Genomic DNA, 72,089 nt, shown 5'->3' with positions numbered 1-72,089 from the left:
ATACAATGATCTTAAATTACCTGTAACAGCAAACAAGACAAACAGTGAAATTAATTTTTATATAGTTTTTAGTAAATCCTCTGCCCAGGTCCGATTTTTACCGCGCAGTCACAGAATGATTTACAGCAGGTAGATGGTGCTACAGTCACACAGTCTGACGGGTCACAGATTTCTTTGAAACACCTGAAAGCCTGTGTTAGGGTATACCAGCGGAGCCAGGTAAAAGTAGCAGGAGATGTCTTTATATAGGCCTAATGTATTTTAATTTTATTTTAGAAGTTATCTGGTGTAGTTATGCCTGTTACTGGGGCAGGACCATCACAGAAAAGAAGGAATTTAAACGAAGAACTAAAAGTGAAAAACAAAGACAACAATAACGTGAGTCACACTCGATCGGGCTATCAACAGATGGAGACAATAACGGGATTGTAAATGATTCAAAAACGTCCCCGAATTGGCCCTCAGGTATGTAATATAATAATAATAATAATACATTTAATTTGTAATGCACTTTATATTTACGCAAATCTCAAAGTGCTACATGATAGTGCTAAAAATTATAAAAACAAATATGTGTAATTTATTCTTTATTCTATGTGGTTGTACGTCACTAGCCTACATTAAATTACGTCCCCCTTCCATTAAGCGCGGACGATTTATTCCTTTAAGTCCGTGTTTGTGTTGGCCTACTATTTTCTTTTCCCTTGTCCCCCTGTACCTGTGTAAAGCGTCCTTGGGTTTCATGAAATGTGCTATATTAATTAATTATTATTACATTGGTTGCTACAACAATCATTTAATGCTTTGGCTCATAACAGAGTGACAGTGATACCCGGTTTAGCTCAAAAGACATCCAAAGAAGTAAAAACACCACTTTTCTCCAAAGCGTCCAGTAGAATCAACACAAACTGAAAGTTACATATAGCCACTTTAAACAAAAATAAGCGTTATTCGCAGGTTAGAAAACTAATACATATAAAAGTAAAAACTGAACGCAAATCATTCCAGTTTTAGTTTCTTAGCTATAATATATCACTTGTGAAAAAAGACTTTCCGTCAACTCTCGTGACATTAAACCTCAGAAATTGAACAGACTTGACATGATACGGTGCTGGTGCCGTAATTGCTTCACATCGGACACTAAAGTAACGATTAAAGACTAAAGGTCCAAAATGTAATATATTTACTGTAATAAATCCAAAAATGACCCCAATGTGTCATCAGCTATTAAGGAAACAAGCTTACTATCTTTTTAGACAAAAATGCTAATGCCAGTATTTTCTCCTTTTGAAATTTCCGTTCCGTGACAGAATTTCTGTTTCGGCCTGTGTGTTGTTATCAACTGCCCAGTTTGACAGCCAGGCCGGGTTGCCAGATATACCTGTAAAATAGTCATGGCCAAATTAAGCTTCGTGAAGCATTTTCTTAATTTTCCGAGCCCACTAGATGGCGGTCTCTGTTCAACAAAGGGTTGAGAATACACTGAATTGCAATGCCTTACTCCTCATTTCCACCAGATGCGTAACGGCTGCGGACCGGCGCCGCTGCGTGTCTGCTGCGTGCTCCGCCGTCCGTCAATACGCACCAGGTCCGGATTTGTTGCGGCACGACTGCGGCCGTGACTGACAGCTGTAGTCACGAGGACCCACGAGATCTCGCAAATTCAGGTAGAATAGAACCACAAAACCAACAACAGTTAGTTTCCATTCAGAGGACTAGAGGGGAAACGACTCTGTGCTGTGTTTTCAAGGTGTAGTGCAGGGAAATATGATCCGCCATGAGCACGGTGTATTTTATTTTGAAAATTAACTGTATGTTTTATTTTGCTTCTGTGCTCGACTTCCTGTCCCGCACTATCTGCCGTGTGCTGAATTGCTGCGTTGCTCTCCGGCGTCCGGCAAAAATAGAAGCTCTGCGTATCTGCCGGAGCTGTGCCGGAGTCGGAACGCAGCCGTTCTGCAGCCAGTGGAAACACACACTGACTTTAATGGAAACCTAATGACTCCGCCGCCGTTTCGGAGCCGTTCCGCAGCCGTTCCGCATCTGGTGGAAATCCACGGTTAGGCCTTTCTCTTAAAACCAAGAGCGCCATCTAGTGGGCGCAGGAAATAAAGAAAATGCTTCACAAAGCTTCATTTGGCCATAACTACTGTAAAAACGTAAAACCAGTACGCTAGCAAACAAACGGGATGAACAGAGATAGATTCTACCCAACCTAAAAAAAAACGGCATGTTTCTAAAAGTTGCGTGACCAGAGACGTAACAAACCCCGAGAATAATTAATTAATTTCCTCCTGAACAGGTAAGCATTAGCTTCAGGCTAATTTATCACAGCTACTAGGGACGGGCATTTTATGTAATTTCAACATCCGTGTACTCACGTTCAATTATATAGCTAGAGTACCCGAGTTGGCTGTCATCTACCGTTAGCTACTCCGCTGTGCTGTGGAGTAACATCTGGCTATGTGAGACTAGCATCTACCGTTAGCTACTCTGCTGTGCTGTGGAGTAATGTCTGGCTATGTGAGACTAGCATCTAACGTTAGCTACTCCGCTGTGCTGTGGAGTAACGTCTGGCTATGTGAGACTAGCATCTACCGTTAGCTACTCTGCTGTGCTGTGGAGTAACGTCTGGCTATGTGAGACTAGCATCTAACGTTAGCTACTCTGCTGTGCTGTGGAGTAACGTCTGGCTATGTGAGACTAGCATCTAACGTTAGCTACTCTGCTGTGCTGTGTAGTAACGTCTGGCTATGTGAGACTAGCATCTAACGTTAGCTACTCTGCTGTGCTGTGGAGTAATGTCTGGCTATGTGAGAAAAGCGTCTAGCAACATTGTTGTGAATGCTGCGGTCTCAGCCTGGCAACCTCCGTGAACTTCGAGTCTGGGGAGGAGGGGGTGGGGGAGACGACTCTCTCCAGTATTTTGAATTTGTACTGCAGTAACTATTATAAACACTTGCTGTCAGTATTACATATCGCACCTTTAAACATGGCTATTCTCCAACCGTGTATTTTGTATGTTTATATAGCTACATATTTCTGAGACATTATATCTGGCCTGGACAAAAACACACTAAAGCTAAATATATAAATACTGAAACTAAACTTCGGATGTACTCTGAAAACTAACTAAAACTAAAATGAAATCCAAAATTCAAAAATAAATCAAATCAAAAGTAATTGAAATTTCAAAACTATTATAACCTTGCTCCTCACTTGATGCTGAATAACAGAACATTCTCATTACTGTGACGCTCTGAAAGGCACGTTGCCAGGTCAGGTGGGAACCAAAGGGAAGTGTTTGGGAGATCCCTTTCCCTGCAGTGTCTTATCTCACTTTGCCAGAACATCCTGTACTTGATCAGGGAGAGACTTGCTGCCAACCGGCCAGACTACTTTGCGGAGTGCGTGACAAATTTAGATAAAACTACACTAGATGATAACTGATACAGTATGGCTCTCTCCATGCTACAACTACAACATTGAATCTGAAGACTAAGTAGCGCCAGTGAGGTCATGTGTGGCAACGTGCCAAGCATAATATTCATGAATCGGAAAGAAAACACAAAGTTTGCTTTTTGCACCTTTCTGCTCAAAAAAAGCTGTCACACTGAGCTGACTGGACGTCAGACACAAATGAGTTCCAGAGACAATGTCATCATGGGTAAGATGCCTGAATCAGTGGTATGATAGTCTTGCAATGACCTTCCTCCACAGCGATGCGGAGGAGGGTCTGGCTAGTTCACACAGCATTCCGAGATGGGAGACAAACGTTCTCTGGTTTAGTGGCATTTCTTTAAACCAATCACAATCGTCTTGGGCGGTGCTAAACTCCGGATGGAGCAACGGTGCCTCTGCAAAATAGCCTTGGGAAGGAACTTGTTTTGGTGGAACATGTTAACGTTCAAAAGTTGTTTTAGTCGTGCAACAGAAAACTCAGATCTGAGGAGCAGTTAACCAAAGTCCACATAAATCCACCAGAGTTTAGAATGCCAACACAAAGAAAGCATAAGGTAATAATAAATAAATAGTCTCAGGAAGGAACTTGTTTTGGTGGAACATTTATACCCCGCAAAAGAAAACGCCACATAAAATATACAATGAAGTTGACTGTTCACACAATACAGTAATGAGCTCTGTTTAAATTAACTGGAAAAATCTGTATGTATCGATGTATATACAGATGTATCCAGCACGTACAGATACATATGGTATTGTATCTGCCGTGTGTACTTTGTCCACAGCAATCGGTCCCAAAACATCCCAGTTAGAGAGTAAATGCCGTAAACATCCAAATCCAAATTATTCTTCAAAACTTGCCATTTTCAGTTTGTATAATTCATCTTATGTAATTTGTATAAAATAAATAATTTTATATAAGCATTTATAATAAAAATTCTAATTATTTGGAACTGCTGCCACAGGCTTGAACTAAAGTTATGGTAACACTACGGTAAGGGTACATGAATTAGGAATTCATGCATGAATTAATTTATCATTTGTGCATTACGTCATTCCTTTATATCTTATGAATCATCAGGAATTGACATGAGCTCACAGCCTGTCATTCATGAACTCATGCATGAACAACACATCAACTAAAGCATTAGGTAAGGTGGGTACATCATTATGCACAAGTTGTGTTCAAATCAGAATTTGCACAGTAATGACCACATTAATTTGCAGAAAAAGAAATAATCATGATCATGTTTAATAAATCATAATCCATAATGATGTGCCCACGTGCCTAATGCTTTAGTTGTGTTGTTCATGTATGAGGTCACGAATGACGGACTATGAACACGTCAATTCCTGATGATTCATGGGATATTAAGGAATGCAGTAATACATAAATCATTAATTACATAATGCATAATAATACATAGCCTACATCAATTAATTCATGCATGAATTCATGATAATTCATGTACCCTTACTGTAAAGTGTTACCAGTGTTATTCTAACCAACAACACACACACATGCAAATGTAATCTCATTTGATAGAGCAGATAGCTTCCCTACTGGAAACATTCATTCTGTATATTTGTTAGAGGGGTGAATTTGCTCAAGGATCAATTTGTTGGCTGAAAGCCTACTGTGAAAGTTCACAAATCCTGGAGGGACTGGTTAAAACGAGACAGATAAGAAGAGGCATTGCAACAATGTTTACAAATTAATAATAAACACAGATTATGCAAACTACGATTGACTGACACACACACACACACACACACACACACACACACACACACACACTGTTAAAATCATACTCTGGATACTTTATTAGTCTTTCTACATGTGTTTAGATAATGATAGGGCTAAAATAAGACCACGTCAGCTATGTAATCGCTGACAACCGGGACAATTTCATAGTGGTTGGTGTAAACCGGGACATTTTAGCGCCCCAACAAGCTTTTGTCGGGACCCGGGACAAGCAACTCAAACCGGGACGTCTGGTCACCCTAGGTCAGGCATTTGTCCTAGAAATGTACTTCTGTTGATCCAAACTAGTGAAATAACGACTTGTGTTATAATAGCAGATAATATCAGCCTTCATGGGTTATTGCTTTTGTTGCGTTTCCCTTCTTGCATTACAGGAAACGACAGAAGGAAGCAAACATTCCTAAACTGTGGCACGAAGAGTAGCTATCTGAGATATGTGCTGATTAAAACCACGACAGGAGAAATGTCACGTCTTGCACGATAAAGCAGGTGCCTTTTATTAAAAAGGGCTGTGGTGGAATAAGCCTACTCAGAAAGATGAAATATTGCAGTAGTGCAAAGACACGTCCTATGTTATTACAGCTTACACCTGTCAAGACTGTCTCAACAAGATTAACGTGAATGTCTTTATTTAAGCTTGTATCCTGCACAGGCCGGGGATAAAACATGCAGCACAAGATCCTTCTGCTGTTGACTGGGAGTTGTGCAACTTCGACATAGCGGAGCTTAGATTGTGAATGGAGATCTGAATGAATGTTAGCGAGACTGCACAGACGAGGCGCTCAGAGAGGTCACTGGCTGTTGAGAGCGACTGATAGGAGCTCAGGAATGAAGGAACGATAGCCCTGAAATGTCAGCGCAGGGCCAGAGTCAACACCACCTTAGCTGAATCCGAAGCAGCAGCTGGAGTCTAGACCAGTGGTTCCCAGAGATGTTCACAAGTCATTTTTTGGAAGTCCAAGTCAAGTCTCAAGTCTTTGAGACTGTATTGTTAAATCTTATGAATTCAAAGCATGTCCTGTAGCTACCATCCATACAGTATTGAATCAAAATCTATTTTTTTTTTATGGGGTCAACTTAAAGGAGAACTCCGGGCAAGTTTTACATTAATCTTGATTGCTATACGTACAGTACAGGCCAAAAGTTTGGACACACCTTCTCATTCAATGCTTCTCCTTTTTATTTTCATGACTATTTACATTGTATATTCTCACTGAAGGCCTCAAAACTATGAATGAACACATATGGAATTATTTACTTAACAAAATTGTGAAATAACTGAAAACATGTATTATATTTTTGATTCTTCAAAGTAGCCACCCTTTGCTTTTTTATTAATAAGAGAAAGAATTCCACTAATTAACCCTGACAAAGCACACCTGTGAAGTGAAAACCATTTCAGGTGACTACCTCATGAAGCTCATTGAGAGAACACCAAGGTTTTGCAGAGTTATCAAAAAAAGCAAAGGGTGGCGACTTTGAGGGATCTAAAATATAAGACATGTTTTCAGTTATTTCACACTTTTTTGTTAAGTACATAATTCCATATGTGTTCATTCATAGTTTTGATGCCTTCAGTGAGAATCTACAATGTAAATAGTCATGAAAATAAAGAAACACATTGAATGAGAAGGTGTGTCCAAACTTTTGGCCTGTACTGGTCCTATCAGTGACTATGTAACTACATGGAAACAGACCAAATTATGCTGTTTCTTGTAATGTAGCATTACAGAAGGCTGTAGCCTTGCGCTGAAGTCCCGTGGGAATTCAGTTGTAGCAGGAAAAGTTAAACAGCAGTGTGCAGATCGGAGCGTAGTGTGTGAAGAGTGAAGGAGGTGTTCACAAGGGAAGAAGCTTGGGGTAACGTAGCTATGGAGCTAGAGCTAGCCTTCAGTAACGCTATTATACTGTACAAGAAACAGGCATCATTTGGTCTGTTTCCATGTAGTTACATAGTCACTGATAGGACCACTACAGTGCTCAATTACCTATTTTTGAGGGGGGAATAAACTTCAAAATTTCGCCGCAAAAGCATGAACTGTCCTCTGGAGGACCTCCACCACACCAGCAGGCGCCTGTGGATTGTTGTCGGCGCGGCAGGCGAGGGAGGCGGGGGTGAAGTAGAAGCTGGATGCCGGTCAGGGCTGCTAGCCTGGCTAAGGAAACTACCACACAATTCGCCACTGCAGAGACTCATATTCACCAACGACAGCACACAAAATGGATACATGCTACAAATACACATGGAACTGCTGCGTGATGATTATTACCGGAGCCTGGCTGAACACACTCACTCATCCCAGATGGCAGCTAGCAGCTAAGAGGGTTGGTGAATTTAAACAATGGCTAAGTTGCTAAATGCATCTTGTTGTCATGTAAGGGCCCTGTTCATGTTGCACAGACATTTTAATTGCATTTTGTGTCTGTTAAGAGGCACAAAGGCACTCTTTATCTTATGCCCCCATAACTGCTGTTTTAGCTGAGTGGGAGCTCTCGGCATTAGCTGCAGCAGCTCCGTGTTGCTAGCACCGATTCGGCTCGTTTTTTTTTTTTTTATTGGCAGTACTCATATACATATAGCAATCAAGATTAACGGAAAACTTGCCCGGAGTTCTCCTTTAACACATCCCTCTAGCCTTGGACCTGGTGAAAAACACTTTGCGATGGTTAGCTCGTTACCTGTTATGATATATGCTAAATGTAACGTCTCTTTCACTCAAAGAAACTTCTGATGTCAAAGTGGAAATCAAGAGAATAGCGGCAGCGCCACACCAGTTACAGAACAACATGCATCTCAGTGTCAGTTCAAATTATGCATAATAAGCAGTTTGAACTCACTGATGTAATACCATTTATTTTCTAAGTGTTAGTACGAGTCCAGCGAGAGGGAGATCCTACTCAGAGGAGGAGAGGTTAGTGAGGCCAGCGTCTCCACGGGAGGTGACCGTGCCACGCATGGATGAAATAATGAAATAGTAAATAGGACTACAGTAACAGAAATATGTGCAGAATCAAGACAGTCAAGACGGCCCAGTGTTTGGTGTTGTTCACTTAAATAGCATACAAATCATCCACGGGATCAATTACGCATCACATGAGTTTGCTCACCCGACACAGCGTTTATTCCTGGGGAGATGGATCTGTGCGTCATGGATGTCTGAGCCTCAGCAACTACTAACTATAAGATACAATTTGCCTGTTCCCAGCATTAGCACAACACTTTGCGATGGTTAGCTTGTTACCTGTGATGATATATGCTAAATATAACGTCTCCTTTCACATTAGTGTGTGAGTGACTGACCTATTTGGGTGCGTTTTGAGATGCCTAATGAAGTTCATCATTTATCTTGGTGCCACACACCTTGCATGTAGCTGTTCGCTTACTGCCACTGTTTACAAAGTTATTGAAAGCAAAACTAATGAGAAAAGGCACAACTCCGGGAGGACTTGGTGTCGCCATTGGCAATGCATTTTTTGATATGCGAGTGCGCGCACATAGGCGTATGCGTTACGTTGCACATTATGGCAAAGGGCAGGGGATGCGCCAATAAAAGAATATAGAAATACATGAATACATTTTGATTTAAAAAGCAATAATTGCATGAAAACAGGTTATTGACGAGCCTCGAAGCTCGAGTCCTAGTCAAGTCTGAAGTCTATTGGGTCGAGTCAGAGTCTGAAGTCAAGCTGTTTGTGCGACTTAAGTGCGACTCAAGTCCAAGTCTCAGACTCGAGTCCCCATCTCTGGTGGTTCCCAAACCTTTTCACATCAGGGACCCTTCAACTGACACAAATTACACCCCCATTTGGTAAGATTTCGTCCCAGGGTCCCCCATCTGAAAGGACTTTTGCTTTTAGATGGTTTTTTTTTAGGTTTTATTACCAGAAAGAGTATGAAACCCATGACCAAAATATATATAAATTTTTTCATTGTGTAACCTGGACGGATTTATAGTGAAAATAAATGATTCCTCTTTTGGCTGGGGACCCCCTGGAACCCCCTCAAGGACCCCTGGGGGTCCCCGGACCCCACTTTGAAAACCACTGCTCTCGACAACCCTGTCGACAGGTCAAGATCAGAGCAGACGATGAAAAAATCAAGATCAAAACATGACCAGAGATCTGTACGTTACCCCTCTTACATCGGAGTCATCAATGCATAAGCAGGCAACTGTCCCATATGGCCCCGGAGCCTCCGGGGCCCCAAAGGCTCCAGATTCACTGCGTTGCAATTAGTTATGTGGTGATTTAATTAACAGCTTTTCCTTTTGTGGGAATCCTATATGTATGCACCACTAAAGCACTACACAAACTGAAATAAAAGGGACTAAAGGTGACATCTGCATTATTACATAATAATCTTCAGGCCTCTTCTTGTTAAAGTTAAAATTAGTTAGCTTTAAGGCCTTTATTATTTCAGTTTATATTGTGTTTACATGGCACACATACACCTAGATTAATCTATTGTATTGATCCACAAACTAATTACTAACACTATCAAATATGGGACACAATGTACAGCAAGTGGGAGAGACTGGTGGGTGATGTGAAGTCATGTGGCCTTGAGCACCTATAATGCTTTTTGGGATTTTCCCCGTCTTTTATTGTGTTATGTAGGTTTTTGTGTGTATGTAATAGATGTGTTAAGTATAAAAAACACATTAGGGCCATTAGGGGGCGCTATAGTTAACGTAGACCAAATTTGGCCCTTTTACTCAATCAATGTTAATGGGATATTTGCAATGGCAATGTACCACAGAACTTGCGGCTCACGCCTCTCGATATTTACTGATGTTTACCTCCCCACGCTTTGGGTCCCGCATTCGCTCGCTCCCCGGGTTATCAGGGGCGACTGGCGCGATTAGGCTTGGAAATAAGCAAATAAGCAAATTTCCCAAAATGTCAAACTTATCCTTCAATCCATCCCTGGTTGGAAGTGCATTAAGTGTTTGCACTGCAAGTCCTAAGACAAAGACACAGAGAAAGTCCAGGAAACCTCCAGGGGAAGTGAAGTGGACATGATTCTCACCTGCTCTTTTGCCTTCAGCCTCTGAATTCTAATGCAACATGGGGTCCAGTCTTTTAGGCCAGAACGTTGAGACATTGAGATTAGATGCAATCACACACACATGCATACTATCTGATGCCTTCATTTTAAAGAAAGAAACATGTGTCAGTTCATTATGCAGCTGTTTCAGTTGATGCTTTTAAATGAAGTGCACAGGAGGCTATTAAAATCAGTCAAGCGAAGACTGTATAAACAAACACCTGTGCTCATTTGGAGTGGTTCTACCATGGAAGAAAAAAAAAAAAAAAAAAAAAAAAAAAGAGGCTGAAACATGACTAGACTGGTGGCCTGAATCTGATCCAGTAACAAATTCCCAATTGCCCTGGCACAAAATGTGCAGCCTGGGGAAAAGAGAAGGGATGCCTGAAAACTCCACAATCATCGATAGTCATGCAGGAGCCTGCTTGTTACATTTGTACTTGTTTTTGTATTACGATCAAGGCAGTGTATGACCAAAAAAAATAAAATAAATCTCTGCAAATTTTAATGATACGTTAGAAGAGATTACCAAACCTATTGCGAGAGGGTATTCCTCATAAACTGCAATAAAACTAACGAGCACACAAACAAGCAGGACAACAAACTGACACCTCGGATCACAGATTTAATTACATATTCCAGTACCATTAATCATTCAGTACACACGGTCTCTGACACTGTACAGTACGATCTCTATGTAGTGTATGAGATTTGAAGAATATTGTACTAGCTTTGGCATTTAAAGAAAACAAAATACATTCGTAGTGCTGGTAGAACAATGTGTAAAGTGACAAATAAAAACAATTCCTTTTGTAATGTTTACAATTAACATCAGCCTCAATAACAAAATATATTGCAATAAATCACTCTAAATCCTTAGGCTCTGCCAGAACAAATCTCATGAGTAAACTAAACTAAAGCCTCATGGCTTCCTTCATACAATATGCATGTTTAAAATTGCATCACACTTATCACATTACCAAGTGTAAAACAATTAGTGTAGGAGACCGTAATAAAAGGACACATTTAAATATTACAACCTGGAATGCAACCGTATAGTATGTGCCATCACATCACGCCAAAGCAATGGGTCTGCATCCTCTATGTTCACTATAGTCTGACTACAGAGCCATTGGTCCAACATTTCTGTTACACAGAGAAACACGGATGACAAAAACCCACAACTTGCCCCCCCGCGTTCTCTGTCAATGACTCAATTTACATGTTTTCTTTAAACACCTTAATCTAAAGGTTATTTTTTCTTGAGCCTATCATCTTTTGTCACTTTGTGGGTGACAAGTTGTGGCTTCCGTGGACTTAACATGGGGGCTTTTTGGTTATTTTTTTGTACATTAATTGAGACCTGAGCAAAACTTAAGCGGGATAATAAGGGGCTGTATATATGTAAAAATTAGCCTTCTATAAAAAAATTTTTTTTCTTCATACTGAGCTCTAGTGGTGGTGATTGGGATGCTTCTCTTTCTCTGGCAGTGGAAAAGTTCATAATAAAACACGTCTCAATAAAAACTATAAGCCCAATAAAATGTAAGGCAGTCAGCTCCATGTTAATGTTCAAAAAGGAAAAAGTAGAAACTTAAAGGAACTCTTGAGTTAAAAAGGGAATATTGCTCAAAAACACCTGTATGGATCCCTAATAACTCATTAATATGAGTCATGACTCATGAATGAAAGTGATGTAATGTAATGTAATGAGACTTTCAGTTTCATTTATCAGTCCTTCCAGAAAAATGCGGAGTTTTTTTTGATTGTTGCGGGCAAAAATCCTTGATTATGCGGCACGTTTTCTTAAAAAATGCGATGGAATATGAGGGATATTTATGCAATTTTATGCGATGAAATTGCGGGAACTTGCAAAAATTGTGGTTTAATGAAAAAGAGAAAAAAATGTGATTCCCCCAACACCCTGCTTTTCGATGATGTTCATGTCACGTAATTACGTCACTTCATAACATTCCCATGGCAACAGGGGAAAATGGTTGCTCTTGTGTGAAGTAAATGGTTTTTCAACTTTCTGCTAAGATATATGTGACTTTTTTGCAACGAAAATGCGGGGATTATGAAATCATGCAAGCCTCGCATATTTTGCATGGAAATCTGCAATTTATGCGGCGAAAGTGCGGCGTATTTGAAAAAATGCGGCCCCCCGCATAAATATGCGGACTTAGGCTGATTATGCATTGAGTTATGCGATCGCATAATTGCGTTTTTCTGGAGGGACTGATTTATGGGCTCTTTGCCAAACCCTTCTGAGGAAGTCTGGTCTAAACTCTCAAATTATGACTATCAAATATCCAGGGTCAACTTAAACTCACTCTGATATACTCTCTGTGAAAAGTCCGACGGAGACTTCCGAGTAAAACGATTCAGCGAGGGTTGTTGACAGATCCGGGGGTCCAGGAAAAACATTAAAAACATCAGCCCCCAGGGCTTTCTGAGACTGCAGCACGTCTGCATGTTGGATCATTCGATTACCTGCAGTTACACGTTACTGTCACAGGAGTTGAGCAGCAGGAGCAAACTGAATAGTGAATGTCTAATGGACGGATGCCAAAGTCAACAACATAAAGAACATAATCACCAGCGTGTGTTAACTGCATGATCAAATAATAGTCCAAAGGCTGCGTGTGGAGTAGATGCAGCCGACGAGCACTGGCGGCCATCTGAGTGAAGGGGCCGAGAAGTCGCCCACGGGTCACAGCATTCAGACATCTTTGTTTGGGAGGGCCATTGTCTGATGGGCTTTTGTTATTGCCACTTGAATGTGTGGTAGGAGACACAACAAAAAAATTAACAAAAAAAAAACAGGATGGAACAGGTAGTAATGTGGGTCACTTTCCTAAAAAGCGACAGGTCTTTGTTATCAAGGAAACTTAGTATCCTTGAGAGACACTGGAGTAACTTTCCCTATCAGAGCCATCGGACCTCTGAGAGAATGTCTGCTACTCACTGCCGAACACAGACCGACTGGGAATACATAAATATACACCAACAATCACGCTGAATTGAACCTATGATTAATCCGATTTCAGTAACGATTCAACAACATTTAACAAAAATCCACCTCATAGACTGGATCATTTAAAGAGAGGGGAAACTAATTGTCAGGTGTGAACAAATTGTTTCCCCAAAATTAAAAGGAAACTAATACAAATAATTAGTGAAATAAGAACATTTATTATAATTAGAATATGAATCTGATTTAAAACTACAGTACGGTTTGGGCTGTGGCAGTCCATTGCTCCCATTGATGATATAATGCCACGGCACTCTTCCCTCCACTCACAGAGTGAATTAACATGATGGCCTCTCAATACACACTGTACACACTACACACGCGCACACACACACACACAGGTTTGTGGCACTATCTTTGTGGGGACCCGTCATTGACATAATGCATTCCCTAGCCTCTTACCCTAACCTTAACCATCACAACTAAATGCCTAACCTTAACCCTTACCCTCACCCTAACGTTTTTAAGGAGTTTAGTTTTTAAAGTGTTTTATTCACACCAGTGGTCCCCTTGTGCCCGTGCCCCTCACAGCACCCATCCTGGGCGCTGCGTTTTAACCCAAACCTAACCATAACCTAATTCCCTCCCTACAATCAAGTCTTAACCCTCAAACAGCCCTTTGAACTTGTGGGGTCCAGCATTTTTAACACTCCCGGTTTTTGGACCCCATGAATATAGTTTAACAAGCCCCACACACACACACACACACACACACACACACACACACACACACACACACACACACACACACACACACACACACACACACACAGTCACACTCCAAGCGCTGGGCAGAGTAAGTCCAGCTCCTTTTGTGCCTCTTCATCCTGAGAAAGAAATTAAAAAAAATCTTCAAAACAATTAAATAAAATTGGATCTTGCAGATTGAATAACCCTTTGAGATGGATGTAAACTCAGTACTGCAATAGTACAGGGATGAGGTCTACCTCTTTGGACACAGTATTCATTGAAGAAGCAGCTTGGCACATGTCCCTAGCCTTGTCCCTCTGCCCCAGGTCTCTGTAGCACTGTCAGAGAGAAGAACCAAAAACCCCTCAGTGCCTTGTTTAGTCTCAGTAGGACCCCACAGAACAGAGCACAGTGTCGTCCCAAAACAAACAATGGCAATGAAAGTTTCTGGTACTGACCTTAGCTAGAAACACATAGTTAGGTTTGGAATATCCTGGCTGGATCTCCTCAACCTGATAAAAAAAAAATAATAATTAATCTCTTTTTACAATGCATTTACCAATACAGCCTCTTTTACACAGAGATTCCGCAATATTGCCGTGAAGAAGACCAGCCATTACTCCGGCTTTGCTTATTTACACTAAACATTGTCTTTATCGATGACATTCCACTTCCCGGGATTGCTCCATTGTCGCAGGAAATCCGCCGGATGCATGTACTGTATGTCCGTTTCCTTGGAATTTTAAAATCCGGTGGATTTGTGAGGACTATGGTTAACTGCTCCTCAGATCTCTGCAGGGTAAATCCAGACAGCTAGCTAGACTATCTGTCCAATCGGAGTTTTCTCTCGCACGGCTATTTTACAGTGGCTCTGTGCGGAGCTTAGCACCGCCCAAGACGATTGTGATTGGTTTAAAGAAATGCCAATAAACCAGAGCACGTTTTTTTTTTTCACATCCCGGAATGGTGTGTGGACTAGCCAGACCCTCCTCCGGCCCGCAGCGTGTGGAGGAAGGTCTGGTAAAGCGAGACTACACTAAACCAAACAACCGCACCTTAATGCCGCCCCAGTGTGTGATTTTAGTTAGCATGCCGGCATTGCGAAAAGAAAAGAAGCGTGACGTGTAACACACTAGCGTCTGCGTCTAGTGTGAGTGTGTGTGTGTGTGTGTGTGTGTGTGTGTGTGTGGTCCCGCCATGCCGGCCATTCCTTTTTAAACCGGAGGAGAGAAAGACATTGGCTCTCTTACTACCTCCGCTGCTGGCCTACTCCGTTTCCCCATTCTGTGTCCGTAACTTTTATACAGTACGGCGAGGCAGAATGATGCATCCCGCCTTGAACAGGCTGTGTGAAAAGGCCTTATATCACTCAAGCTAATATCATAATTTTATTTATTACTAGGGGTGTCACAAATCAATCCAGGATTAAACAAAATTTTCAACAGGGACAGCAATGCCACAATGAGAGCCACTGGATGGCAGAAGGGTACTTTGCAACAGTTTCTCAGAATTTATGAGGCGCAACTGAAAGCGCCATGCCATGCTTTACCTCCATTGTTTGTTTCCATAACTTACTCACAGGGAAGGCAAAATGCTGCCACACGGTGACTTAGGGAAGCAGTTCTGTTGATTCTCTGCCATCACCGACTACGGCCGTGGTCATGGTTGTCTGGAATGGTCAAGCTGCAGGCAAGTAGGCGGTATTGGATTCAATTTCGATAGGCAAAATAGAAGGCTCATGTCAACCGATTTGCAATTTCGGGACACCCCTATGTATTAAGGAAAGCTAATGGTACAGTAGCTGCTAGTATACATTTTTATGTCCGTTTTAACAGGACTAGATTAGATGAAGATTTCAAATGGTCTGGACGTAAATGATCTTCACCCAAGCATGTCAACAGTTCTTCCTATACCATTACAAAGAAGCCTAGAACAACATTTGGCTTAACTCATTGCCTTGCCTCTCTTTCCCCTGCAGCTTCTACTACCCAAACAGCTCTGTGAGTAAGTCAGGTACAGATAACCACAGGTTAGAGGCTGGGGACCTCCCAAACCGGGCAGAATCTATCTGTTAAAGCTCGACAGCCTCACTGGATGGCTCTCCTCCAGGTCACGGGTGGCATGTTTGAACAGGGAACACATAAAACAAATCGATGTGTGAGATACACAAGACATGAGGAGGAAGAGGCCTGAACAGGAATATTGGCAAGAAGCTAAATTCATTTCTCTACTATATAAACCTTTGAAATGTGGGAACACAGATTAAGCCATATTAAATACAGAGCGTTTGTTTTTTGAAAACTAGGTACAGGAGCGACCTGGAGGCAAGTTGCAAATGAACGCTTAACAGACAGGACACCGTATGTGACATGTTTCATTAACCAGGGCAGCTCAGGGGAGAAGATGCAATTAATGAAACCGTATGGAAATAAAAACAATAATAAATTAGAAATTTAATCAGTCCCTATTTTTGTGTAATTATTTTCTGGTTAACTACCTGTCCCACAGACTGAGTTGAAGAGTGCTTTTCGGATCGTCTAACAGCATCTGAACTCCCCTCCCCCCCCCCCACATCGGAACTGGGCAGCTACGTCCGACATTTTTTGGAACTTTCTGAAACCAAAAGTCGCGCCCACTTTATGCAATGTTTGTCCAGGTGTGTTGAGGTAAAAAAAGAAAAGAAAGAAAAAGACAGCAACACCATGATTACCTTTGAGTGTAATCCGCTAACACCATTTGTACAAGTCGTTGTATCTCACCCCTCTCTGTGATGGCAGAGTTTTATTATGTGGAGTGAAACCGTTGTGAACACTTGCTGTGCGCACTGCACACGCTAGTTCGCTCTAGCGTACTCTCACCTTACAAAGTCGGATTTATGCAAAGAGGAGAACGATTGCAGGATGAGTCACTGTACCTTAAGAAAGTTTTTCAGTGCATCTTCAACTGTGGCACTTGGAGGCTCTCCAAATAATGTTGCAGCAACTTTCCTCTCAATCCATGACAACTGAGCCACCTGTAAAATAATCCAACACCTCAAGTCAAAAGACGATTCTTCGCAATAGTTTGAGGCTACACCAAACTACTCACATTGACATTGTTAAACATCGTTTTGACAAAACGATCTCCGTCCACACAAGTGTTTTAGCTCCGTATCAGAACTAATCTCTGTTCATATTAATACGTCTTACAATGCATATGACATGACCATTCACACACACTGGCCTAGCGCGTGCCAGTGTAAACAGGAAGCAGATTGTCTGACTTTACTCTGCAGTTGAAAATCATGGATGTATAAGTTGAAAATACAGAAAATACTTTGGAGAAAGAACAGCAATGGGAAAAAGTAAGAGCAGGGATTTATTATTTTGGAGCGAGGACGAGGTGGAACTGTTACAGAAAAGTATGTAAGCTACCTAACCGTTTCTGCCCGTCCAGACTACAAAGCCACCCCAGGGTCCCCAAACCAAACCGGGGTCAGCAGTTCTTTCCAAATGTCTGTTTAAGGGGTTCAAAAACGCTGGAGTAGTCTGGAAGCGAGGCGTAACAAAGTAGTAGTGTGGATGTAGTCTAAGAGTAACTTAACACCAGGCTGAAAAGCAGCGTATCACTGCCCTCTCTGGTTGAAACCTTTTAGCCTTTTCCACATGCTTGGTGTGGTTAGAAGGTTAGTGCACCTGTAACCACACCCGACAGGGGTTGTCACGGTCATCCTTGAGCGAGGTGATAAGTAAAGCCGCTGGAAGACTTCCAGGGGAAGTTCAATAACTCTTTAAGACATTACTAATGAGTAGGGGTGGGTACCAAATTCAATGCTTTTTAGGCACCGACCAAATTGCCTCTAAAGTATCGAGTATCTAGAAATGCCTCGTCATTCAATACCCAAATTTCAATACCTAAGGAGTAAATCTCATCCAACCATGAACCAATAAGCATGCAGCATACTTCTACCAAGATCTAATAATGCTTGTGATTGGCTGTTTAGTGTTTTGTAGAAGCATGCAGGGAAAACTCTGTAAGTTACGCACAGAGACTGGGCTCACATAGAGCTAAATAAAAAAATAAAAAAAAGATTTGTGCTGTAATGTTGTAATTTGTTTTATTTTATAAAATTGGTATTGAAAAAGGGATTGTTTAGGAACCGGTATCGAAGTCGCGGCATTGGTATCGGTACCAGTAACAATTTCTTTTTAACAATAACCAGCCCAACTAATGAGCTGTTGTGAATAGCCATCAGCTTCAAACATGTCTTTTCCTAAAACAGTTCCTTAAAACTTCGAAAAAAGGGTTGTTCCCTCAGGTTTCCAAAATAAAATCAACAACTTTTCAGTGACATGATGGAAATTCCACAATCAACATTTGTTAACATCTATGTTTAACCTAATTCAAATTTCTCATCAGATCTTGCTTAGGCATATTGCTGCTGTCCATTGAGATCAGAGTTGTCAAGTAACTGTCAAGTACAAATACTTCGTTACCTTACTTTTGGGTATCTATACTTTACTGGAGTAATTATTTTACAGGTTACTTTTTACTTCTACTCCTTACATTTTCACGGAATTATCTGTACTTTCTACTCCTTACATTTAAAAATAGCCTCGTTACTCATATTTCAGTCATTGACATATATATATAATGGACCAATAGACCCCGTTGCTCTGGACGGAGACCAGTGAAGGCTATTAGAAGCACTTTTCCGGTGATCTCTTGCTTTACTGCGCAGCCTCCAACTGACAGAGACAACGTAAATGTGACGTGAGCAATGTGTCTGAAAGTTGTAAGTCTTCTGGTAGCTGTGCCAAGAGAAATCTCAATCATTTCCAATCTTACAGAGACGGAGAGCGTATGTATATGTAAGGATATAACATAAGCACAGGCTAATTATTGCTAACTAACATGCTAGTTAACATTAGTAATTAAACCTAAACAGCTAATGTAAGTCGAAACTGCCTGCGAGCTTCTCCTGTACTATACGGTAATTCCTCTACTGTGCGACAGTAAGTCACTTGGTTATGACACAATCGTTAGCTTATTTTTACAAAAACGTCTGCTACGGAGCCATAACGTGAGGTACAAGGTAATGGAGCCTTTTATACATTGTCGTGTTTCTTTAGAAATAAACAATGGACAAATAGAGTCTTTAAACGCTTCAGATGTAAAGTTATTCGCAGTCAAGTGACGTAAAAAAAAAAATGGCGGTCAGTGTAATGCTAACAAGAGGTGATTGCTTTGTAGCAACAAAATGGCGCCATCGGAGGTTCGCGTTCTGAAGCGACGCTTACCCCCTTGATTTCAGTTTGGCTTGTTTTCATTCCGGCTCGTCATCGTTCAAAAAAAACACACACAAAAAACCCTATCCAAATCGCTCAGTCCGGAGAGAGTGAATGTGATTGTGGTTGGATGAGAAGTATAAACATAGTCATTCCGACACCCTATTGGTTTGTACGCGATCCATCAAACCTGCACAGACCCGGTGCTAATACGCCACCGGTGCCTTAACGACCGTTATCTACCGGACCGAATAGCAACGTGGATTTCGGTGCCTTATTTACGTGCCACTTAAATGCCTGCGCTTCTCTCTGATGCTCCGAAAACGGACGTTAGAGGGAACTGAAACATCGCAACACGGGACGCTAGTTAACACTACAGTTGGCAGCAGCTAACGTTAGCCTACGGTTAGCTAGCAGCTGGAGTAAACACGGTTAAAATTCTGACAGCTAAACGGTGATAAAGTTTGTCTGTATTTCACTGGAGAGGATTGTAACACCAGACTGTAGCTGCCGTTGTCTGAAAAACACAGACACAGAGATGTGTCACCTTTTTCAGCCCTTCTGAGTTTGCAGGTATGATTTTAATATAACATTTTTATAGTCATATGATTTTGTCCTAACGTTTTGGGGTTAACTAATACTTCTACTTGAGTAATGAATGTGAATACTTTTGACACCTCTGATTGAGATATTGATGTAATGTGGAAGTTTTTCCTTTTTGTCTGTTAAACATAATTACATCTGGGAAATTACATCACATTACAGTGAAATAAATTGCATAAAAAAAAAAAAAAAAAAGAAATTATGTGGGTATTTTATTGGATGCATTTCCTAGCTGGTTTAGTTACATATAATTTTTTCCGGCAGAACATGATAATGGCCTGGAGAAGCCTGGGTCAAACATGTAATGTTCCTTCCTTTTCACCATTCATCAGAGTAAAGTCTAATTGCAGGTGTAGCGTTGCTTTGGCGTCATCCTAGGAGCTTTCAAACAGAACCGCTGGCTGAATACAAACACTAGATCTTTGTTGAACATGAGCGCACCACAGACAGCCCTTAAAACTCAATCCCTGAAAATATCAGGTGTTACTGCTCCACTACATGTGCGCAGTCGCTCACTCTTTCTCTGGTACTGACAGTGTACGTCTGTAGGGCTGCAACTAACGATTAGTTTCATTGTCGTTTTATCTGTTGATTATTTTTATTGATTAATTGTTTGGACTATAAAATGTCAGAAAACGGTAAAAGAAAAATGTGGATCAGTGTTTCCCAAAGCCCAAGAGGACGTCCTCAAATGTCTTGTTTTGTCCACAACTCAAAAGATATTCAGCTTACTGGCACAACGGAGAGAAGAAACTAGGACATTTTCACATTTAAGAGGCTGACAGCAAAGATTTTTTTTCCTCTTTTTTTCCCATTCAAAAAAATTGACTCAAACTGATTAATCGATTATCAAAATAGTTGGCGGCTGATTTAATAGTTGACAACTTAATCGATTAATCTTTGCAGCAATAAACCGCTGGAAAAATGTATATGTAATGACAATAGTTAGTCATCACAATTCATCAAAAAAAATTGGTAGTGACAGAATGATTGGCAGACAAGACATGTTCGTCAAAGAAAAACAAACCTCAGGGAAACCTAAACAGTGGGAATGAATGAGGGGAAGCCGTGGGTGGGTTAGCAAAAGGGAGGACGGAGGCCACGCAGACATGTCAGCCTCCATAAATCACTGTGTGTGTATGTGGGGAGAGATGGGAGAGATATATGTGCTGTTCGCAGTGTGTCGGGAGGGTCACCTACAGCGTAGCACCAGCGGCCCATCAGGTAGTAGGACATGGGGTCTTGTGGCTTCAGCTCAATGGCTTTATCCAGATGATCCTGGGAGGGGAGGCAGACACACACACACAGACAGGGAGAAGATTTACACTGTTGATTCATGACACGGCTGCTATTTCCACTGCCTTCTGTTCTGACCTGATCTGTCCTGCTTCACCAACCCACAAGTATTTCAAAAACACCTCTCACACACGCGATCTCCCCGAGCGACCACACACTTCTGGCTGTCACACACACCCTCCCTCCCTCGTTTTTTTTTCTCTCGGATTCAGGTTGTTGTTGTTTTTTTCCTTCATATCTTCCCTCTCCGGCTCCAGCGCTCTATGCCTTTCTCGTTCACCTGTCAAGAGTTTTGCAGGTACACAGTGTTTTGGGGGGAAGCTGCTGACAGAAGATAAAATGCTACGTGCCGTTGTTCCACACTCCCCGATCTTATGCAACCGAATGGCTGTAGGAGTGGTTTGCTGGCTAGAGCGATACGAGTAGTCATTCACCTCTACTCTGAGTACATGGGAGAAGCAAATGTTCGACATGTATATAAACAATGTATACACATAATAGGGTAAGTGTTTCATTAAGTAGTCATAACTCGTTTCAGAACCGTCCCAGACACAACATACGGGCCGTTTTAGACGACAACTCACCTTAAAGATGTACCCGTTCTTTATCTTGTTCTGCACTGTGTCATATTCTGCCATAATCCCACACATGATGGCATACCTGTGGAGAGACAGTATTATGTTGATCAGTTGTGTATTAAGTGTCTACAGGTTACACTGCTTGGCTCATTGTTTCAAGTTTTTACAGATTTTCACAGAGACCAAATTGAAAAGAATAAAACGTTGTTGTCCAGCAGAGGCAGGATAATATGAACACAAAACCTGTCCACAAGATGAAAATGTCACATTAACAGTCATTGCATTCATACTCATGGTGTACAGCTTACGCGCTCATATTTAATTTAGTGTAATTTGTTGACCACATTAATTGCAATTGTATAAAAGAACCCTTGTAGATCTTTTATTCTTTGCGTCGCCCTGAGGGGAGCAACTCAAACTCAGGGTGGAGGGGATGTGTTTTGTCATAGATGATTGACAGGGCTTCCCTGTGTACAGCTGTGTTTGAACTAATTTTCACAGATTTTATGTCCCCTGCACCTAAAACGTTACGTTATGTTTTCTGCTGCAAGAAGGCAATGACCACCATAATTAGCAGTAGACAAGATCCTCTTTTTAAGAGCACAGCTGACAAAATTACTCTCAGTTGAAACTGTACCTGAAAACCTGAGATCCGATTCGAAGAGTATAAGATGAACTCAAAGAGTTACAATAATAGAAAAAGGCACCATTTTATGTTGCCCAGTCCTGACTGACTACAGTGCAGAAGTCAAGTAGGGAAGCTAATTTAGATTTTTGTTTCTAACCGGTAGGACCCTTGTTAACCGTCCGTGCGACCGACAAAAGTCTGCAGCTGTCCGCGGAGCGTGTGTCCGAGCCCGTCTCCACAGCATCCACCTGAGAGGTTGTCAGCTGTGTGTCTGCTCGGCACACTCTGTGTGTAGGACGGCCAGTTTAACCCGCCAGTCCTCATCGATATAGCGGCATGTGTCACGTTGCTCTCTGCTGTGGGCGCCGTGCAGCAGAGAGCTTTAAAAGCAAACTAGCAGTTATAAAAATAGATGGTATAGACTAACATTTCTAATGACATAAAAAAAGTTTTTAACAGATAGTATTAATCTGTCAAAATGCGTATTGTCGGCTAGCGGTTAAACGGTCCTATCCATATAGAGAAGTTTTGCGTAGGTGGGAGGCTCGGAGAGAAATTGGCCAGCACCTTTCAGTTACGCCACCTTTTCTCTGGGTCACTGACAATGAGCAACCGAAAGGACCGAAAAACCACCAACACTCAACCTTCTTTAGCGAGACTCCTCATTAGGCAACCTCAGCGGAGATAAGCTGCTCCACCTTATTCCTTCACCCACTAATGAGTACGCCGACTCGGCCCAGTGGGCAGGTGGTGGGGAAACAAAGAGCGGTTTCAGCTTCGGGATCTGTAAGTCAGCATGACGCTGAGGGTTCGGAGCTGATCAAAGTCTTTTCACCGCAAGGCTGCTTTAATCCTGCTGGTACTCTGTCAAACACCACCGAGCGACATGAATACCTTTTTATATGAAGGATCAGCATGCATAAAGGTCATCTGACAGTGTCGTCTGACATGGTGGTGCTGATGGTAGATGGAATCTGCAACTGTGCGCACCGAGGTGTCTGGTATGTGTGAATGGATTTTTTAACGGGGCATGAATTGGCGGTGGGCTACTGTTCCCTGAAGTTGCTCTCACTCTTTTTGTCTCGCTCTCTGGATTGTGATCGGGCACAGCGTGATAACACAGATTACAACACCAAGAAAAAACAAATACGAAAAAAAGGGGTGAGATGTAGTGGGCTGTGGCAGAGTGCAAATTGTACAACATGATTAGCAGGTAATTCATAATTTAAGATAATGTAGGTACACTGATCTTTCTAACTGGCAAGTAAGAAAAACTGGGCGATTTGACTTCAGTTGACAATGTTCCACCCACTAACTGATCAAAATGTACAAACAAAACATCAGGTGGGCGGGTGAAACATCACGCAAATATCACGTGCTTTTCATCATTACTCCCACTTATAGCGTGGGAAATTAACAGTGATAGGACAAGCCCTAACTACATCACAAGTTTGCAAAACCTTATCTGCAAAGAAAACACAGGCGAATAAAATTGTGTGTAACTGTATCCAAAAAAAGATTTATGTGTTTATTTTCTTAAGGTTGCGCGGGGCGCGGCCACGCTGCCACTGGTTGGCGATAGATGAGTGCAGAGCTCCACAACATCACAGGAGCAGAGATGCTATCTGTCTGCAGTTGTGCCGCCTAGCTTCCAATGAAAACTGCTGGATATAAAAGGCTTTGAGCAAATCCATCACCGGTGAGCAAAAATCTGCAGCGAGCAAACGGAGCCAGGACACAGCTGGATTGCACTTGGCCACCACATGTTCATCAATCAAATTTTGAGCTCCTGTCATACAAGCAGCAAGAGTCTCGCACAGTATCTAGTGGTGCTATGATCCAACTCGATACAATTTAAACAAAACTGAAAAAATCAAAGCAACGTTTTATTATTCACAAATTATTCACAAGTGTGAATAATTCTCATTCTGAGCTGGTGAATTGGATGAGCTTTTAACAAAAATACACTTAACAGCTAAGGGGACCCTTTGCTTGATTAAACACTTTTTAGCCACGCTAGCAGCTAACAACTTTCAGATGGATTGCCATTGAAGTTTGGTAAAGATATTCATGTCCCCCTAGGGATGCATTGTAAAAACTTTCACTTTCCATCTAGCATCATCATCAGGTCGAACTTTTACTTTGTCCAATACTTTGGTTTACTTGCCAAATACTTGCAATGTTTAGTGCTTTTAGTGTTTGTTTAGTGCTAATTAACAAGGTTAGCATGCTAACATGCATGTTGAACAGGGTAAACACCTGCCACACAGCCTCACAAAGCTGCTAGCACGGCTGTAAACTCTTAGCCTTGTTAACACTTGCAGTAATGCAATAGTATAACTGAAACAATTAGTTAAATACAACCCCAAATCAGAAAAAGTTGGGACAGTATGGAAAATGAAAAAAGAAAGTAGTGATTTCTAAATGTACTTTGACTTGTATTTCATTGCAGACAATACAACAGCACATCATTTAATGTGTTCCTCATGATTTTTATTGTTTTTTTTTTTTCTTCAAAAAAACAAAATTCCTATTTTGGTTCTTGCAACACATTTCAAGAAAAGTTGAACAGTAAAGCATTTACCACTTTGTAATGTTGCCATTCCTTTTCACAACACTTAAAAGACGTTTAGGGACTGAAGACACCAAGTGATGAAGTGTTTCAGGTGTAATTTTGTCCCATTCTTGCTGCAAACAAGTCTTAAGGTGGGCAACAGTACGGGGTATTCGTTGTCGCACTTTGCGCTTCAAAATGCGCCACACATTCTCTATTGGAGACAGGTCGGGACTGCAGGCAGGCCAGTCAAGTACCCGTATCCTCTTCCTCTGCAGCCAGGACTTTGTAATGTGTGCAGAATGTGGTTTTTGCATTATCTTGTTGAAATATGCATGGACGTCGCTGGAAAAGATGTCTTCTTGAAGGCAGTATATTGTACTCCAAAATCTCTAGGTACTTTTCAGCATTAATGGTGCCATCACAGAAGTGCAAGTTACCTTTGCCAAGGGCCCTGACACAACCCCATACCATGACAGACCCCGGCTTTTGGAATTGTTGCTGATAACAGTGTGGATGATCCTTTTCTTCTTTGGTCCGGAGCACACGGCGTCCATTTCTCCCAAAAAATACCTGAAATACTGATTCATCTGACCACAGTACCCGTTTTCACTGTGTGATGGTCCGGCACTTCTGGACACTGTTAACATAGGGCTTCCTTTTGGCACAGTACAGTTTTAACTGGCATTTGTGGATGTAACTACGTATTGTGGTACTTGACAAAGGTTTGCCAAAGTAGTCCTGAGCCCATGTGGTGATATCGCTGACAGATGAATGACGATTCTTGATGCAGGGCCGTCTGAGGGATCGGAGATCACGGTTGTTCAGCTTAGGCTTGCGCCCTTGTCATTTACGCACTGAAATTCCCCCACATTCCTTGAATCTTTTAATTATGTTATGCACTGTTGAAGGTGAAATAAGCAAATGTCTTCCTATCATTCTTTGAGGAACATTGTTTTTAAACATTTAAATAATTTTCTCACGTATTTATTGGCAAACTGGCGATCCTCGGCCCATCTTTGCTCCTAAAGGACTAGACCTTTCTTGGATGCTGCTTTTGTACCAAATCATAATTACAATCACCTGTTGACATAACCTGTTTCAAATCACATCATTATTTAACCAATTTACCTGATTACTAGCCCTAAATTGCTCCTGTCCCAACCTTTTTTGGAATGTGATGCATGTCTGAATGACAGGAAAGGATGTATATTTACAAATGAAATTAAGTTGACCAGACAAAACATGAAATATTTTGTGTTCACATTGTCTGCAATGAAATACAAGTCAAAGTACATTTAGAAATCACTACTTTCTTTTTTTATTTGTGTTTTCCATACTGTCCCAACTTTTTCTGATTTGGGGTTGTACATTATTTGTCACTCAACAGAAAATTAATTGACAACAATTTCATAATTTATTAATCATTTACAAATGTATAAAGTAAAAATGCCAAAGGATTAGCTGGTAGAAGCTTCTTAAATGTGAGGAGTTTTTTCGGCTTTTTTCGGTTACAACTAACTGTAAATTGAATATATTTAGGTCTTTTGAACAAAACAAGCAATGTGCAGACTTAGGAATGAAGGAAAACGTAAAGATGTAGGGAACTGAGACAGCCATTGTTCAATATTTTTGGACACTAACGATTATTCAGCAAATTAATCGCTAGTAAAAAATGATCGTTACTTATGCAACATCCTGCTCTAATTATAACATATTTATTCTAATAAAAAAGAAGTAGTGCTAGCTTCTCTTAACTTCTTGACATCACCCACAATGCACTGTGCCATCCAACCAGTAAATTATACACTAATGAGCCCAGCTAAATGCAATCTTTCTTCAGGAGTTATGCTCAGAATGCATTAATCTCGCTCTCTCTCTCAACAAGCATGCTGTAATATGGTGATGTGATTAAATGCGATAAATCTTGCATCTTGCTGGTGGTGAGATGAGAGCGGCGAGAGCAGCATACCAGAGGGGAATACTAATCAGAAATGCTCAGGTTAGGACTGCTGGAGAGATTGCTCAACATCCAGGCTACGCAAGACATTTTAACTTGTCTCTGACTGGCTAGCTCTAACATTGTTCAGCATGTAGGAATTCTGGCAGTGTTTACTGGGAAGTACGCGGACCCGAGAGTGCCAGTGGCAGAGCTGCTCATGATTGGGCCAGCAGGTAATAGCGTTGGCTCATCCTCAGCCTGTGCTTCTTTCTTCTATATGTATAATTTCCAAAAATAAGAATCTCAGGTTGCTTTCACACCTGAGCTGTTTGATGAAGTGAACTAGAGTTCGGTGCACTTCAGGTGAGAACGTGATCCGAAACAAATACAGAAAGTGAACCAAAGCGACGTGCATTTACCAGGCTGCAAATTCAACCTTGCACAACCTTTATGGACTTTTATATGATTTGAGGGACGATAACTGTCAAATCCATAACCTTTTATGACCGTATGTCGCTCGTTGTGTGTTTAACAACCATCATCATCATCATCTCTCTCTCTCATCAGGACCGCCCTCTCCTTCACTCGCTGTCTGTCAGCTGCTCAGATTGACTGCTTTCTTCTAAAATATTAGAAACACTAAAATGGAAAACCCCTAGATGTTATAAATGTGGCGCTCTTTTATTTCTGAGACCAGGAAGTTTTATAGGTGTGAAAAACTACCTCTAAATCAAAGAGCAGATTTTCTGCGCCATGCTGGACGTGGATTGTGTGTTGTTTTTGGTCTTACGCAACATATCTATTGTTGTTGTGTTAAAACAGCACCAGGCCTTCAATGCAGAGGCGGAGAGAAGTATATAAGGAGATGGGATGTGTGAAGGGGTAGAGAGGTGTGCCTCGCCTCGCTGCTGTTTATCCTTTCCTCACTGAGTTGAAATACTATCTCTCCCCGACTGTCTGAGGCCAGAAAAGGGAAATATCAAGAAGAGCAGGAAAGGTGGGCGGCAGCAAGACATGACAGGGGGAAGATGAGAGGAGGACAGCACACTTAATTGTGCAAGGTTAGTGTGCTTTTTTAGCACGGCTCAGTGAAATTCCCCCACTCTACTGGCCAAAAACAAAAGGGCCTAAGTGTCAGCTGCTTGGCGGAAACAGCAGATTGATTTCAGCCTTCAAATCCAAACATAGAGAGCTCATTCAAGACAGAGAGGGCCAGGCAGGGCGCCAGGCTAAAACTTGCACAGAAACAGGAGCAGGAATTCAAGGACAAACTGTGCGAGACAATGTGTGAAGTGCGCTGATATACAATCCCGTGACAGAATGAGCTGATGGTGTTTTCTTTGCATGGGGGGGGTTGGTGGGATTTGCAGCCACGTGTCCAGTGTTCCAATAGCGATGAACCAGAAAAACAGTGAGGTCTGGAGTTTATGCACAAACACATGGTTTCCACGACTACTGGGAACAGAGCACAATGCTGCCACGGTGACATGCACGATGGCCGTGGCAAACAGAGGCACGTGTTTGAAATTAAAGTTGTCTTTGTAGAGGACGCCATCCTTTCCCCCCCCTCCTCTGACTGGCACTGTCACAGGCTCCCTGCTTAATCCGCGGGCCTTTGTACAATCAGAGAGGCCCTACAGCCAGGGATTTACATGGGCTGCATTCACGCGGTGGGATCGTTGAAAACGCACCTATAAACAAAGCCAGCGATACAAAAATGCAATCACAACCCGTTGCCGTCAGCCTAAAGAGATTATACAAATAGGACTTCACACTCGCTGTCACGAATGCCCCCTATATAACTAGGGCTGGGTACCAAATTCAATACATTTAGGCACCGAACAAATTACCACTGAAGTATTGAGTATCTAAAATTGCCTCGTCATTTAATGCTGAATTTCAAAACATAAGGAGTAAATTTCATCAGCGTCAGTGAGCCAATAAGCATGCAGCATGCTTCTACCAAGATCTAATAATGTTTGTGATTGGCTGTCTAAAGTTACAAGTCGCAGAGACACGCAGGAAAAAACTCTACGTTACACGTAGTAGGAGCTAAAAAGTACATAAAAATCTGATTTAGCATTTTCTTTTTGTTTTATAAAAAGTAGCACTTAGGTTAAGTAAGAAAAAAAGTATTGTTTACGAACTGGTATCAGTCACGGTATTGGTATCGAACATTTTTGAATGACAGCCAGCCCTTTATGTAGTCCAAAGCAAGCATACTGTAGGCATACCCACATACACACATTCATACACCCATAGACAAAAAAAACATATTTCGCAAGATCGCACTTGTGTTCCACACATCAGCTCTGTTTTCTAAACTGGTTTACTAGAAAGCTCCATGGCAGACATGACGGCTACATTACTGCAGTGCTTTTGAAGAACGAAACCTGAGACGAGAGAGTTGCAGGTATGTCCTGTGACATGCATTGAAAAAAATAAATAAATAAAAAGAATAGTCACAGTGTGGAGAGCGGTGGAGATGCTGACAGTATGCATCTCAATGGTGCTCTTTGAGTGCCTCAATACACATCCAACTTCAAAAAGAGGCCTCATCCGCCTCTCCTGGGAAAAAGTAAAGAGATTTGGTGCATGACAAAGTGGGAAAGTATGCCTAATCTCTTGCGAAGTGATGACTGTTATACGGACATCACATCCATTCATCACTTCAGATCCTCAAATGGCTAATGTACAAGCTCAGAAAGGTTTTGAGGTTTGCAAATGTCTTGCAACTTGTCACTGCACATCAACAGTGATTTATATGTAAAAGCTTTGGGTTATTTAGTGTAATCCCTGGTTCTATGATAACAGTCTGAGATCCTTCGCTATCGGCATTGAATAGGTGCTATACAAATAAATACAAACTCACAGAATGAGCTTCACTGCCATTTGACCTGTATTTTAATATAAACTTTTGTGAATATGGACACAACACTGGAATTTTGAGGCAGATGCCAAAACCAATATTCAAAATTCTGATGATATATCAGTTTTTTCACACTGCAGTATACAAAACACTTTTAATTAGGATCCCTTAAATCTGGTCATTTGTTTCTTATACCTGTACAGTATGTGTTGATACAGATATTTCTATTAAATGCTGCTTTCGGCCAATAAAATGAGGCCGTCATCCCAGATGTTTCAGATACAGTAGACCCCTTAATGATATTAGCCTCGTTGTTATTTTCGATCTTTCCTACTCTTGTTGTAGGCTAATTTGGACATAATGAAATCATATTTACAGGATCATTCTGCAGTATACCTGCAATGTGGTGTGAATAGGGCTGGGCGATATATCACGATATTTTTGACCAAATACCTCGATATTGATACTGCAACGATATTGTAGTGTTGACTATTGGTGCTTTCACAAAATATTTGCACAATGACATTTTTGATAAATAATCACCAGTAATGTGGATATAATGACTAACTGGGTAAAGGCAAATTATAGAACAGTTACAACAGTCTGGTAAGTTCAGAAAATGACATCACTTTACTCTAATGCAGCCTTTAAAACCAGGAAAAGACAGCACTTAAGCCATATTGCGATATTACGATATCCAGAATCTAAGACGATATCTAATCTTGTATCACGATATCGATATAATATCGATATATTGCCCAGCTCTAGGTGTGAAGATGATCACTTTGTCAATACTGTGGTTTATTACCAACTACCTGCAAAACAAATTGCATTCCCATCAGCCTCAGCCTTAGCTGTAATTTGTGTTTAGTTCTAACTAGCATGCTACGTGTAATGTGCACCATGTGTGATGCAGGGTTACTATAGTTTAGAATGTTCAATTAGTTTTTATTTTAGTTTTGACTTTCCAATTTCATTTTAGTTTAGTTTGTTTGCTAGTGTTAGTTTTGTTTCAGTTTTTTAGAAATTTAGTTTTTATATATTTGGTTTTAGTTTTTATATATTTGGTTTTAGTTTTATAGTAGTCTCAGTTTGTTTTCGTCAGGGCCAAGTGTAACGTCTCAGAATTATGTAGTTACATACACACAAAATACATGGTTGGAGAACTGTAGTAAATGTTTAATGTTTAATCTCGGCTCTACTTTATTGTCCGATGTGAAGCAGTTACGGCACAGTGCCATCTCCTGGAATGTCAATGTTCAATTTCTATAAAAAATATAAAACAATAAAAACATTTGAACAATTTTTCTTTTTATTTAGTTTCAGTTTACTAAAATTATTTTTCACTGCTTATTTCTGTTTTAGTTTACTATAATAGCCATGGTGGGATGTAAACTACAAGTTACAACGTGTGATGGATTAATTGGCTGTTATAGTTCCCAGTATGGAATAGCTGTGTAATGATGATACGAGTTGAGTCCCAGTTCATAGGCTGGGTCCTTGCAGGAGCACAGCCAATGAAGGAGGGTTCCTTCAGAGGACCTGCAGGCCAGGCTGAACCTGCTCCTCCTCCCCAAAAAGGACTGTCTAGTCCAAAGCTAATTTTGGCTGTTGCAAAATGAATCATGGGATACTGATGTGTCCCTGAAAATGTAGTCCAAAAGATGCTGCCTTTCTCTATGCTGCATAAAGGCCGATTTATGCTTCTGCGTTAAATCGGCGGCGTGGCTACAAACGTAGGAACCCTACGCCGGACCCTACGCCGAAGCCGGACGTGCACCTCCCAAAAAATGTAACTACATGTTGCAGCAACGCACGTGCCTTGGTAACGTTGCATTTCCCCCAACTCATTTCCTGGTTCTCCTTCTCCATAAACAAAGTGAAAAATCAAGGAGAGGTTTAAATTTTCCTGCTACAGATTCCCTACAGTGGTGAGAAAGAACAGGAGTGACACTTTGTTTCTCTCACCAAGAGTCTAGAGTCGTTACTCACTCCGAAGCTAATCACAGTCACTCGCTCACTCGCTCTACCACACACTCCCCACGCACGCACACATGCCAGCCCTGCTATTTTCTTTAAGAGTTTGATGCACAAGTATAAACTTCAGGCCACTTACGTAGGCTACGGCGAAAGCTCTGCGTGAAGCCTTCGCAGATTCATAAATTACGCTTTAGGGGGCGCCATTGAAGGGAGGATAAGCTTTGTTAGTAGGGCTGCATGATATGAGGAAAATATCTAATTGCGATTATTTTGACGGATATTGCGATTCACAATATTGGAGGGAATGATCATCTTGTATCATTCTCATTTAAATTAAAAACTTTAAAATGATTAGAGTGACTTTTGTGAGGATCTGTACCAAAAACCTTTTATATATAGGATTTGTAGGCCGGGACGTCTCTGCAGCACCATAATAGTTTGATACATATTTTGCCTTTAACAAATACAGATAAAATATTTTAAAACTCATTTGGTGGGATTTGTTACTGTATAATTTGTTCTAAACCTTAATATTCAGGTAGGTCAAAAACAGATGAAGGAGGAGATGTGTAAAACTGGTTTAACATGACAGTTTGTCTGTCATCAAACTTAAAACACTTCCAAGTTTCAGAATAAAGGTTTTGGTGAGCATCCAATTATACCTGTGTTGCTAGAATTTTAACCGACTACAAATGAGCCACCAGGCCTCGTTTTAGTTATCGTTAACACATAATGAGCAGAGGTTGTAAAGAATTATGGTCAACTGTGTACAATAAACATATTACAACAGTTGTGTTAGTTACAGTGCATCTAACAACAGTTCCCTTCATGCAGGGACGGATGAGGACACTGTGGCCCCATCTTTCATTTTCTTATCAATCTGGTGGGTTGAGAAGATCGTCAGCTGTTGCTGTTGTAGTTTTTTGCTATGTCTATTTCTGTGTGTGTACTTTGGGAGCAACGAAAAAAAAACAGAGTCAAATTCCTTGTATGTGTACACACTTGGCCAATAAAGCTGATTCTGAAACTTACAGTACACAGACTACTGTAGTTCTATTACTACTGTTTATGTGTTGTTATTAGAGATGCACCGATTACAATTTTCTAGGCCGATTCCAATTTCCATTTAGTTAGACCAGCCGATACCGATTTCATTTTTTCTAACCACTTTACAGCACACACAAATATTTAATTTCTATCTTTTCTTTAATATAACATTTCATATAGAACATGTTTTAAATAGATAATCGATCGCTATAAAATAGAACTATATAAATTTCTTCTGGTGTGGGAAATTCACAGACATCTAAAGTGCAATGTTATGGAAGAACCATTTTCTTTTTTTCACATCCAATATCCAACTAAAATTGTTTTATATATTTAGCAAACTAAACTTCTGTATGTATGGGAACAGGGAAAACAGGTAACGGCTATAAAATAATGTATAAATAACAAAATAAAAATAAAATAAATATAGTCTTGCAGTTAGGGCTGGGCGATATGAAAAAAATCTGATATCGCGATATTCTTGTCCTAATACCTCAATGTCGATATTGTGGCGATATTCTATTGTTGACAATTTGGTGCTTTAACAAAATATCTTCACAATGAGATTTAAGATAAATAATCTTCAGTGATGTAGATATAATGACTAAGTGGGTAAGGGTAAAAATAATAGAAGAGCTAGTAACACAGAAAATGAAATCACTTTACTGTAATGCAGCCTTTAAAACCAGGAAAAGACAACACTTAAGCCATTTACGATATTACAATTTCCAAAATCTAAGATGATATCTAGTCTCATATCACAATATCAATATCGATATATTGCTCAGCCCTACTTGCAGTATAAAGATATTTCTCAAAACACACACACACACAGGCCTGTTTGAACGTCAACAGTAACGTTACCTGAAAACAGCGTGTAGTTCCTTTTTTAGCAAGTTTGCTTTATGTGTCATTGTGCATAAATATGAACAACGCGCTTTCTGCTAACGTTAGATACTGACGGTTACCTCGGAACAATCCAGCAAATTTGTTGGGTGCCGTTACCTGAAACAGATGATTTAACGTCACCGCTCATTTTACACACAGTTTAGCAACAAAACTAAACGCTGAGGGAAGATTACTACGTTTTTAATGTTGGTTTTGGGCGGTATGCATCCCCACTAACCTGGAAAGCGTTTTAAACAGTAACGTTAATACAACGTGTCGGAGGAATACAGCGTCTCTTTTTTATTATTTTTTTTTTAATACAGCGTCTCTTACAGCGGCCAGCCTTGGCGTCAGAGGGACCGCAGCGTTCGCTAACGTTAGCTTCTTGTCTCATCTGGGGTCTGATAAACCGTAAATTCATCAATGTGCCCAATGCTATTTTCCAATAAACTGTAGCTGTCATATTTCACAGGACCCACGTGAGTGCGGTTTTCATGTTCCAGTTGTTCAGCCTCAGAGGGGAGAGAGAGAGAGAGCGGCTGACTGTTCGCCTGAGATTAGTAGAGCAGACGGACCTGTATATTTACGACTTTATGACTTTTCATAAACAGCTGATTGAGCGGCAGTGTGCCGCTGCTACATGCATATAGCGGAAACCCTGTGTGTGCACGTGTGATGCTGCGTCATGTTAATCATGCGGTGCCCGCCCCGAGTGCATTTGACCGGCATAAAATCGGCATATGTCAGACTGACCGGCCAATTCCGGTCACCAGCTGGTCAATCGGTGCATCTCTATTGGTGATCAAATCTAACTACGCATTTCGGCATTTCAATTATGACATATATTGTGTTGCACCAATTGCACCAAAGTATATTTCCACACAAAAACAAAAGTAAAAAAATTATTTGTAGATCTTTCACATTGAAAAGATTATTTAGCATTTATTTGAACCCATTCAAACGACACTTTAATAGAGTTAAACGAGGGTAGATGGCAATGGAAAGGTTAAAAAAAAAAGCCATCCATTCACTTGGGCTTTCCAAGAAGTCTATAGAAGTAATTTCAGTGGCAGAGCAGGAACTGCCTGACAGCGCGCCTCAACAACATCTGCCAAATTATGACAAGCTGGGCGGCATTCAGGAAAACAGGTGACAAGTTTTCTCACGGCATCGGCACACTAAGTAAACAGTTACCTCAGACATAAACTTCCTTGCAACACTGCCTGGCACCGTCCCCAGTCCCTGCCTCCTCCCTCCTCAAAGTGCAACTTTGCCCTGTCCGTTCAGTTACGATGAGGTTTCTGCTCAGTTTAAGAATCTTACAAATTCCATTAGTGGATAATAGGATTAAGCATTAAGCTTTTTTAAAACTGTTGCTCTTAATTAACTAAACAAACACTGCCTTTTATTTCACTTGATGCCGTGACTGCTGCGGTATGTGCATGAGCTAATGCTAATTATTCCCTAACGAACAGAGCAAACAGTGCTGCTGGCTCAAGCAGGCAGTTTGGGTCTGTTTTTCATGAGAAAATGACACGCGTGTACAGAAAGTAACCGCAAGATCTCAATTACACAGGACACTGATTCAGGGAATGTAATTCCTGGTAACAAATACGCACACTGGGGGAACCATTAGTATTTTAAAAATAAGCAAACACGGGACACATTTTACTGTATGGACATTATATATGCTCAGTGCTCAATGTTGAAAGGAGTTAGGCAAAGCCAAATAAAAAGGGCTTTGCATCATTTTGTTGTAGCTGCATTCCAAAAAGACTTTGCCATTGCAGGCTGATCTGAGAGATGCATCTGGTGCAATATTCTTCTCTCTATTCCAGCCATGAATTCCATGTATGATCAGCAGTCAAGTTTTTACATGAGCATATGAGGAATGCACCACTGAGGCCTGCACAAATACAAACGGGATTCATGCCATCAGGCCCACTCTGCAAAACTAATTAAAAGCAAAGGGGCTTTTTCCCTGAGTCACAGAGCAACCAGGGAGGTATACAAGCGGAGAAGAGGTTCTCCCGGTTTCCTTTGTCTGAGAATCGCCTACGGCGGCAAAATTCCCCTTAACTTCATGTCATACTAAGGGCCACTCAGAGAGAGAATTATCAGCCATTTTGAAATGTCCACTATCATCAGACAGATGCAACAAAAATGAAGTTTCTGTGGGATAAGTCAGACAATACACCACAGCCACGAGAATACGTGTAGAGCATGAAATGCAGACAAATGTTATGAGCTGGACACAAACCCACAATGCCTTGGCGCCAAATGTAGCACCAGCGTAACACCAAGCACAATATATGTACAGCTCGTGCTGTTAAGCAACCATCAACATAAAGGAACAGCAACAGAGTATTCCAGTGTAACCGCCCGTCTATCTGAGCAAAGTTAACCCTAGGCCGTGTTTACATTCCTCAAACTGCATGTGATGCTATCAGGTGGATGAGGGGGTGATCTGCAGGAAGGGGATGTTTGGGGGTAAGCTACTATTATCTCACAAACATGCATGTTTGCAAAGCATGCAGCAGTGCTCTGCTTAAAAAAACACTACTTAATTCCTTTATTTGACAAAACATGCACTTTTTCTATGCATATTCCATTCTGTGGTCCAAAGAGTAAACTGACAGAATTCACATTTAAATTACTCAGACTTTTACCCCTGTGGGTTTTTACATTTGCTAAAATTGCCCAAAGAAATGGTACGGCTGCTCCAGGCCGACACGTCACTCGAAAGCACAGACCTCCCTCCTCCCAACACCTCTCATCAGGGGGAAGTACCTTTATGCTTTCATTCTGTCTCATAGCATTTACTGAAATATTAAACTGGATGAGAATTCAACTTGCTTTTGAAATGGCAGCTCTGGCAAACTTAACTGAACGGGGAAAAAGAAGTAGCTTTTGAACGCGGAAGGAAGGAAACAACTCAAACCTACCACTGATGACTTTCAGCACATGTGGGATTCAGGCTCACTGCCTCCTCACCGACTTTCTTCCCTAAGAGGAAAGAAAAGATAGACAATAGATAGTGATGCTCCACTGGAACACAAATTCAACACACACAATCCACCCCAGGACGTTCTTGCACCACAATAGAGAAGAGAGAGTGGATTAGTAGGGTCAAGGGGTGTGTTGACTGAGAAAACACAACAGGATAAACATAAATCAAGAAAACATCAACGGGCACCGGATTAAAGCGATAAAAAGACAAGTGACATGAAATGCAATCCAAGAAGAGAGCGCTCAGTTTTAAATCCTTCAACACTTCAGCTGTTCTATTAATATCTAAATGAATGTGAAGTATGATGCCCTGTTGCTTTAAATATCCCCGTCTCTAACAATGTCAAATGCTTTGACACAGGTGTCTTTGCAGGAAGCACCTGGCTTTGATTAGAGGCACACTGATGAGAAAACAGGTCAATCCAGTCTGAACTTCAGTACAATCACAAAACAGCCTCTGTTTGAGATTTAAAAAAAGAAAAGCCTTATGGTCTACGGCACAAAGTCTTAGTTTTGTACCCTGGTTTTAAAGAGCCTGTAGGGGGATCAGCGAGCACAATGTTTTGTCATCATGAAGATGACTTGAATTTGAGTGTAAAGACCATTTACAATATGTGGAACACATATTCTATATAGCAAAATCACGCTGATGGGTCAGGGTGCAATGGATTACCAAAAAACTTGTATGTACATGCTCATTGTATGTCACAATGTGTGAGATTGGGTGGTGATGGCGCAGTAGATATGACACATGCCTTTGGTGTGGGAGACCTGGGTTCGATTCCCACTGCGATACGTCAACCAATGTGTCCCTGAGCAAGACACTTAACCCCTAGTTGCTCCAGAGGCGTGCGACCTCTGACATACACTCACCTAAAGGATTATTAGGAACACCTGTTAAATTTCACGTTAATGAAATTATCTAATCAACCAATCACATGGCAGCTGCTTCAATGCATTTAGGGGTGTGGTCCAGGTCTAGACAATCTCCTGAACAAACTGAATGTCAGAACGGGAAAAAATGGTGATCTAAGCAACTTTGAGCGTGGCATGGTATTTCACAATCTGCTCAGTTACTGGGATTTTCACCCACAACCATTTCTAGGGTTAACAAAGAATGGTCTGAAAAAGGAAAAACATCCAGTATGCTGCAGTCCTGGGGGGCGAAAATGCTTTGTTGATGCTAGAGGTCAGAGGAGAATGGGCCGACTGATTCCAGCTGATAGAAGATCAACTTTGACTCAAATAACGACTCGTTACAACCGAGGTACGCAGCAAAGCATTTGTGAAGCCACAACACGCACAACCTTGAGGCGGATGGGCTACACCAGCAGAAGACCCCACCGGGTACCACTCATCTCCACTAAAAATAGGAAAATGAGGCTACAATTTGCACGAGCGCACAGAAAAATGTTGCCTGGTCTGATGAGTCTCGCTTTTCTGTTGAGACATTCAGATGGTAGAGTCAGAATTTGGTGTAAACAGAATGAGAACATGGATCCGTCATGCCTTGTTACCACTGGGCAGGTTGGTGGTGGTGGGGGTGTAATGGTGTGGGGGATCCCTTTCACCTCCAGAACTGCCTTAATTCTTTGTGTCATTGATTCAACAAGGTGCTGGAAGCATTCTTTAGAAATGTTGGCCCATATTGATAGGATAGGGTCAAACACGGTATTAGTATGGTGTTCCTATTTAGGTGAGTGTATATAGCAATTGTAAGACGCTTTGGATAAAAGCATCAGCTAAATGGCATGTAATGTAAAGATGGCTCTAAAACCATGATGGTCAGACTGTAGGGTAACAATTTTGAGCCATGTCAGATGAATGTTGAATAGATTTTATTTATTTTTTTAAACAAAAAACAAACTTAGCCATAGTCATAGCGCTGGAACTCAACCTTAAAAAAAGAAATAGGAGGCGATTGTGGACCTGGTTGCTGCTACGGCAAAGTGGGCAACATGAAATGCCAATTTTGCAAAGTGAGTTTGAGATGAACACCACAACACTTCAAACCAACCGATCTGAATACAGTGAGAAGTGACACAGAATTCTCTGCAAGCTAATATGATGTTACTGCTAAGAACAAACTGTGTTCATCTCAAACTCACTTCAGTATGTTCTTAGCAGTAACATCATGTTAGCTTGCAGAGAATTCTGTGTCACTTCTCATTGTATTCAGATCGGTTGGTTTAAAGCGGGAATCATTTCATCAGTTACACTGTGACATTTTGGCCCTTTCTTACACTTACAGCATTTTTTTTGTTGCGGCCCGTCTTTGGCTGCTGAATCTGCCGTCAGTGGACTTGTCTCTAAGTGCAATCGAGGAGCACTGTTTCTGATGGACAACCAATAAAATAAAATGATTCCATCCATCCATCTTCAATCCGTGTCGTTTCTCAAATGACCCCAAACTTCCCTTTCCCGCAACATTAACCAGCTCCGACTGGGGGATCCCGAGGCTCAAAAGTGCACACTTTAACCCTTGTGTTGTCTTCCCATCAACCTTGAAAAAATACTTTTTTGATGCCTTTTTTTCCACGAAGTGAAGTCAACACAAGGGTTTGATTTGCTGTACAGTGCTCTTTCCAACACAACAGCCAGACATTTCACTTAATAACTAATTTTGTTGTTATTAAGGGAAATGTCTGGCTGCCAAAGACGGGCCGCATCAAAATGCTGTAAGTGTAAGAAAGGGCCAAAATCTGGCAGTGTGACTGATGCTATGATCCCCGCTTCAAACCAACCGATCTGAATACAATGAGAAGTGACACAGAATTCTCTGCAAGCTAACATGATGTTATTGCTAAGAACATACTGAAGTGAGTTTGAGATGAACACAGTATGTTCTATGGCTAAGTTTGTTTTTTGTTTAAAAAAATAAATAAAATCTATTCACATTGTTAGACTACAAATTAACAAACATTCATTTGACATGGCTCAAAATTGTTACCCTACAGTCTGACACAGATGGTGACCAACATGGTTTTAGAGCCATCTCACACATTGTGACATACAAAAAGCACAAAAATGTAATCAATAACCATGATGTAGATGTTTTTGCAGGAAGGGTGCTGTACTGCAGGGTTTTTCCTGCTTAGAGGAACTTTTGGCACCCCACAAAGAGGTTTTAGCCAACCCCAACGGAAAAATCACCAGCACCAAAATGATAAGAATTGAGAATGAAAATAATTCAAATCCTCTCTAAATGTGTTTAAGAGCAATTTACCAACCAACCGTTGAACAAGCAGAACATAAACTTGAATATGAACACTAATCTCAGTTTTATCTCTAATTTCAGGCTGTACCGGACTCTCCCAGTGATTAATTTAAATATTAATATCATTTCTTTTTACCAGTTTTGTTAATTGGGGCTTTTTTTTTTACTCAAGCATAATATACATTTTGTTTATCAAATTGTCAGAAATAACAGGAAAGGACAACGCGACAGGCAAAGCAACAACACCAAAGTTAATATTGGAGTGGCTTTTCCAAGATGGATAGAGCTCATAAGGAGCAAGGATTTTAAAAGGGACACCGAAGTTGCCTGCTTTCTTCTCGACTGGTAATTCTGCCCATTTGTGTAAATTCGAAGTTTTATAGTTGCTACTTGCTTGGCTAATTATAGCATGGTTGTGCATAACGCTAGAAGGACGTCTATGATACTTTAATGACTTGCTGTCCTCGACTAAAGAAATTCTTAGTCGACTAACACCTATACGATTTTGTCGACTAATCGATTAGTTGATTTAATTGAAAGAGCTGTGTGCTTTGAGAGGTGGTTAAGACTAGAAAAGCACAATATAAATGTAGTTAATTAACCATCTGTAAAACTGAGTTTCTCCACAATTAATCCTGCAAAAGCACCACTTTAAATCTTGTGTTTACCATAAATGTGCTCAGAAGTTTCTTGGAAATAAGTAATTAAGCATGAATAAGCATAAAAAATGACTAATAGACTAAAGAAATCTTAGTCGACTAAGACCAAAACAACCGATTAGTCGACTAATCGACTAAGAGGTGGCAGCCCTAATACTTTTCCTGCCGTCAATGATGAAAAAGGATTGTCTACCTTGTAACATGAACGTAATCATATGGGTCGTGATTTCCCTGGCAGGCAACTCACGTCATGGAGTTGTAACACAGACTAGCTACAGCTAGAACAGCTGCGTGTAAACGATGGAAATACTAAGAGCTAGTTTCGGTTTCATTGACATTGTTCATACCGCTCAGAGAAATATATCAAAAACACAAACCTCCGTTGCTTCTCTCCTACGCTGTAAACATTGCCTTACACTATTAATCTCATGCAATATACAGAATAACGATTAACTTGCATATGTCTGGGAACCTGATAGCTGATGTTAGCAATGAAATGGTACCAACATAACGTAAAACTATTATTACAGTGGAAGGAACACTCACGGATGAAGCTGTCGCTAATTTTCAGGTTTGGCCACCGTAGGAGTTTAAACGCGCTCAGAATGGGGGGGCTAAGTAATATTCAGTTGGTTGTCATATTCAAATTTCACCGCTAGATGGGAGAAATTCTTACACAATGTAGCTTTAATGCTTCAGTAGAGGTGTTGTTCATTTAGCATCAGCACTATGTTATAATAGCGGTATGTATGTAATACAATCAGGCCAGTATGACATATAAGCACCGATTTACACCTTATAAGTGCTTTCCTACTCTGACTGTGCAACATTTAAGATTACACTTGTTAATCTTACGCGGACAATTTGTATATTGCCATTTGCCAAACATCATTTTTGATTAGTGATGCTAATTTAGATTTTTGTTTTCTGGCCGATACCCGACCCTCGTTAACTGATCATTAACCGTTAGCCGACAAGCAGGCATGGAGTCCCAGTTCACCCGTCCGGGAGGCGCGGATGTAACACGCCAGTCCTCATCGATAAAGCATGTGTCATAGCTCTCCACTGCGAGCGCCGTCTAGCAGAGAGCCAGGAATTTAGCAGAAAAAAAAAAGATTGAAAAGCCTATTTTTCTATTACCAAGCAAAATAAATGTTTGTAATACTTTCTTTTTGTTTTAATAATACTGTTTTTAACTGTTTAACTGATGGTATTAATCGGTCAAAATTCTAATTGTCGGTCAACAGTTAAACAGTTAATCATTAACATCCCTATTTCTGATAATTTAGTGGGGGTTGACAACTCAAACTAACTCACTTATGTCTTGGCAGGCAAACGGACTTGCATGGATGAGGTACAACAAAAAGCTTAGTAGATTACCAGTTGCTGCATGGGTCTTCTTCTCCTCCAGAGTGGAGCTGACGTCATGAACATCACAGTAAGCTCGGATAAGCCGCCAAAGAAACGTTGAGTTCTGTCCAAACTGCAGAAGTACATCAACGTGTTAAAACACACTGTTCTGTATTGAGCTACAGGATTACTCATCTATCATCATCTTTATTGAATGTATTCAAGAGTCAACAAAAAATTTAACACACCTCATCTCTGTGGTCTAACAGGAGGTCGAGACTTCCCCTTTTGTCAGACTCAGCGCCCTGATGCAAACGGTCGATCCTCTCCAGGAGGACACTTAGCTTGTCTGCCGGTTTCTCTTCATCCCTCTGTTCTGCATCACTTAGCTCTTCTTCCTCCGAGTCTGTCAGTGCAGTCATATACCTGAAAAGCACAAACAAACAGGGCACAAAGTGTCGGTAGAAGAAAAAAGATCTTCAGTTTGCTGTCAGCGTGTGCAATTAAACTTTACCGATATGGATGAGAAAGGTGAACTGAATACCCAAGTGGTTCCAAACACCAGGCCAGACTGTCTCCATCCTGCCATCAGCAAGATGTGTCAAAGTAGGCATCATTAAACAGTCTACACGTTGCAAGTTTCCCGGGATCACAAGACGATGGCATGTGTGCCAGTAACTCAATCTTTAAACCATATTTAACACCTCAGCTGAGAAGTTTTTTCAGATCAATTTAAATTCCCGTCTTAACGAGCATTTTTACGAGCCGTTTTTTTGCCAGGTGCTGATTAAAAAGGATCAATCTTCACTGCCTGTTTACACACAAATGGTACCAGCTTTGTTTACATAAGCCGGTCACTTAATTGTTTATAACCACTAGCTGTTAAAAAGCTCTTGACGTCTTAACGTGGATACCTAGGGGCTTTTACACGAACACAGGCAGACTTTGTCAGGGTGAAGCACGCAACACTCGCATTAGATGTTTTATGGTGTCCTTTCAACTACTGTAAGTTATGTGCAAACACCCTAAGCACTTAACACTTAAAAAGCAGCAGTAAAGAAAAAATAGCTATATTAATGGTACAGGTAAAAATGAAAGACCTAGACTAGAATGAAAATATGAAAAGCCTCTATTAAGTGTTGGCAGCGGCTGCATGTGCATCATTGGTGGTTAAGGGAATATTTTGGGCTGTGAGCCATGGTTCTGGAGGGATGTGTCAGAGCGGGCCACAGACAGAAACACTGTGGCCCCAAAAAGGTGCCTTGTGCCGGAGGCTGCTTCCTGACTCCACCCCAGAACACACACCTTCAATCCTGAGTGCTGTGATTACAGGAATATTATGTGGGAATTTGAGCTGAAGAGATTTGCTTGAGTCGAGAAAAGGAACTGTCAACAAACCGTGGCTGACAAAGCCAACAACACAAAATGAAGCCGCAATGGTGCGCTGAGATGAAGCAATTCTGTCCTATTTAACAGGATACAATGTTATGTTGTCTGTGACCACCAAATGTATTCTAATCTAAATGAAAATAAATGTGCTTTTAAGCAGCTATTACAGTGTTTCCCACACATAGACTAATTTGTGGCGGTGCGCCGTACAATCAACACCTGCCGCCGCACATTGCGTTTCGTTTTTTTTTAACGCTATTTAAAACATCAGCTGCATTTCCTTTCCCTGCTCTCCTCTGTCTCTCACACACACACACACACACACACACACACACACACACACACACACACACACACACACACACACACACACACACACACACACACACACACACACACACACACACACACACACACACACACACACACACACACTCCCCCTGTGCACACAGTGTCTGTCTCCATGAAAACGAAAGAAGACTGCTGGCGAAATTCAGAAGTTCACAAAAGGTTGGGATCTTGTGAACACCTTTGCACAATCACACATTAAAAAGTGCTATACAAATATATTTATATTCTGAATACAATGTTGTCAGTGTGTTAATGTTGGAGTCCCGACCCGACTCTTAGCAAACAAGTGATTGCGCCCGCTTTAGAAAGTTAACTAGTCGCAAGTTTGCGGTAAAATGCAGTTGGGTTGTCGAGGTCAAAACACTATATGTGGCCGCTGTGAATCAAATATACGTATTATAAATAATGTTATGTCATTTTTGTACTCTTACACTGAAAAAGGCACGTGTTGAGGATGAGGACCAGCCTGAACCGGAGGTATCAGTCTGAAACTGAGCTGAACAGTCCAACCAGTGTAATTAGTAGGGCTGCAGCTATCGATTCTTTTTGTAATCGATTAATCTAGCACTTTATCGATTGATTAATCGGATAATTTTTTTTTGCATTTTTTAAACAACCCAAACTAGGGAAAAAATGCAACATTTTTCAGAAAAAAGCAACATTGGTATTGCCTACATTGCTTACAATATCATCTTTCAAAAAACTAAACATATTAAGTGCATTTAAGTGCCATATTACATTGTTTTTAAAGAATGTTTTTTTTCCCAAATGATATCAACCTCAAACTAATGGTGCGTTCTATTATTTACATTAGACATTGCTTAGCAACACCATCACGCCACCTTTCCTCGGATTTCCCAGCTCGGAACTCGGACAACCGTGAGGACACCGAGCAAGAATTCCGATATGGATTCCAAGATGGCAGCGCCCTGTGTGACTTGTAGTATGAATTGTTGTCATTGTTTTTGGACCGCTTTGGCTGTTTAAATGAAGATTTGAATCACTCGTATTACTGCAATATAGCCTGACATGGTCATACTCAGATTCTAGTCAGAATGTGAGTCTGAAACCGCTCCATTGGGCTGTGATTATGGGGCGTGTTCCAACCGAACCAGGAAACAAAATGCCTCGGCATTCATTGGCTAGACCTCCAACCAATCAGAGCAACGGAACTCAACACTGTGTATCGTCTCCATAGCAACCACTCTTTGCACAATGCATTTGCGTGCATTCGTTCTAACTTCCGACTTTTAGACTTTTTTGAAGCTGGATATATCATTTGTTTCTTGTAAATATAAATGTGGATAACGTTAATGATAGTGACATGCTCGCTACAGTTGCATTTCTAGAGATGGATCGGCGAAAACACGTTTTATTTCTCTGATTCACGGCTTTGTTCTAGCGCCGGTGGTCCCTCTCTTCAGTCTCTCTCTATGTCTCTCCACCATATAACGCTCTCTCTCTTCAGTCTCTACCTATCTCTCTCCACCATATAACGCTCTCTCTCTTCAGTCTCTCTCCACCATATAACGCTCTCTCTCTTCAGTCTCTCTCTATCTCTCTCCACCATATAACGCTCTCTCTCTTCAGTCTCTCTCTTGCTTTCGGGCAGTTGTTGAGGCTCCTCCGCTGAGGATTTTAAAATGAATGCGCTGTCGATATCTTCTGTAACAGACGCAATGGTGGAATCTACACATCTCAACAAATTCAACCCAAGCGTTCTTTGGTGACGTGATTGATTCTGTTACTGTTGATCATCTGTCCGACAATCTGATTGGTCCGAACAGATCCTGTTCGGGCAATAATTGCTTCTCAACGGAGCGACTCCAGATCGAACTTCCCTATTTGCTGAGAATAATAGAATGCACCATAAGGCATACATTAAATATACACAAACATTACATTAAGTTGTGCAACTTAACTTTCAGAACTACAAGTTTCAACCTGACTGATCTGTATATACAGTAGGCCTATATGTAAATATTAGTTATACTCAACCTATTTTCATTTATATATTTGATTATAATGCTGCGTTCCAGACACAGTTTTTAGCCCGTAAGTTACGACTTCAAGTCACGACTCACGAGTTGGTAGCGTTCCAGGCAAAGTCACCACAAACCCTTCTAGCTAGCGGCTACCTAACGTTGACGTTAGCTATCTAGGTTACTTTACGTTGCCTATTTATGTCTATTTATTTCTACTTATCACTGTTAATAAACGGCGTCTGTACAGCCTCAACGGGGGTCGCCATTGTTGTTTATGTGTGTGTGACGTCAAAAACTGTAACTGGGAGTACAACGATCTGGTACGAGTTCACGGGTAGTAAGTTACGGGTTTGACTGCCGTTCCAGGGCACTTTCACTGGTAGAAGGTTGTGAAAACATGAGTTACGGGTTGCCTGGAACGCAGCATAATGTCACACAGCTGTGTTACACTTATGCTATTAGGTCGTTGATCAGCTGTTTCTCCGTAGAGAGAGAGAGAGCGAGAGATGCGCAACAATCCGCTGTTTTTCCGAAGGGATAGTCAACGCGTCAGCTCTTTAGATTACATTACATGTCAGATCAGATTGTGGTCACCACTACGTATTTTCTTGTCTTTGATTTTGGTAGTTGTTGTGTTTGGTGTAGTTTCATCGTCCATACGACTCTGTGATGTACTTTTGTCGGGTCCGCTTTGTGGAATGGATAATTAAGTTAGACTCCATGTTTTCTGTTGAGATGCTAAAGCACTGACGTCGTGCTATTATTGTGGTAAGCTAGTTTGATTTTGCAGTAGACATACTGTACAGAGATTTAGTTTTAATTACGTTTGAACTGATTCCAAACTTTGGACACTTTCTGTCATTTTCTCCAGCCTGTCTCTTCTCTTAGCCCCTCGCTATTTACGCTCTGGCATGTGTCGCCAGCAGCAGACTGAGCCGTGTCTGTGCGACAGTAATAATACTCCATGCGGAAACACCGCCCGTCAGCGATACAACGTTGGTAACATTGATTTAACGAAGCTTCGAGGCAAATAATTTTGCATCGAGGATTTTTTGTAATCGAATTATTCGAGGAATCGTTTCAGCCCTAGTAATTAGTTATGTTATTAATTTGTTTACGATATTTTCAGGCTTCAACCAGTGAAAGACAGGGTCAGGGAGAGAAAGAGCTAGATTCGTTAGGCATTGAAGAAAGAGTAGGAGAGGAGGGCAGCATCCAACAGCGTGTCCTCCTCAGTTTTTGATACTTGATTGTATGAAAATAAGTATCTCTGTGGGTTAGGGGGTTAGGTGACTTGTCTTTTCTGCCCACAAGTGGCCAAAACATTAGTTAATGCAGTTTTAAAGTGAATCTATGTAACGTTTGCTGAACAGTGGCCACTGTGGTCGCAAGTGATCATTACAAGATGATGGCAACTATAAACGTTGTATGAAAGCAGCAAAAGTAATATGAGTCTTAATATTAGGGAGCTGACTCAGTAATATCAGTTGCATAACAATATCTTTCTGAAGTATGCAAACATTAGCTAGCAGTAGCCACCATAAGCTACTGGTCATACCAGACTGAGAAAGGCTGTGGCGCTGAAACCCCTGACTATTAAACTGAGCAAAGGTGCGTTTTATTGCTTATCAGTTTAACTTTTCATTTGTAAAAGAAATAATGTTTTATCCTCTTTATAAAGTTACATATTCTCCCTTTTATAAAACAAAAAAACAGATTGTTCAAGATTGCCTTTTTTAAAACCAATTAAAGTGAGTTTGATGGAGGCATTAGCCCGTAGTTTCAATATTTTTAGACATTTAGCGATATAAAGTGAGAAATCCGTGACCCATAGGGTTGGGTACCTTTCGCATCTGAAATAATATCAGTACCGATACCGGTACCTGAAATTTGGTTCCCGGTACTTTTCCTCTGTAGTTACAAAAAACATATTTCAGTTGTAAAAATAATTCTAAACCTATTTATCCTATTTACTTAGAACATTAGTACTTTTATTCTTGTATTTGTATATTCTTTTATTTTTATCATGACCGTTTTTAATTGCTCTTTAATGTTTCATGTAAAGCACTTTGAATCGCCTTGTTGCTGAAAGGTGCTGTAGAAATAATGTTGCCTTGCCTTTCAACCTCAGCCTGTCAGTCAGTCCCCAGGGCATAGAACCCACTGTTGTGCCCGTTTGTCTCACAGGAAGTGTAACGTCAACGGCACAGCGACTGCTTTCGGCTCGCCATTAATATCATATCACAGGGATTGGTGTCTGCGTGAAGTTTTAAAAAACTGTAACCACACTTGAAACTACTTTAATCGGCATCTGTGACTTCAACAAAACAGCAGAGCCAACGTAGTTTGCTCTGTCCGCACCTCTGCGCGTGTGTGTGTGTGTGTGTGTGTGTGTGTGTGTGTGTGTGTGTGTGTGTGTGTGTGTGTGTGTGTGTGTGTGTGTAAGCTCCGCTCTCTGTCAACATGCAGAGAGGACAGATAAGCTTGCGCTTACGCGCTCTCAGATACCAAAATTTGGCACCGTTTGATTTTACGTGAACAACGTGATTCAGTTGGTACCGGTAAAAGTACAGGGTTCGGTACCCAACCCTAGACCCATGATTGTACTCTGTTTACATCCAGTATCTTAGTAGTATATGGAGAATATCACTATTACTGTAAGAGAAGCCAGACTTTACAGTATCTTTATTTAATCTCTATCTGTATTTATATCGTCATTTTGAGATAGTTTGCCAAAGTCGTTCTACAATCCCCCTCTTTGCACTAACCCCTGAGTAAACCCTTAAAAGTGCAGGGAAGGCTCAAACCATTAATTGGCCAACACACCCCAGCTTAAAGAAATCTGAACGTGTGTGCTTTTGTGTTTACCCTGGCTGTTGTGGTCTTCCTTTTTTTGTCTGCCTGCACCATAATATAGAGCACAATCTCGCAACAAACAGGCCTGGTTTTTAACTGCAGCAAGAGAGTCACATTATTGGACTTGTGTCATTCATTCATTTCCTAGTTCATTCATCCTTTTGTCCTTTTATTCATTCAGCAGTCCGTTTTCCCTCCCTCCCTGCAGTTATTTACTCAGTGGAGCTGGAGAGACAGGCAGCAGAGTACTGAGTGATCAGCGCGTTCCTGTCACGCCATTCCACGGCTCATGAATCACTCGAGTTGAAAGAAAAAGAGGCTACAGATCTATTTGAATTTCTGTGTGTGTTTAAATAATGTATATATGTTTGTGCAGGAACCCTTATTGTTCTTGCAATGCTACTAGCAGTGCACAACTATGAAAGAACAAGTCTAAATATTGTCATTAGCATTTCAACACTAAGTACATAATATACCAGCAGGCCCTTCTATGACTCACACATGAGAAGAAATTATATTATTTTCTGCAGGCGCATTCACTTTGTAAGGGCAGAAAAATGTGCAATGTATGTGTTCTTACACAAAATATAAACGCAAAAACAGAAAAAAAACAAAAAAAACAACTTTGTTTTGTGATGCACATGGAATAGAAATGCAAACAATGACAAACAGCTGACGCGCATAAAACAGAGAGAGACAGGACAATGACTTTGTCAGCTGATAACAGTGAAGACTTAATGGAAGGAACAAATTATTATGATTATTTTAGTCTTTAAAACCAGGAAAAGACAACACTTACGCCATATTACGATATCCAAAATTTAAGACAATATCTAGCCTCATATATTGATTTAATATTGATATATTGCCCAGCCATGCTACCCATGCTGTGTCTAACCTTCATCAATTGGTAAAGTGAAAGACAACAGGCTGGCTGTTCACTAGAGGAGATCAGCCATTCAGTGTACAGAATCCAAGGGGCAACGAAGGGATCTCTCAATAGAGCTTAGCCATGGTATTCTCTATACAATATATTCAAAACAAACCCAAGTTACCATCCCAACATCACCGGGCCTTGGAACATGCAGCCCAGCTTATTCAGCCTGTGCAGCTGTGGCGACAGGACCAATGAAAGCCTGCTCTACAACAATGGCTGAGCCAACTAGCTGACAAAATCACAGGGTTTCTCACTATGCCCTCCTCTGTTGTGGTAAGTAACGAACGCGGAAAAAACTGTGAGTGAAAAATAAATACCGGTAATTCATTTGTCATTAACACATGATGATGATGACGCTGTACGTCAATAATGAATGCAGTAATTCCTCTTCCTTGTTCATGCCATCACACTAGTTCTACTGAGCAACCATAATTAGCTCTATTCTTAGGAAGTAGGAACACATTGCTTCTAAAATAGCAAGAGGAGGAAACAAAGGGTTTGTAAACAGCTGTATACAAATGACATATGCCTGGTAGTTTTGCCAAAAGGCAAACCGGCAAAAAAATACATCTGAACAGGAGGTGAGATGACTTACAGAGAATGAAACTCAGGAAATAAGACAGAGAAAAGAAGAGAAAAACAGGACTTTGTGTCCCATTTGAAAATAAAGGTAAATGGAAAGTTTACTTTTAACTGTACGGAACAAACGGAACTACACCAAGTTCTATGTCATGTGCATAACCAGGAGATAAGTAACATAAGAGATGATTTTAGCCCAAACCACAATATTTTTCTAAATTTAACTTCGTGGTTTTGGTGTCTAAATGTAACCAAACTGCAATTGTTTCACAATGTTAACGTTAAAACTGCAACCGGGGGTTGGTTAATGTGGCTCGGGAAAGGGAAGTTTGGGGTCCCCTGCTGGAGCGGTTTCCCCCCCGCGACCCGAACCCGGATAAGCAGATGAAGATGGATGGATGTACATGAAGGAGCCTTTTGCACTCAAGGTTGTAGGATCATATAAAAGCCAGTGTTGCCCATTAAAGCAAACATGAATCGGAGATGTGGGTGGTCCGAGTCAAATTCGCCAGATATGGGTCAGAGACTGGCCAGGGTGAATGGGGACACATCAGACAACGTGCCTGTTCTGTGTGCACAGTATACATTGTATGCAATTCAATAAATGGATACAGACAGCCGCGGAGCAACACGTACCATGACATCACTGGGAAGTTAGACTAAAGCTTCTAATGACAACGCAGACAATGAGCTCCCTTTTCTCTTTCTAAACACTTCTGTGCGTGTTGATCAGGCTTGCCCGTCACTAAACACAACTCCTGCTTAAATCAACAATTATCCAATGTCAGAAATGCTGTTTCATTGGAAGAGGAAAAAAGAAGAAGTGGCAATGTCTTTGAGCTACGGCAACGTGATGTGAATAAACTCAGTGGGAACTGCTCAAGGAATTACAAGTTCCTACAAGACACTTTGAAATTAGGCCACTGACAGCTCGGCACGCAGACTTTGATTGATGTAATTGATCCTTACCTGCAGAGAGGTAGCTCGGAGGAAGCTGTTGTGACACATGAGTGAATGGAATAAACAGCTGAAACTGTCAACCTTGCAGTGGCTGGGCCTACTGTTTTGATCAACCCTACCCTGCTCTATCATTTTGACGTTATGTCACACTAATTGTTCTATGCATTTCTGCAGAAGTTATACAGTATGCATCATTACATGGACTAAGGTTGGAGCTACACGGTCTTATGTTGTTCATGATGTGCATCTATCATGGTCTGCAGCAGAGCTTGCTGTAGGATTTGTTGAAAGCCCTCTTCATACTTGTACAATGCCCCCTGTTGGAAATCTGCAGCGCCACTAAAGCCATGATTTACAGTTTAGAAAACTCATGTACATACATTAGCATTCAAGGTGTTTTTCTCAGATTTATTAAATCAGTTCCTGATTGTTATTAGAACTGACTGTATACAGTTTTAGTTTTTGAGGGAGCAAAATGTTGAACTGAGATGTTTGCAAACTCACATTTTGCACCAAGCAACAAATGCACTAATCTAGCTAATCTTAAATGTATTCTTAAGGCTTTAGATTTCAACAAACATGCAATAACTATTACCCAACCCTTAGCATCACGGCTCTTATGGGGATATTGTGTGGAGAGATGTTGTGTTCCAAACACTTTCAAACCAGCCGAACAGACATAAGGAGCCCTTTAAATGGATGAGAGGATTAGGGGTGTAACTGGCTCCGCAGGTGGGGGAACACTACACATTTCCTTAGGGGCTGGAATTTCTTCACTGCACCATTCCCAGTAACCCTCTGCCCATACAAATAACAATGCGGCAGGAAAGGCTCTTTAATTATGCGAGGTGTGTGCGTGATGTGATTTCTTTTAAAACATAATAACCCCCGCTGTAATTAAGAGCATTTGATGCGGCCGACGACTGCCACTCAAACCAAGTGAACCGCATCTGCTAGAGGGCACTCTATTTTGCCAAGTAAACAGCACTGAAAAAAGTTTGTAATTCATCATTCATATTCATATATATATATATATATATATATGTTTATGGACACATACATCTGGTTGCAGGGTACATAATTAGCACCATCCACAAGCAAAATGCTGGTAAAATATGCATGTGGCTGACCGATTTGATTCAGTCATCAGCCAAAAAAAACCACTATGGCAATCTAATAAGTGGCTGGTACATTTACTAGTCATTTGGCTGGTGGACAAAAAAGTTAATTTTGCAACCTGGTTGCATCTGAATCTCAAGAATCTTAAACATTATACAACAGCTGATGTTAGCTTTTGCCTGGTAAAAAAATAAACAGAAATACTCCACCCAACCTTTGTGTGGTATGCGATTCTTAGAGACACAGACGGTGAAACCCAACAATGATTCATTGTCTAGCGTGCACTCGATGTTCAGTTTGCCTACTTTATGTTGTCATAGTTGTAAAAAAGGTGCTCTGAGGCAATTGATTAATCATTGCGAGGAAAGAAACAGAGATGGGGAGGAGCGGCACAGCTCTAATCTCAGGCTCACTGCACACCTAAAAACTGTGTGCTTAGGATGTAAAAACAGCTGCACTCAGTGTTATGTCTTCTTAGCACTTCACACACTACACATCCTACACAAAGTAAGCAAAGTTAATCCAGGTTAGGTAACTGAGTGACAGACAAAACGTCCATCCGAGTTGTTGTGCTGCAATATACAAACTTGATACAGTTCCTGAATCGCGTGTTTAAAGCCTTGGATTAATTCTCATCATTTAACTGCTGAATTTTGTTTTTCATGAGATGAAATTGAAAATGACACTCAAAAAGAAACATCTGTTGTTTATGTTATCTCAGGTTGGCACGGGTTCAAGGCATTCTGGCTGAGGGTGGAGGTGGATGACTGGGCATGTGCATGTGGTGCTTGATTAGTCTGCTGTTCGCTGCAGCACCTGAGGCAAATGTACATACTGTCACTCAGGACTATTATTTTGCACATAAAATGAGCAGCAGAGTTGAACTGGTAAAGATTTTGGATTCACATACTGATTAACGGATGAGATTGTTAAAGTGGAAATTAACCTGAAATCAAATTACAGTGCGCCACCTGTTGAGTTATTTATCTGTTGCTTATCTATTGTGTTTACCTACTGGATGTCATGATGTCATCATGGCAGCCTGTGCTGATTGCTGTGGGCGTGGCTCGGCTGGCAGGTGGCTCCAGGTGAAGCTCATTCCCTCATCAACCTCCTGCAGTATTTAAGGCTGGATCTGTGATCCACTCGTCGCCAGATCGTACAGTCTACAAGCGTGGTATAGTGGCAATCCTAGTTCCCTGTATTTTCTGTGCTTGTGTGGCTAACTTAGTTTTCTGTTTGTCTCAGGTTGCAGCCTGCCTTGCTCGTTTGTTGCCTGCCTGCTCCTCACACCTGCCCTTCTCTCTCTACGGATTGGACTCAATTGTTTGGACTCTGGAGGAGGCCTACCACATGGTCACCCCCACCACGGGTACGCTCTAGAGAACACATAGCACTCACCACTGGATTCCCTCGACACAACTTCCCCTTTTTTGCCACCAGCACATTTATTGTATATATTTCACGCATTAAAACATGTACCTTTTACTTTTTGTGTTGGCCGTCTGCTTTTGGTTCCCTCCTCCTGTGTCGTTCCATAACACTGGAGTTATTTACATTGAGAAATGACAAGAGCCTGGTGACATTTTGTGGATAAAGCTAATATTGGTAGTTCGTGGATTAAAGATTCTTATTAAGTACTCAGAAAGTAGTGTTTGAAGTTAACAGTGCTCTATGATTACATTCATTTTTAAGGGGCACAGCCATTATTTTTTTTAAGTTAAAATCTTGAAGATCTCCTTTTTGTTGTCTTTGGCAATGAGTGGTTGCAAGTGCACAAAAACATCTGTCCACTTGTTACAGAGTGGAGGTTCATACCGGTGGGCCCAATAAAGTTTTTTCACATTTGCACACTCTAATTTTTACTTGCATATTGCGAGTAAAAGGCTTGCCCTTTAGCGCTCTGTTAGGTCTAATATACATTTAAATACCAACAAAGGTCTTGACAGAATATCATTTTTGTGGCATTCATGTATATGTATGGGCAGTGGGCCAGCTCAGACACAGAAAGACCCTTACATGATGCACATGCATTATGGATTCCCTAACAGCAGTAGAGGGTGGCATGTATCAGGACAAAAATATATATTCATGCATGTAACAGTGTGTGATCAGTGTACAAATAGATGGTAAGGGTTATGAAGCTACCATATTTTGAGCACAGGGTGTTCTGGCAAATTAATGATCATGGGAGCAACCAAAGTACTGGCTGCATTTAAAGTGCTCATCTTTAGGTCCATAATTTAGGGCTGTCAAACAATAAATTTTTTTTAAAATCGCGATTAAGCGCTGAATTTCTATAGTAAATCGCGATTAATCTCATGTTTTAGCACATGATTAAAATTCTATTATTTTGCATTTCAGAACAGTTTTTAAGTACATGTTAACAATGGAAAGCAATTCTTACCAGTACATATTGATTGTGAATCAAATGAATGCAAAGAAAGTGACTTTGTGAACTTGATTTTAAGATTTGTATTTGTTTATTATTCATTTATTTACTGTAAACAAAAGAAAAATGTGTGAATCTAGTCACACATTTGAATATAGAGTCAATATTAGGGTTAGGTATTGTTTGGTTTGGATACCCGTGCTAAAGCGGTACTTTTAAAACGGTACCAGTGCCTTAGCGGTGCCTGAACCGATACTTTTTAAGAAAGTTAAAAAAAACGTACGCGTTATGCTCGGCCCCTAATCACATCGCGATTAACGGGTTAATGCTGACAGCCCTACCATAATTGTATTTAGGTTATATTAGAATAGGTTTACATGGTTTAATTAAAAAAAAAAAAAAAAAAAAAAAAACATATTTTTGTTGTACTGCAAATTGCTGCAAAACTGTACCATACAGCTGTCCCAACCCATTTTCATATACTTCAATATAAACCTAAAGATCTCAAACAAATGTCACAGTGGCCAATACAAAAAAGAACTCTATTCAACCTAAACAAAGCCAAACCCAAGCTTCACATGGATCTTTGCACTGCACTATTATCCTGACTTAAAGTGCTCATAATTTATTTAGAGGTTGTACCAGAATAGGTTTACAGTGTTTAATTTTCAGAAAACACCATATTTTTGTTGTAGTGCACATTGCTGCAGCTCCTCTTTCTACCCTGTGTGTTGAGCTCTCTGTTTTAGCTACAGAGTGGGGCATCGCACTTCTATTCCCTCTTTGTTGGGAGTCGCACATGCCCAGTAGCTAGGTAAGGACTACTAGCCAGTCAGAAGCAGAGTATGAGGGCGTGCCACGTAGGGCTGTGACGATAACCGCATCACCGCAATGCCGGCGGTGACGTGCCACAACCGCGGTGATGACATCACCGCATTTTCTTTTTTTTTTTTTTTTACTTTTTGCTGCCGAAGGTTACAGGAGAACACATGTCGTGTGATATTAAATATTATGAAAGCAACAATCATTGTTTCGTTATCCTCATCGACAGTGTAGGAGCCACATAGTGTATGTTGTTTATGGTCTCATTTATATTATTTATTGATTATTGTGTTGTGCACTTGTATTGTAGGTGGTGGGCGTTTTCATCGCGGTTTGAGCGGAAGTTATAACATATTTGTTTGCTTCACCTGATCACCTGGTGAGCCTGGGAGCGAACACTTTCTGTTGACCAATATTGCGGCTGTAAGCGGTCCAACATAGTGCTGCCGCGAGGGACTAAACACTGAGAGATGCATAAACACACTGTGACGCGCTCAAGGATTGTATTGCAAGGATTTATTCCGCCACACTAACACGCAAATTTCGACTCACAAAGTAACTTTACATTTGGTAACTGCAGTGCTAGTTGTATTTTACGTGTGGAGGAATAAATCATTGCAATACAATCGTGAGCGCGTCACAGTGTGTTTATGTATCTCTCGGTGTACTTTGTTGTATTCTCTCCTATTTGAAGAGGTTATGGAGAGAAAAAAAAACTTTTATTATTGATTTTTATTTGATTATTATTATTATTATTATTATTATTATTATTATTATTACTACTACTACTACTACTACTACTACTACTACAGGTAACGTTTAATATAATACACAGTTGGGAAGGCAAAGACGTTTCTCTGTTCTCAGCAGAGGTGGACATTACCGCTGCAGTGTTTACCATTGCACTTTAGCCTAGCAGCTAGCGGAGTTTCCTTCTGTTTATAGATTAATCCTGACAAAAGCGCACGGTTAAATGTCAGCCTGCATGCACGTTTTGTAGCCTAAACAGAGCAGCTCATGTTGGTAGTGAGAGCAACAAGTTAGCGGAGTGCCGAGTTGCCCTCTCTGCTCTCTGTCTGCTCAGCTGCTAGACCGCTGTGCTGCGAAGTGTCTGCACTCGCCATTGTCGGCTAACAATTACTTTATTTTTAACTTTATCGACAATAGAGCTTTCTGAACTCTCTGTGGAATAGATCAACAGAGAGGAGAAAAGGCAACGCGGCCTTACATGACAGCAAGACACAGTAAAGACTGACATTGAGCTGAAATGGAAACACTGCAATCTTTTTATACAGTCTATGACTGCAACATATGTTGTATGGTTTAAGCCGATGCTTTTTCGGGGGTAACGCTATTCACTCTACTGGCAGTATTGACAACAGATAAAGCCACCGTGTCTTGAGAAGCTTGTCGTTTAATTGTTCACGTTTAACTCACTTTACATCATCTTGGTTATGTCTTTTTCCTCTCACTTTTCCTCACAGCTGCACTCGTACACTACTCTCCGTTACCGCTCGCTCTCCTTGCGCGACCACACGAGCACTGACATCACACACTTAAGGCACCGTGCTATTCTTGCTCTATCTTACGCTACTATCTTAAGGGGGTTGCGGTTAACCGCCATACCGCGGTGATACGTTGCTTCTTCACCGCGGTAAGAAAAAAAACTATACCGTCACAGCCCTAGTGCCACGTTAGCAGCTAGGCGAGCATTATAACGTGTGTTACAAAGTGACGCACGTTTGTCTCTGAAGTAAAGGCTGGACTAGGGCTGGGCGATAAAACGATAACGATACGTATCGCGATAGAAACATAATCAATATCAATAGAAAATGCGGTCGATAAAACGTTTGATAACTTGTTTTTCTTCATCAGAAGAAACCAGAGGTTGTGAATCAAGTTTGGTTGCATGAACAAAGGCCCTCACTCTCTGGCAACCTAGCAACGTAGGGAGTGACACTCTAACAGCCAATCATGTAACAGTATCATGTTTGGTTGCGCCACATCGCTGTCTCGTGTTCTTCAATAACAGAACCGGCGTGGAGTGGAAAGTGAGTGCCGCAGCGAGCGAGGAAATCGTTGATAAAACAGGAAAAGTCAGTATGGCAGTTTTGGGGATTTTATAAGTCTGACCGTAGTCAGACCAATGTCGTCAGACCAACACTGGTAATACCATAAACTTGTTTTACCACTTTAGCCGCGCTCACACTTTCGAGCACAGCCGTATTCGCCATCAACGTCCAACAACATCTGCAGCTGCAACACGGCACAAGCAGCAGACCACCATGGAGAGGTACTCTGCATCAGCGCCTTACTAAACGCTACAAAGAAATAACGAAGGCAGACATGCTGGACACTGTCCAGAAGCCAGGTTACCAACTTAGCACTAAACCTGCAGAAAATAGTTCCTTCTCAGGTTTCTTATATTTAGCTAACACTTTGCACTATTTTATGACACTTTATTAAGCACTTCTTACTTATTCTTTAATTTTGCACCTTAATGTTAAGAGATAATTGTTAAGTGTTCATTGTGATTTTAGACCTGTTTACATTTGAATTATTTGAGTGTTTTCCATGGTTGTGTTGACATTTCTGCTTTTACAACTGAGGGGATTATAATCAGAGCAGGGTTAAGTTTAAAATAAAAATGTTTAAATTTAATATATTTTTCTCCTGGTCCTTATTTTAAATAGGTAATAAAAAATATCAATAATTATCGATATCGACCGATATGAAAAACTTATATCGTGATACAGTTTTCAACCATATCGCCCAGCCCTAGGCTGGACTACAATAGAGCTGTTTGGAGCAGTTTGTGAACAGTGTTTTCTGTTGGAGATGGTAAGTCCCTTTGGGGTGGACTTTGGGCTTTTTTCACTTTGTAAACCTATAACATGCACAAAAAAGATATATAGCAACTTGATTGACCCTGGCAATGGAACAACAAACACTTACACGTTACAGTGCAGGACCTTGTCCCTAGTGGCTCTGAACATCTCATCATCTATGCTATAAAGCAAACATTAGCATGTTATAATATGGCTAAGTGTTGGAATGATCCAGATATTCTTGTTTCAGGATATTCAGTGTCGTTCTTTTTGCCTGCCACACCAGGGTGCAGTTACTGTCAGACAGGTGAAACAGGATTTAGGTAGGTTAGGTGAAGTGTGTGTGTGTGTGTGTGTGTGTGTGTGTGTGTGTGTGTGTGTGTGTGTGTGTGTGTGTGTGTGTGTGTGTGTGTGTGTGTGTGTGTGTGTGTGTGTGGTGAGGAAAAAGGGGTTGCAAAATGATTCTGGTGGCTAACTCAGTATTGCCACAGAATGTGTTGCAGCAAAAGTGAGTTTGGACTAGGGCTGGGTTAAAATAATCGATTCTCTAGTTAAAATCGATCATTTGTTTGAATTATATGACATTGATGCCTTTTCACCATGGATGTTTCTGTCATGTTAGTCCTGTTATGTTAATGGGGGGTCGATTCTTAATGGAAACATTAAACTGGTGCATTATAACAAACATTTGAGGGTTGCTTCTTGCTTGTACAATTTACAGCACAAGTTGTCTAAGAAACTCTTTTATTTATATCCAAGCAAAATTGCTATTCTAACTGAAATTTCCCTAACCTACTTTATATCATATTGGAAATGTAATCGAATCAGGACCTAGTTTGGACAATTGGATCATTTGAAAGAATCTGATGTTAGCATAGTGAGGATACATTTTTGAGTAAAAAATGATTATAAATTTCTCAAAAATGTATCCTCACATAAGTCTTACCTCACTATGCTCACATCAGATGATGACAGAACTGGAATATTAAATCTCGCAGCTATTGAAGTACTCACCCTCCCTCACTCTCTGCTTCCTCTGAGCTCCGCCCCCCAGCTGTGGCCCCAGCGATGACGCCTGCAGCCCTTTTCCTTCGCGTCGGCGTGGTCCTGTGGAGAGGGCTGGCTCGACGCGCCACATCGCGGGCCCTCAGCTCCTCTCTGACTTGGTCCGGCAGTGTCGGCAGGGCATTCTTCAACGACTTCATCTCATCCTTTAGCTCGGACACGCATTGGATCAGGGCCTCGAGACGCTCCAGCACCTCCGCCTGACCCCTGGGCAGACCTGGACCGTCCATCAACATGACGCCGGTCCTCGGTTCATAACTGCGGTTGAGGTAGGACCCCGGGCACGAGCCTCTTTGCCTCGACCTAAAACCCTGGTAACACACCACAGCCAAACCAATGCCAGCCACTCCAGCCAACGTTCCCAGAACCAGCACCTTGCTGTCTGCCTGGGCCATCCTGCAGGCCTGCACAGAACGCACAGAAAGAACAAGGTTTCAGCTACTGGTTTCATACACATGAAAACCAAAATGTGAAATATGTGGCGCATATATAATCGATTAGTTGGTTGATTATTTTGGCACATGATCAAATAATCTTTTACTCTATAAGGCCGTGTTCAGACTGACTGTGTCGGCCGCCAAACGGTCCGGCAAAAACGCAGGTCTTTCCATTAATTTTGATTAGCCTTTTGCAGCAGGGGCGTCACTCAAAAAAACACAGCGGACCGACTCAACTTTTGGAGGAACACAATCCGACGCCACGCTGCGGTGGCCAATCTTCTAACCGGCAATTAGACTTGTCAGCTGTTTGTTACTATGGTGTGAGTAAACAGGAAACATCACTTCTTTTTTTTGTTTAAGAACACAACTGGAAGTCACACAAAATGGGACGTTTCACTGACACATTATTTTTGACTAATAGTTCAGATCAGAGAATGTCGAGTGAATGACAGACTGGTATATGTCAAGGTTTAGCCAGGATACTGTTTTGAAACCATTTTTTATTTGTATTCAAATGTTATAAAATTGAATAAAACACCCAAAATGCAATGAAGTAATCATTAATTTTACCTGCGATAAATGTTGTATGGGTCCCATATAATACAACGTGCATCCATGTTATTTTTGGGCAATTTGGTTGAAAGAAACCCATATTTCTAGTGTAATTTTTTTTTTAAACGGGTCAAATTTCACCCAAGGACAACACAAAGGCTAAAATGTGCCTCTCTTGTCATTTCAGCATCCTGCGTCGAAACTAAAACATATACAGCAGGAGAAACAGCAGGTGAATGAATGTTTTTAACGTTTTCACTAGCTAGCTAAATGTTGTGTACAGTGGCCATACCCTTGAACTCAACACTTTACCTCTGACCTGCTTCGGGTGCAGAGTCCCTGTAATGCTATGGTGAAGGAAGGTTAATGTAATACATGACTGATAAAAGACCGACTAACGAAAAGACAACAACAAAACTTACGTTAAAGTAGAACTAGCTTAGCTAGATAATTGGATCAACACACTAATCTCACAGCGAGTAAGCCAAAAGTCAGAGAGTAAGCAGCTAACATATGAGAGTAAGCAGCTATATAAAGCCGGAACTCGTTGAGAAATTCAATGTATGACGGGGTCTCAAGCTTGCGTCTTCCTACTCAGCTACTAGCTACTATTGTCATTATTAAGCCGTAACGTTAACGTTAGCTAGCTAATTATGTTCGCGTTAATTATCGTTAACTGTTCGCCAAACGATTTGCTAACACTCAAAACAAAGTTACTAACCAAGGTTTAACGGCTAGAAAGCGTTCAAATGTTCACTTTTAGCAATACAGTATCACAACAACTCGATACCTGAACATGTTATTTCTAAATAACAACAAAATTGGCAATATTAAAGCCCTTACTGTACTGCACAGGTAAGAAGGAGGAGGGACAGCTAGCTAGCTGGTGTAACAGTCAAAGCCTTCCGTATAGGTTCAGGCGCAACAAGGAAACATTCCGGGTTCCATCCCTGCCAACCTCACAATAAGAAATACTTAAGTCTTGTTTATAATTTTGGCGCAAAAAAGCAAAATCACCAGAAAAAATCAATTAATCGTGCTTGATCATGCTATGACCTCCAACCTCGGAAACGTATGTCATCACTGCTGCTCACCGGTGTTATCTGTGTGGTGTTTGCATGTTTCCACTGGGTGCCCCCTCCCTCAATCGAAACTGATGCATGTCAAGTGAAAAGGAAATTACATTTCCATTAGGTGTGGTCTGCCTGAGCTTGTTACTGCAGATCTTTGATAGATTTCAGACCTATCCATTACCTCTCTGGATTAAGGCTTCAGGACCCTGAAAATGTCTAGAAAAGAAATGAATGAACATTCAACTTGATCTTGAAATTTGGAACCTATCATTATATTTTGAGGATCCCACTCTGTAATACTATGTTTTAAAACATTTTATAGATGATATTACACAAGGAACATACAGTATATTGTCATTAATGTCTACCATGGGAGGATTGGGAGCGACATTGCTTCTTCCTCATGTACTTAATGACTGTAATGGCTTTCCTGACATTGCAGTGTATCCTGTTTTCTTTTTGACCCAATTGGCCTTCTGTTGTAGGCTAGAGAATCCTCATTATAATCATTTCCAAGGGCGTAGTCATGATTTCAGAAGTGAGGGGGACAGAATGTTCAGGAAGAGGCTTTTTATTGAAAAGATCTTGTCTCACCAAATGATTGATGGAGACACTGACATTTGGGGGTAGTGTAGGGAGGTCTGGGGGCATGCCCTCCTGTAATAGCAAAATTTGGTGGCCTCTGACACATTTTTGCCACTTTTTCATCATATACACTGATCTTAATTATTGCATTTAATGAGTTTTCCTCCCTATATTTTATATATCCGCTAGGGTGCGTCTAGATTTCTAGGCTAATTATATATTTCTTATATCTATATTTGTCTATCGTTCAAATCAACTCAGATATGTTGTAAGTGTAGGGGACGGAGGGCACGACGTGGAAATGTTCCACAGGGTGTTTGCCCTCACATATACATGTATTCCGAGTCTGACCTACATATGTGTAGTCCATTATGAACTAACACACTCTTATTACCTTGATGAAACTATAATATCTCTTGTGTTTCTTGATTACAGTCCATCAGATCTCAGAAAAAAAATCATTGGCTCTATACTGAAATGATAATTGTTCCTGAGATTGTTAAAGTAGCACACTTTGTTATGAAATGTATGTAGGATTTTGTTCATCCTAATGCGCAATATAATAAGCAGTAACAAAGCATTTGATTATTGCACACACATCAAGGTTTGCATTGTATTGGTCAATCGTCTTATTATCCGACATTTATTGGCTTCATATTGCTATTTTTACGTTTTAATATTAGAGAAGTGGATAGCGAGAGACTTTACCCTATTTGGATTTTTTGCTTCAGAATCGTATTTCTTGAGAAGAGTTCTCTTTCATCAACCTTATTATCACAACATGATGTTGAATAAATAATCAGTGAGCAAAGTTCAAGATACAAGAGCTGCAACAGTGTAGGAGTGTGTTGAGTTATGATATTTAAAAAAAGGGTCCATCTAGGGACATGAATTGCAAATTAGCTTAGGCTATAAATGCTGTGGTGTGTGACATAGGTCTATGCTACATACTTTTCCCAATACAAATAAACATAAAAAAACTAAAACTAAAAATACTTGATATATGAACAGGTGATGATAACTGCATTTAAAAGGCACTCATCAATCGTTATAAGGTACTTTACACGTTTAATTTCAAGTAGAAAGTTTCCAGTCACGTTTGTATGTTTTGCACCTATTACTTCTGTCTATAATGAATATCAATATATCACGATCTTACATGTTTTGAACTGTAATTCAATGTTATGCTGCTTTAAATTGTGATTCAGTAATAAGAAGTAAAAAACAAAGACCTACCTCTATGATTCCCTCCTCTCTCAGTGTGTCCCTGCTGTGAGCCTGGACAGAATGTGCTCCAGCATTTAAAAAGTTACTAAGCACACATGTTATCATATCAGCTGTGTGTGGCCTGTAGTCCCTGAACATGGAACTGTCTTAACTGGGTTTAAATTAACCAATTACTAATAAATGGTTAATTGTAGGGCTGGGAATAAATTAAAAAATGGTATTTATCTGGATTTTTTTGGGCGACGATTTTTAAAATCGATTCTTTTCCCCAGAATCAATATTTTTTGTAATTTTTTTTTACCAATGATTCACCTAAATATTTTCTGTCAATACGGTACAGCCGAGGGTGACTACATCATATTTGTTTCCAGCAAAACAGAGCGAAAGCAGAAAATGCAGAAAATCCATGTTATGTACTTCTGTACAAATGAAATAAATGTCAGACTGACTGGCTGACATGTGATGTGCATTTTTCTTAGAAAACAATTAGTTTTCAGAAATGTCTCATGATATATTGTATCTAGAATTGTAAATGAAGGAAAAGAAAATCGCAATACTCAATACTTCTCGAATCGCAATAAAGAAAAATTGCAATAAAGATCGAATCGGAACCCATGTATCTTGAAAGAATTGAATCAGAACAAAAGCATATAACTTTTTATTTATTGTAATTTTTTTTGTTTGGTAACAGATATTTTGTACTTTTTTGGTTACAGTTTACTTGAAGGTATCTACATAAGAGTGACATGACACTGTCATGAACGTGTCATAAACATTATAAAGTCATAAACGTTTATGACATAACGCTTCTTTTAGTAAGTTTTTGTCATGACAAGTTATAGTTAGGGTTAGAGTTATGGTTAGGGTTAGGGTTAGGGTTCATGTGTCATGACTGTATCATGACAGTGTGATGTCACTCTTATGTAGATACCTTCAAGTAAAGTGTTACCCTTTTTTTCAACATTCTTGTGGCGTGTTCTTTTCTTTTGCTCATTTTATCTTGTCTATCTGCACAGAGACAAGCTCATGATTAACGGTTTGGGAAAGCTTCCATCCGAAAACTAACAATGACCATTGATAACTTTAGGAGTTAGTCCATTAAGTTATAAATGGGATCACCATGTTTATTTGACTTGGCAGAGGTACGTGAACTCTCGAAATGGTTATTTCTTTCAGCCCATAGAGAGGTAGACAGCCATGCTCGCTTGGAAACAGAGGGAACAGGGAGTTCCCTTGCATAATGTGATGTAGGGATTGCTACGTGCAGTTTCTTCCCTGCTCTCTGAACACAGTATTGTTCCTTAGCCCACAGCCTGCATTCTGCCAGCAGGGAACAAAAAGCCCACCTGAAACCCGGAGGCACGGCGCTGAGAAAAAAAACGGAAAAAAAAACCTTGCTCAGCCGTTCTAGGTTGGCCTAGCAGACGTAGATATGTCGATAAGGCAGGAGCAGTCAGCCATGGCCTTGCTCCCATCGGGTCTAGGCCAGAAGATAAGCAGATACTGTCAACACTGTGGTTTTATCCACCCACCACACATCTGCTCAAGCTCTCATACAGTACAACAGGGGGGAGAAATCAAAGCAGCCTCAGATTTGCCTTTGAGCACAGAAAGAAGCCCATTACAGCTGTCAAACAACACACAGGAGAAAGAATCAGGGTGAAATAAGGCATCTCTATCAGGACTCTCCTGACAGATCACAGAGTGTGAAGCCTAATTGTTCCCTGTCAGTATTCTACTCGTGTACATGATATATTTGCCAGTGGTGGAAGAAGTATTCAGATCCTTTACTTAAGTAAAAGTGCTAATACCACACTGTAAAACAGTCTGTTACAAGTTAAAAGTCCTGCATTGAAAATGTTACCTAAGTAAGAGTATGTAAGTATCATCATTAACTGTATTTAAAGTATTAAAGGTCCCATGACATGGTGCTCTTTGGATGTAATACTAATACTAATACTAATACTAATACTAATACTGTATCTGAAGTCTCTTTCCCGAAATTCAGCCTTGGTGCAGAATTACAGCCACTAGAGCCAGTCCCACAATGAGCTTTCCTTAGGATGTGCCATTTCTGTGTCTGTAGCTATTGAGGAGGAGAGAGGGGGGGGCAAGGTGGAGGGTGGGGGGGTGGCCTTGACCAACTGCCACTTTGCATGATGTCTCTCTCTCTCTCATGGGTGGGCCAAATTCTCTGGGTGGGCAAAGCAGAGAAAGGGGAGGTAACCTTGCTCCTTATGACCTCATAAGGAGAAGATTCCAGATCGGCCCATCTGAGCTTTCATTTTGTCAAAGGCAGAGCAGGATACCCAGGGCTCGGTTTACACCTATCACCATTTCTAGACACTGGGGGACCATAGGCAGGTTGGGGGAACTCATATTAATGTTAAAAAACCTCATAAAGTGAAATTTTCATGCCATGGGACCATTAAAAGTAAAAGTACTCAATGCAGAAAACTCCTCACATTTTAGAAACTGGAAACAATCCAAACAGTTCTGTCAATCAACTAAGTGTCTAATTAGCTAATCATTTCAGCTGGACTTGTAGGCCGTTATATAGTGTTGGGTAGTTTAATTTATAATAAAACATTGTATTTTATAAACATGTGTTTTGTGTGAAAAAATTATCTTAATTTGTAAAGTAACTAGTAACTAAAGCTGTCAGATGAATGTAAAAAGTACAATATTTCTCTCTGAAATGTAGCGGAGTAAAGTACATGTACCTCAACATTTGTACTTAAGTACAGTACTTGAGTAAATCTACTTCGTTACATTCCACCACTGCCTACCTCAGTGGGAGGAAAACCAATTTCTGTGACAGTTGCGTGCCGTGTTTACAGATACTTTAAAGACTCATTCAGCCGTAAAGATGTTGCTAGTGTTGTGTAACAGAAAGCACAATAGCACTCAGCTATAGCGTTCGTGAGGAGTTGGGGAAGTCCAACTCATGGGCCTACACTAGCTCTACTGATGTCTATCTCAGCTGCAAGCACACCGTGTGTTCTTATCCTCAGGGCTACAAAGACACTCAGCTGTCTATTGCATTTAGGTGTGTCACCAAGGAGTTGAAAACTATACAAAAAAACCGACATAAAACTGTGAAAAGCCCTTGGCAGCAACAGATATTTTTGGAAGGTATCAACCGGTAAGACTGTTGCATTTCGACTCTGCTTTTTAAGCACCAAAAAAGAGCTTTCTTCAAAATTGTAGGTCACTCAGTGATTTTATGGTAATTTGCATATTTTTTCCTAGTCGTGTGAAAGGTATTCTGGATCTATTAGTCGGGTGGAGGGGGGTTGTGTTTTATCTTAAGGGGTGTTTAGGTAGTCAACAATGAGACATAAAGTACCTGACACATAAAACTGGGTGATCCTTTTAATCACTATGATTTTCTGGATGTTTAAGTTGTCAAATTGACCCCAAGGATAAAGGATGTTAGTACATTTGAGGCTAGTCTATAGCGACGGCGTTCCACTTCCGGGACTGTTCAGGTGCCGCCATAAATTCCACCGGATGTCCCTCTTTTTAGGCCGGATGTTAGCTAGCTAGACTAACTGTCCAATCTGAGTTTTCTGTTGCACAACTAAAAACAACTTTTGAACGTACACACGTTCCACCAAAACAAGTTCCTTCCCGAGGCTATTTTACAGCGGCACCGTGGCTCTGTGCAGCACTTAGCGCTAGTGATGTGCGGATCGATACTAAAGTATCGATTCTCATATAAAAAGATCGATATTTAAACTCAGTAATTTGGAGTGAGTGTTTATGTTATCATAAGTAACTTGTTGTATATTAATTAAGTGGTATCGCACATCACTACTTAGCGCCGGCCAAGACCACTGTGATTGGTTTAAAGAAATGCCAATAAACCAGAGCACGTTTTTCTGCCATCCCAGAATGCTGTGTGGAGGGTTAAGCAACTTCCATTAGAAAGAGGAGAACATGGCAGATGATTTTCTGGCCTAAGTACAAATGTTGAGGTACCTTTACTTTACTTGAGTCTTTTCTTTTCATGCCACTTTCTACTTCTACTCCGCTACATTTCAGAGAGAAATATTGTACTTTTTAGTCGGCTACATTCATCTGACAGCTTTAGTTACTAGTTACTTTACACATTAAGATTTTTGCACAAAAAACACATGTAGTTTATAAAATACCATGTTTTATGATAAATTAAACTACCATACAATATAATGACCTACAAGTCCAGCTGAAATGATTAGACCATTAAACATATTTTCTGCATTGAGTACTTTTACTTTTACATCAAGTACATGACGATTAAGTAACATTTTTAATGCAGGACTTTTACTTAACAACAACAACTTAACGTGACAGAGTGTATTAACAGTGTGTGTGTATTAGTACTTTGAGTTAAGTAGGGATACCTAAGGATCTGAATACTTCTTCCACCACTGGTTAATGGTGATTAAAAGTAGCTCCCACTGTGTCCTGAGATAACCTCTGTTATGATTTGACACTGTATTTAATTGAATTGCAAATGATTTGTTTATATGAACAGATCTGAATACAGACCTGCCTAATGCTGTTATTATTATAATTTTTTTTAACGGGACTCACTGAAATCTAGGGCTGTGCTCGATTGAAGAAATTCTTAGTCGACTAACACTCATTCAATCGTATCGACTAATCGATTAGTTGATTTAATCGACAGATCTGTAAATCTGAGTTTCTCCGCAAAGAGTAATGCAGAAGCACCACTTTAATTCTTGTGTTTACCAGAGATGTGCTCGTATGTTTCTTGGAAATAAGTCATTCAGCATGAAAAAAAGCATAAAACATGACTAATCGACTAAAGAAATCTAAGTTGACTAAGACCAAAACGACCGATTAGTCGACTAATCGACTAAGAGGGAGCAGCCCTACTGAAATCCCCCTCTTCTAGAAACCAGTTTTACTGAAAGTCTGGGATCTGCTGCTAGAATGGCAACTAATACTCTGAAACTACCCAGGCTAGTGTTTCAGGCTTTAACTCTCAACCATGGCGCTCAACCAGTGTTACAGTACGGTACGGTACAGTGTACAGTATTCCAGGCAGACGAACTGTAGAGAGCACCACCAGATGACCACTGCTCACCTTGGGGTGGCAGTAGTTCAGTCTGTAGGGAGTTGGGTTAGGAACTGGAGGGTTGCTGGTTCATGTCCCCATATGGACCAAAGTATGGTGGTGGACTGGTAGCTGAGGTTCAGGTCACCTCCTCCTTGGCACTACCAAGGTGCTCTTGAGCAAGGCACTGAACTGCTCGGAGCGTCTGTCCATCGACAGCTGCAGCCCCCTCCCTCTTACATCTCTCCATTAGTGCTCTCCACAACTGGGTGAAAACATTGTAATGTCCCTTGCAGGAATAATAAAGTATAAATTATTATTGATGTGTGTTATACCTAAGGGCGTAGGTTTTGTTTCAACATTGGGGTGGGGGGCACAGGATGTTTTTTTAGGAATTATCTACATCTCTACAACAAATCTGTTAGAGAAAGCTCCAACATTTAAATCTACATAAAAGACATGAAATCACATCTTTATTTTTCACAGTCTTGTTGTGTACATACTATACTATTTTTAAACCAAGTTTGAATGGTCCTGATCATCTTAGCTCCAAGGTGGCTTTATGAATGCTCGTAATAGCCTCATAGCATAGAGAACCTCCACATTCACATTTGCTCTCTCAATGCACCTCTGCAGCAGCTCAGGTATCAAACAGAGGTGACCTGTTGTTGAGTCATTTGCTAATTCAAGTTATCATGAAGTTTCCACTGTTTACTGTTGGTTTTCAACTTACGAAATACTGAGGCTAAACAAGAACTGGATGGGGAGAATACATCCCATTTGCAATTAGACAATGTGCTCTCTCTCAGTGTAAAACACACACACACACACACACACACACACACACACACACACACACACACACACACACACACACACACACACACACACACACACACACACACACACACACACACTTCACCTACCTTAATATCCTGTTTCCCCTGTCTGACAGTCACTGTGTGGCAGGCAAAAAGAAAGACACTGAATATCCTGAAACAAGAATATCTGGATCATTCCAACACTTAGTCATATTATAACATGCTAATGTTATAATATGCTAAAAAAATGTCTTTATAGCATAGATGATGAGATGTTCAGAGCCACTAGGGACAAGGTCCTGCACTGTAACGTGTAAGTGTTTGTTGTTCCATTGCCAGGGTCAATCAAGTTTGTGTAAAGCTCAGGTTAGCCAGTGGCTGTGTGGCACTGAGTTATAACAATATTGCAATGTTTTTCTTTGCCAAAGCAGTAAAATATTTGCTGGATCAGTACCATAAATTACCTATAATAAAATTAGTGTCCCGAGCTTGTTACATCACTTACAGTACAGTAGCAGTTACTTGGGCACTTCTGCCACACCCATGTGTCCAACTCATTATGTTTTTTTTAAAGCCTCTATTGATGATGATTTGACAGCATTATGCAACATCTCAGAATCCACACTGTACAGATATGTGTGCACAGTATTGTCTACTGTATGTGTGCAAGTCCTTATGTTCTCAAGTTTAAATTGATGGGAATCAATTTGCTGTACATTTCCTGACACTGACTTTTGACACTCTTTAATATTAAAGTAAATTATAAAATAATTATGACATTTTTACACAATATCTTGATAAATGATGCATATTTGTGCAGTTTTTACATAATGAAATGGACATGCTGTACGCTGTACATATCAAATGTGGTAAAAAAAGGGTAAAAAAAAAAGCACACAATTTGAGCAAACAGAATAGAAAAAGCTAGAAAAGTGGTGTGTGGCAGGCCTTTTAAAATAGGTGCCAAGGCACCAAGGGTCAGTCGACTAAGAATTTCTTTAGTCGAGGACAGGCCTAATGATTTGATGGGCATTTTGGTACAATCGTTTTTTATGTGAACTGCGACCTACAAAGTGATTAAGGTTATGACAAAATGTTATTACTCCCTAACAACTGATGAATGAATGCTGGGAAAATGTAAATCAGGCAGATTGCATCAGAGACCTCTCTGTGACTTTTCACTTTGTGGTCTAATGATTCCTTCCTTTCTTCCTTTCTGTCCTCCTCTGCAGTGACTTGGGGACACAATCAGCCATGCCATCAGACATTGTGCCTTCTTCCGAAAGCAGATACACATCACCTAAACAACGAATGTGCCCGATTTTTTTTTGAGAGATGCCTGTCTCTCTCAATATAATGAATGTGGGTTTTTTTTGTTTTTGTTTTTCTAAAAGTTGGAATAGTTGGTGAGAACACATGGTTCCCTTAGAACACATTCAAAAATAACACCAACACATTCCTGGCCTTGAACTTTGATCAGCCCTCCCTGTCCTTTCCCTTTACTAAGTAAACACACAAGCTTATTCCACTTATCTCTTCTAGGGGATGTATTACGATACGATACGATACAACTTTATTGTCAGTTTACACTGAAATTCCTTCAGCAATCCTGAGCAGCTCCGCCTGAAAAGAAATAGAAATAAAAAGAAAAACACACTCAGAGTTACACATTTAGTACAAAGATGAAGACACATCAACAGCCATGGCAAGAAACATGTTTCATGATATCCTCGGATCCAGATCTTAATTGGCAGCACACTGATTTTGGTTTAACAACCGGATAGTATGATGTATAAAAGAGTTCTTGAGCCTGTTGTATCTTAATGGAGTCCAAAGAGATGCTGATAGCATGCCTGAGCATGCTGTTCTTGTGGATTGTTTGAAAGGAGTGTGCAACAGGTTGACCAATAATCTTAGCGCAAACTTTGAGTTGATTGTATAATTTAGTTTTGTGTTTAGCAGATGAGCCAGGCTGTGCTGCTGTACAGCATGCCACACTGAATCACTGAGTTATAAAACAGAGAGAAATAATCTGGCCGCTAACTTTACCCACAAAATTTAGTTTGAACAATAAACTCAGTATTTGACATTTTCTTATGAAGGTAATCCTAATTAAACTGGGTAAATGTAACTCTAATGAACATTAGAAATGTTCAGCATTAATGTGGTATAAGTCTGATGGAGCATAAAAGGAAATGAGCACTTTTTAGATGCATACTGATAGTGGCCAGCAGGTGGCGCCTAAAGAGTTAGTATTGAGATCCTCCTGAAGGGATTAAGTGTAGGTAAGGTAAGGAGCACACGTAGGGCTTTTTACAGGATGCAGGATGCTTAACAAGCAGAGATGTTGCTCATGGTCATCCTCAGCGTATTCTGTATTGTGCGACTTTCATCCCTAGTCTGCATGGACTGAGACACAACAGCTCATTGTGGTCCAGGGTGGAATAATCTGCTCTTAAACAAATCAGGATAATCTGCTCTTAAACACAGTCTGTACTTAATGCCCACAGCTCCCGACACATTACCCTGCCTGCATCTGTGTATGTGAAGGTGAGGAAAGCCTGAGTCATGTCTATCTGGCTAGTTAGTAGACATAATGTCTGCTCTCCTCAGGTAGACCAGAACATGATAATTAAGATATTACCTAATGTCAAAACAAGACTCCACGTTCATTGCTTATCTAAAAAATCTCTTCATTGATTTTGACAGGGTACAACTGGATATATTCTCATCCTATTCATGTAAAATGCATGTTTGCTGCTTTTATATGTCAACACTTTCACTAAAATTAAGTTGGAGTGCTAGTTTACCTGTTGGGCCAGAGACTAAAGTACCGACCGGCGGTGAGATGTTGCTGTTCATAACAATAGATTTGGTTTATCAAAGATGCTAGTATAGCATCACAGTACAGAAAATAAGCACAGCAGAAACATCAGAAAGTTTGGACCTCCCTGTTTAACTATATATCTTTAAATGTTACAGTTACAGATGAAAATGACAACAGAAATTAACAGATTTGCAGATTTCACATTTCCCTGCAATTCAAATCAACTGCCATAAGGGTTTTTAAGGGGGTGATAGAATGATTATATAGGGTATTTCACACTGTTCCTTATGGTCTCCTAATGGGGTATGTAACATTGGTTGGGCTGAAA

The 72,089-nt window shown here is 40.6% G+C and overlaps 1 protein-coding gene across 6 annotated transcripts; it reads right to left on the bottom strand.

The window, feature by feature from the left end:
- Nucleotides 1-14,020: 14,020 nt before the first annotated feature.
- Nucleotides 14,021-63,090, bottom strand: rmdn2 (regulator of microtubule dynamics 2). Of its 6 annotated transcripts, none has more exons than XM_028603459.1 (11): nt 63,055-63,090; nt 59,118-59,572; nt 42,134-42,311; nt 41,916-42,018; nt 36,596-36,656; nt 21,749-21,824; nt 21,069-21,146; nt 16,913-17,011; nt 14,457-14,510; nt 14,256-14,336; nt 14,021-14,135 (listed from the first exon to the last, which is right to left on the bottom strand). In XM_028603459.1, exons 2-11 carry the CDS (start codon nt 59,561-59,563, stop codon nt 14,082-14,084), a joined length of 1,230 nt encoding a protein of 409 aa, XP_028459260.1. In that variant the 5' UTR covers nt 59,564-59,572; nt 63,055-63,090; the 3' UTR covers nt 14,021-14,081. The 6 variants fall into 6 exon arrangements, with proteins under 6 accessions (XP_028459260.1, XP_028459257.1, XP_028459258.1 ...); XM_028603456.1 differs by lacking the exon at nt 63,055-63,090 and adding an exon at nt 61,004-61,251; XM_028603457.1 differs by lacking the exon at nt 63,055-63,090 and adding an exon at nt 60,882-60,994.
- Nucleotides 63,091-72,089: the final 8,999 nt, after the last annotated feature.

This window comes from Perca flavescens, chromosome 17 (assembly GCF_004354835.1).
Source record: "Perca flavescens isolate YP-PL-M2 chromosome 17, PFLA_1.0, whole genome shotgun sequence".
NCBI lineage: Eukaryota > Metazoa > Chordata > Actinopteri > Perciformes > Percidae > Perca > Perca flavescens.
The sequence above is the reverse complement of the archived record's forward strand: the minus strand, read 5'-3'. Positions and strand labels throughout refer to the sequence as shown.

Excerpts from the sequence above, each read along its gene's own strand:
- rmdn2 (XM_028603455.1), bottom strand. The coding sequence starts at position 60,205 with ATGGGACCCATACAACATTTATCGCAG. Across the intron at positions 21,825-36,595 it reads TGTGCTGAAAGTCATCAGTG|GTATGCCATCATGTGTGGGA; the intron begins GTAGGTTTGAGT and ends GTCTCTCCACAG. Across the intron at positions 14,511-16,912 it reads CACTGAAAAACTTTCTTAAG|GTTGAGGAGATCCAGCCAGG; the intron begins GTACAGTGACTC and ends TTTTTTTATCAG.